The 57,500-nt window shown below is 39.2% G+C and overlaps 2 protein-coding genes, 1 long non-coding RNA gene, 1 other non-coding gene and 2 pseudogenes across 5 annotated transcripts in view; 2 read left to right on the top strand and 4 right to left on the bottom strand.

Moving 5' to 3' along the window:
* Window positions 1-3,611, bottom strand: part of LOC146470413 (adhesion G protein-coupled receptor L2-like) — a 21,357-nt gene extending 17,746 nt beyond the window's left edge. The window contains exons 1-3 of one of the 2 annotated variants that reach the window (XM_085122498.1): window positions 3,419-3,611; window positions 3,263-3,299; window positions 1,001-1,168 (exon numbers count right to left, since the gene is read on the bottom strand). In XM_085122498.1, coding sequence (XP_084978624.1) covers window positions 1,001-1,168; window positions 3,263-3,299; window positions 3,419-3,466 — 253 coding nt within the window. In that variant the 5' untranslated portion in view covers window positions 3,467-3,611. The remainder of the gene's footprint in view (window positions 1-1,000; window positions 1,169-3,262; window positions 3,300-3,418) is intronic. The other variant, XM_085122499.1, reaches the window with a different exon arrangement.
* Trnap-ugg (transfer RNA proline (anticodon UGG)) lies at window positions 1,201-1,272 on the top strand. The gene has a single exon. It is a non-coding gene; the product is annotated as a tRNA-Pro (tRNA).
* Window positions 3,612-15,242: 11,631 nt separating the features above from the next.
* On the top strand, window positions 15,243-21,812 carry LOC146470412 (uncharacterized). The gene is made up of 4 exons (XR_014867106.1): window positions 15,243-15,487; window positions 17,922-17,977; window positions 18,519-18,613; window positions 19,472-21,812. It is a non-coding gene; the product is annotated as an uncharacterized LOC146470412 (long non-coding RNA).
* Window positions 21,813-29,847: 8,035 nt separating this feature from the next.
* Window positions 29,848-34,862, bottom strand: LOC146470411 (uncharacterized; annotated as a pseudogene).
* A 6,811-nt stretch (window positions 34,863-41,673) lies between these two features.
* Window positions 41,674-44,042, bottom strand: LOC146470410 (uncharacterized). The gene has a single exon (XM_085122503.1). It carries the CDS (start codon window positions 43,356-43,358, stop codon window positions 42,825-42,827), a length of 534 nt encoding a protein of 177 aa, XP_084978629.1. The 5' UTR covers window positions 43,359-44,042; the 3' UTR covers window positions 41,674-42,824.
* Window positions 44,043-44,168: 126 nt separating this feature from the next.
* On the bottom strand, window positions 44,169-45,103 carry LOC146470409 (uncharacterized; annotated as a pseudogene).
* Between the last annotated feature and the right edge of the window lie 12,397 nt (window positions 45,104-57,500).

The following is a 57,500-nucleotide window of genomic DNA, read 5'->3' as shown; positions in this document are numbered from 1 at the left end:
CAATCAACCAATCATGTAACCATAAATGTACTCAGCGCCAAGCGCGGGAAAATGCGTGCGAGCAAGTCATGACTGGTTTAGGGTTCATCTCTCATTGGTTGAGAAAGTGGCACGAGTTTTGTCAGCCAATCACAGAGCGTAGTAAAGAAAAGCCAAAGCAATCGTAAAATTGCTTTCGAATAATTTAACTTGTCTTTCCCTCAGTATTTTGGGCTAAGACCAATTCTCAAATCAAAGATCTCCCATCAACGCTAACTGAACGTTCTGAACTATAAAATCTCCGTGCGTCTGTTGCAAAATAGTTCCGGTGTCCATTCAAACGAACGCTGCTGATACTGTACAGTCGAACCTCCACTAACGGCCACTCTCCACAACGGCCACCTCTCTATAACGGCCACTTCTTTTTGTCCCGGCGGACAGTTCATACATCAGCTCTTGTTTAAACCTCTCTACAATGGCCACCTCTCTACAACGGCAACGGCCACTAAAGTGTGCCCCCAACTGCCAAAATAACCTCTCGACAACGGCCAGTACAGTACTTTTTTGTAAAAACCTTTTATATATATATATAAACTGATGCAGTAATCGACATTTGTCTTCGGAACATTACGTTTCTGTATCCATTTTATTATATACGTATTTTGATTGTGTTCCATTTATATGTTGCAGTAAGCATAAATTGTCTACAATAATATAGCGAATGTTGCGAACCTTGCTCGTTTCGCCTTGTTAACATTTTCATTCAAAACATTATTTACGTTTTATTGTGTCTACAGTAAGCATGAACTTGGCACAATAAACATGTTGTACTTCCCGCAAAAAAGGTGTCATTTTACACCCCTACCTCCCCATAACGGCCGCCTCTCTACAACGGCCACTTTCTTCTGTCCCCAAGGTGGCCGTTGTGGAGAGGTTCAACTGTACTGAGTTATCTATGGCGCTGTTTTCTCTATTTCCTTCTGTAATTCAAAGGTTTATAAAGGAAAGAGTTAGTATTTACCTTTATTTGTCGCATTGACGCACTGGCCCTCCGCTGCATGGTATAGCGGACGATGAGTCGGGCACGTGTACAGATAGCCTTCCTTTCCAAGCACATAACAGGCGTAAAACTTTCTACAGTCATTAGGGACTGGAAAAAATGATCCCGTAGAATTGCACAGAAATCCATCTGTGTAAATAAAACATTATTATCATTAGGGAGGCGGCGTGGCCCAGTGATAAGGGCGCCGGACTTGGAATCCGGAGGTCCGGGTTCAAGTCCCGCCTCCGCAACGCTTGTAAATAGCCAGCTGGTTTGCCTCCTGCCAGTTGGGATTTTTAACATGTTATGTTCCATTTGATTATTATTTGTTTCCCATTATTTGTGAGTGGAATGCCTGTAAACTAGCTTTGGGTAGCTTAGTGCATTTCCACTATAAACAAAGCATTTACCTTTTATTTTTACATTTTTACATTATGATTTTGAACAAGATTGATTCACTCAACATTGAGCAAAAAAACAAATGCGCCTGATTGAAGAGCTTTAGATGCCTAATATTGTTTTCCTTAGTCCTCAGGATCATTTTTCATATGAATCCTTTATGACACGCGGTTTCGGTTGAGGAAGACTGTCCTGAGTAATGCATGCATTAGATGATTTTTATTGATGGTTCAGTTAGGCAAGCACTCGTGACTGTGAAGGATGCAAGAAATTGTTCCTTGGCCATTTATTACTAAAACTATTAACACGAATTATGCTTAACATCGTAATACTTGTTCCGAACTTGGATGGAGGCCATCATTTTAAACCACAGAATTCCCGATCGGAACTTTGCTATCATTTAGCCAATAAAGAGGAAGTCATCTTTCATGTTGACTGGTCACGGGATTGAAGTAAACGATCTTCGGAGGGCCAGGGATTGCAAATTTGGCTTTTGCAATTTATTAGTATGAAATCAGAGGGTGCTTTCTATAATTTGCCAGAACTGAACGAATAGACTCTTCGAAATAGTGCGCACAATCAGTGTTCCTACGTGCCATTTGGAAAAAACATTTATGGTGACAAACCCTTCAAACTAGCGCACTCCACTTCACCTCTGACATGCAAACAGGCCGCTGGCACTGAAAGGTTCTCACAAATGGAAAATGCCAAGAGTTTTAAGTATCGCTTGGCTCTTGATAAATTCGAGGTTATCAGTCTGTACGGTGGCAAACTCTTCAAACCAGCGCACTCCACTTCACCTCTGACAAAAAGACCGCTGGCACTGAACGCTTCTCACAAAGATGAAAGCGCCAAGAATTTTAGACATTTTAGGATATTTTTTACGTAGCTTATATTTTTTTAATATTTTTAGTTAGGGAAATGTCACAGGGCTAACCTCTAGTTTTTCCTTTTCAAGATGCAGTTTTAAAATGTTATTTTCCTCATCTTTAATAAATATTATGTTGTGTTATGTTAGATATCGCTTGGCTCTTGATAAATTCGAGGTTATCTATCTGTCATCTCAAAAATCTTACTAAATACTTGTCCCGTGAAAAGAAATAACACTTTCTTCCGTTAATTCAATCAACGTTTTCCCCTTTCCGGCAATACAAACCGCATTATTTATCATTCCAAGGGTAAAAAATCTCGTCTCGAAGACATCAGATCGGTATTGATTCTATTCCCATATTTGTTACTGTAACTAATTTAAAGCTTCTCCTACGACAAGCCCAACAGTTAATGAACGCAACATTCTACTGAAAACCATTATTTTTTTATAAACATATATACATGAATGTAGTTATGAGGTCGATGTACAGTCAAACTTCAGCTGAAACTGGACAGGAGCTTTTAAAAGGACAGTGCCTTAGTTTGCTCTCTTAGACTATGTAATGAAAAATTCAATTCTCTGCTGTTATTTAAAAAATTCGACCCCTTAATTTCTCTTGGCTATCACAAACTGTCAAAATGTTAACTCAAAGCAAATTTCTCAGAGATCGCTTGCTTGCTACAATAGCTATTTATCTGATATCAAAAATTATGGATATTTCTCGTGCACTATATGTTAACCTTTTCCAAATGCCTTTACACTTTACATTTGTACTGCTTGGGTTTGGCTTCGATTACAATCTTTTCTGACCACCGACGGAGAAACGAAGAAAGTATTTTTCTTCTTTGCCCTTTACGGCGACCTCTTCTGTAAATCCAGACGCTGATATATGATAAACATCACCTCTTGGAGATGTGGTGAAAAAGTTAATTTAGTGACTGTAAGAACAAAATGCATTGTGTTTTACTTACCTGCAGGGATTACTCCACCTCGATGATGTATGCATAGCTACAACAAAAATAAAGAAACGGCTCTGAACTGAGCATATAAACATTACCCTCACATACTGCTGATTGTCGTCATCAAACTGAATGCATACGTTTAGATAAGAAAGCTTAGCATCTCACCTCGATAAGAAATAGAATCAATACAGTCCGGCTACAGATTTGTGACATGATACTGAGTATCCCCAAAGTGAGGCTGGATTGAGAGGTAAAAGCGAAACCCAGCAAATACGACAGCAGCTGCAACTACTCCAATGATGCATATAATTACTGGGCGGGATTCGGGAGCAAATAATGTTGGCAAGGTCTTCGGAAACTCGAGATAGGTTGAATATGGTTTATATATATGAAACCTAATTACCATTTGTTTGTCTCGCTGACGTCTTCACTTAGACCGCAAGTCTAGAGTCGGATAACATGACGCCTAATTTACATCGGAACGCAACGAGTTTTGCAGGATTAGCAGGAGATTTTAGGTTGCTTAAAGACAATGAAGTTTAAATGCACTTCAGCCTTTTGTAAACCAGTCATTAATAGTTGTTTTGAGACGTTTAATCGCATTGCTTTGAATTGAAATGCACGTTTGTTTTTAGGTCAACTTAGCGGGTATTACAATTAATGCATTTCACAACGTTTGATCAAGTAACATGTAAGAGAGAAAAAATATTTGTTTTCACTTAAAAGAACAAGTATTTAGTTATATTTAAATCTTTTTGATAACAAAAATAAAAAGAAAATCAAGTAGAAACGTTCTCTTCCACCGGGTAAAGCCAAAACAAACTTAACGTACCTATAGGATCGATAACATTAATTTAGACATAGCAGTTAATTGAAGAGACCCTTTGATCCGATAGCAGAGAACAGAAATCTTATTATTTATATTATTACTATTATTAACTTATAATGTGTTTGACAGAAGCTATTCAGTAACTACAGTATCCTGTACCATTTCGTGGCCCACACGGGCAACTTTTTAATTGTTAGCCGGGTTCAAAGGTGGCTTTTAACCCACTAAGCTCCAATACGGTGAACAACACGCAATTTCGTCTTGCAATTACGACAGGTCATGGAAATACAGACGATGTTAAAACAAATTCTTCCAACTAATATAGCAAGAAATATATGGAAAACAGTCAGGAGAATTTGCATATTGATACTGGGGCTTTTTACGGCTAAGTACTCCCTCGGAAACACAATGTGCCCAGACTGTTTACGCTGCGACTGATAGATGTCATAAAATTTCATTAGTAGCTAACGATCATTAATCCGAGATGTCTAGCTATGGCCTCCCATATACTCATATACTGTACATAGCATAGCGTTGCCACGGTAAAAGATTTCCAAATTCAGAATATCCAAGGCATTTTGAATTTAGCTAAAAAATCTTTAAATGAAAAGGATTTTGAAACGATTTAAAACTCGTCTGAAGAGAGATTTTCAGGATTCGTCTGGCGATCGCCAGCCACGGGTGACTGTCTCAGAACAATCGAGAAGAACAAAATTTTCCTCCCTCCAGAATAGAGCTTTTCACTAACTATTCAAGTCAACAACAATTGATTACTTGAAACAGCGATACCTCATGCCATGTTTTCTCGTAGAGTTCCTTTATTTCCCTTATTTTTTATTCTACTTTTTTGTATTTTACCGCTTAAAAGAATGTGTACTATCAAATACAGACGATGATGAAGCAAATTCTCCCAACTAATATAGAAAGAAATATATGGAAAACGGTCAGGAGTATTTGCATATTGATACTGGGGCTTTTTACGGCTAAGCACCCCCTCGGAACCACAATGTGCCCAGACTGTTTGCGCTGCGACTGATGGATGTCATAAAATTTCATTAGTAGCTAACGATCACTAATCCGAGATGTCTAGCTATGGCCTCCCGTATACTTATATACTGTACATAGCATAGCATTGCCCCGGTAAACAATTTCCAAATTCAAAATATCCAAGGCATTTTGAATTTAGCTAAAAAAATCTTTTAATGAAAAGGATTTTGAAATGATTGAAAACTCGTCTGAAGAGAGATTTTCAGGATTCATCTGGGGATCGCCAGGCACGAGTGACTGTATCAGAACAATCAAGGAGAACAAAATTTTCCTCTCTCCAAAATAGAGCTTTTCACTAACTATTCAAGTCAACAACGATTGAGCAATACCTCATGCCATGCAGTTTTCTCATAGAAATTCTTTATTTCCTTATTTCATTTTACGTTTTTTGTAATATGTACTATCAAATTAGATCTAGACGCGGTTGATGGTGTGACCTGCTTTTCATGTTTCAACTTGTTATTACGTGGGATGCCTGTGCAGCCCACGTTATAAAATGGGGGCCGTTTGTATCCACAAATGCGCATCTTTCAATTATTAACTCGTTTTAGATGTATCAAATTCAGTTTTCTCCTAGAGGGGATCTTTTTGTCTCCTATTGTCCTTATTGTCTTTAACAAAAACGGTCCAATCAGAACGCAATATCTTAGTGTAGGTCAGGAGGGATCGGAGGGGAGTTAATTACTATTGTGATTATTCAGGTCCTAGTGGTCTCTCGGTGGAACTGAAAAGGCTTGACCTAGTGGCGTGGCCATATTGTTTTAATGTTTTAGATTCCAATGTGCCTTTTTCAAAAAGAAAATTAACCCTTTTGAAGCGGTAAATCGAAAGAATAACTTCTAAGAAGCACTCGACAGTAAAAACGGTGGAAATCGGAGAGTTCAAGGCCAAGGAATTATGCTTCTGTTTGACAGTTGTAGAACCATCCAGAATATGCGGGGGAAAGGTCATTGGTATTAAGCTAAAACACAGATCGCATCACTTTGTCGAATTGATGCTTAAACGCAACTGGAAATCTACTTTACAAAAAGATTAAAGGCTTGATTGTCCATTTGTACTAAAAGTTTTCATTTAGGAAAGCTTTTTGCCTGTTTTCTTTGTTTTTTTTTTGGTGAAACGAAAACAATTTGTAATCTTACACTTTTATTTACATAACCAGAAACGTGAGTCAGGCCACGTTATTGTAATAGAAATTCCGGTGTAACGATAAGACGCGTAACACAAGGGAAACAACATAACGCTATCTTTGTGACTCAAAATATTCCATTAGCTAGGATAGTCTGCGAAGCATACAATTATAAGAATCAAGGGGCATCACACGTAAATGCCAGTATAGGCATCTTGTTTTACATGTTTTAATTTGATAGTACATGTTACATATGTTCTTTTTTTTTGGGGGGGGGGGGGGGGGGCAATGAAAACTAGTGCCTTGCTGGTAATTGTGTCCACCCAAAAATTGTACTAAAACAATTATAAGACATGCACTCTTTTTTTTTTTTTTTTTTAGGAAAACGTCTAATTTTGGAACTGAGGTTGAATGTTCTTATTTTTTGGCAATTTGAGCCTGAAACGTTGGTAAGGACGGTGCCTACTTTTGTTTCTGCGCATACGTTCTGCGCATCTGGAGACTCGGGTTTCCTTTTGGTGGTGCCTACTAATACAGGGATATTTTGGCGCGGGGTAAAACTATGCGGAGAAAACAAAACTTAACAAGTGCTCTTGGTATTTAAAAAGAAAATTGGGGGCAACCATGCATTTTTCAGAGATAATAAAACTTCAATTTAATAAAAAATCCCATACCGATTGGTTTGTGTTTTAGGACTTTTTAGGAATACCGTTTCTTAATTATATCTAAAAAATGCGTTGCTACCCCCAATTTTATTTTTGGATTCCAGTAGCCATTGTTAAGATATGCTTCTCCCGTATAGTCATAAACTGCGCCAAAATGCCTCTGTATTAGTAGGCACCGTCCTTAAGATGTTTTGTTATAGTATTTCAATAAATCTAGGCGGACGTGACCAAGACACCTAACATGTATCATCGAGCAATGTGTGCCGTAATGTGGGTTAATTCAACTGTATAGCCTCAAATTCTACATGTATTATTTTATTAACCTGCTTATTAGGCCTTCCCAAGGGGAGGGGGGAGGGGGATGGGAAAGGGGAAAAGGGAGAGGGGTATACTCAGGCTATTATTTTATCCGTATTTATACTGTTCGTTTTAAAAATACTTGGTCAGAATTAGAATGTTCTTAAATTAAGCGACTCTCAGCCTGGGTAATGTTCTTAAATTTTAGTTACTCACAGCCTCAACGTTCTTACAAAAAAGGTTCTTATAAAGAAAGTATTATATAACACAATATATATTAACATTTATTATAGAGCAAACTAATTTAACCTTGTTATATCACTTAAAACGTTGAACGTTCAAGCTCGCATTATACCAGGGGTTTCTAAAAAAAATGTTTGTTTTTACACCCACACACTTTTTTACACACCAACAGTATATAAAAGGAGGGGGGGAATAGGATTTTCGGTTTTGGCCATTTTTTAGGTCTGTTTTTCGGTTTAACTACCATTAAACTTCGGTTTTGGTGTCTGTTGCGGTTTGCGGCTTTTCCTCTTTTTTTTTTTTTTTATAATTTTAAGCATTTGGTTTTCGGTTTTCAACCAAAATGTTAGCGGTAATTCTCGGATCTGGCATTCGTTGTGGTTTTCGGTTTTTCTATTTGGTTTCCGGTTTGTCTTTGGCAATTATGCGCCTTAAGGTGGGGCTCTACCTGAATTTGAGTGAAATTTGAAGAGGTTGTAAGAATGGATAGAAAAAAAAAAAGATTTTTGGAACACTAACAGACAGTCGATAAACACGCAAGAACACCCCAGGTTGCTAGCGGACTAACTTGGTATCCGTTTATTAATTATTAACTACAAATTCTAATTTTAAAACTTCACTAAATCTTCAACATTTCTTATTTCTTTTAATGTTACCAATCCTTCAAGAAAAATTATTTCCTACCAAATATACCTAAAAATCACCCAAAAATTCATAAAACATCCCAAATCATTGATTTGTGTTATGAATGGAGGGTTTTTGTATTGCTTGAAATGCAAACAAGATATTTCCATTTGACCGATTTTAAGCGGCGTGAAAACGGCTTTCAGGTGAATCCCCACCTTAAGACGAACATTTTCAAGAAAATCCTTGATGTAATCGACATCAACCCAAAAGATGTCAAGAAATCCACGCGTTCAAGACTTCTGTCAGAGTTGTGAACGAAAAAAGTGATTTTATGACGCTATAGGACGAATATAAGCTTCGCACCAAAACGAGGCCGTGCCAAGAAAATGTGTCCCACATGGGAGGGAAAGACGACGCTGTCGCGTCCTATATATAATGTTTTCAGCATCATCAGGTTTTCGGAGCTCCCTCGGCGGGTGGACCGGTGACGGTGGGACTTTGCAGAGACTCTGCGCCCAGTAACTCTACCCCAATGATGGGGGTAGGGGGGAGCAGAGACGGGGGAGCATTTTGCTCAAATTATTTTTCATTTTTTTTTATTGTTATATTAACATGTTAAAAGGCGCGTTTTAACTTGTATCTACTTCAGATGGATGTATCTGCCACTGTAAATTCGACTTAAATGTGAAGAAAGCTATGTTCTTGTCCCCCTTTAAACCGCGTGCGCTTGCCAAGACTCCGTTGCCCAGGGAGTTCTCAGATAACTCTTAGACGCAGACGGTAGCTTGCGTGCAAGGTTTCCTATTTCCTATCCCTTATTTCCTGTTTCCTATTTCCTTTGTTGCCCTCTAAAAAGTTCAACAAAGGAAATAGGAGACATCTGCTCCGTAAAAACTAAAATCTTACTGTAAGACGTTTTTTACACTTAATTCTGGTGCTGTGCTAAGACAGCGCGTAAATCTCATTTGAAGACGATTCATCTTAGGATAAGACGACTTTCTTCTTATTTATACGATGATGGCGTCTTAGATTAAGATGCTTTTTTCTTAGATTCAAAGTACTGTGATAAGTCATATTTTCATCTTAACTCAAGATTTGAACAATCTTATTCTAGATGCTTTAGAATCTCAATTTAAGTTTTGAAGCAAGGAAGAAATCTTCAATCTAACTGCAACGGTCACTTTTAAGCCTACATTTAAAAACAGGGAGCGTTTAATACTGTTAAGCTTGAACATGATATATGCAGCAATGAAAACACAACAAATTTCAATCCATAGCACTTTGTTACACCAAATCTGAAATGACACAACTTGTACAAATCCGCTTACTGTAAATTCGCAGGAAAACAGAGGTCGGACTGCGGCATTGTAAATACTGTTTTGTTGGTCTTAGAAGTCGCGTAAATTATAAACTTTGCATTGCAGATTGTCTGAATTGTCACTTCACTCATTCCTTTGATCGGTAACGCAGCAGAATTGCAGGACTAATCTTGGTTTCCAAAAAACAGGCGGTTTAGAAAGCGACAGTAATTTCTTCATTCCATTTTCATTCCGCGGAGTGTGCAGTGTTTAGCCGTGGCTTTAGACCGTATTTGATGTCCAGATGTCTTCTCATTTGAATATTGAAGTTGTTGTCTCGAAATTCTTGTAAATTGTCCACTCTCCGCTGCTTGAAAAATATAAACGGCTTGTTTTAAGTCTGAACAAGGTGAGAGTTTGCGATGGATCAAAGCTCCAGACTCCGTGTCTGCAGAGTTTGGATCAAAATCAACCAATCAGAAGAGAAGTCCTGTTTCCTATGAGGTCTGCATTTTTTAATGAACCAATCAGGAAGGGTTTCCCTTCTGTGTTGGAATTTTCTATTTCTTTCAAGTTAGCCTTTTTTTTTACCGAGAACTAAAATGGTGAGAGACTAGAGATCGGCGTCAAAAAAAAAATAAATAAATAAATAAATAAAATAAAATAAAATAAAATGAAATAAAATAAAATAAAATAAAATAAAATCGCCGATAATACTGGCATGTCAGATATCGGCGATTAAATTCGCCGGCGTTCGCAAGTGCGCCCGTTCCCGCGATTTTTTACGCTCATCGCTGCAAATTGCCAGTAAAGTCAATCAGTCAGGTTGGTTGGGCCATTTTATCAAAGGAAACAATTTTGAAGTGCCCCATCGCCGCGATCGGCGAAAAAAAAAATGCCAGGTGTGTCTGCATCAATTGGTGGCGAAAGTCACTTGCGATTTTCGCAGGCGATCAAATTCGCTGCGATTGTCGTATAAAATACCAGGTGTGTTGCCAGCTTTAGGGGTATTGCATCTTACGTAGGATGGCAGTATCTTAAAGCCTGCTTAGGCGTCTTAAAATTTCCACAAGACCAATATACGTCTTAAAATAAGGACCCCATCGACTAAGATTAATATAATTAAGACTGGTCTTTCTTAAAGTAAGATGCCTCAATGTTGATTAAGATCAGCGCTTCTCAAATGAAGACGATTTAAAGACAATATTTAAGACGATCCAGGCGCGGATCCAGGATTTTGAATTGGGGGGTGAATTTTTGTAATAATTTAATAGAACCAAAGCCTGGTTGAGGTGTTTGAGGTCTGTACAGCGACGAGCTCTCAAGGAGCTTAATAACGTTAGCAACAAAGAAATTATTCTCAAAAAAGCAGATAAAGGCACAACAACCGTCGTTATGAACAGAGAAAACAAAATCAACGAGGGACAGAAACAATTGGATGATAGAAATAACTATCAGCCACTAGACGAACCAATGGTTAGAGACACATCCCAGAGAGTTAAACACCTCATCAATGCCCTTCACCAAGCAGGGTGCATAGACGAAGTGACGGTTAAATGGTTTAACCTAACACCAAATCCGCCTCGAATCCCAGTGTTTTATACCCTCACAAAAATTCACAAACCGACATTAGTCGGAAGACCTATCGTATCTGGGTGCGATGGCCCAACAGAACGCCTATCATCATTCGTAGACAAATTACTTCAGCCAATAGCACAAATACAGGACTCGTATCTTAAAGATACGACACATTTCGTAAGGTTTATTGAAAGCACTAGGGTACCTAGAAACGCTTTTCTAGTCTCAATGGATGCCACTAGTCTTTACCCGAATATCCCACAGCAGGAAGGAATCACTATAGTATGCAACGCATGCGAGAATATCCATGCCAATAACCCTCCTATAGCTACAAATTTCCTCACAGAAATGCTCAGCCTTATACTGAAGGAAAACTCCTTCCAATTTAACGGGAAAGACCATCTCCAAGCACACGGAACTGGGCATCTATAGAAAAGGAGATATTAAGGCAGAGCGTTAACAAACCACTAATGTGGAAAAGATTCATTGACGATGTATTTTGCTTGTGGGATACAAACAAAGAAGAAATAGAAAATTCATTGAGCAAGCAAATTCGTACCACCCTACCATAAAGTTTACCGCTGAAGTCTCACAATTAACAACATTCTTGGATACAACAGTCTACAAGGGAGAGAGATTCGAGAACGAATCGATTCTCGACGTGCACACACATTACAAACCTACTGAAACATTTCAGTACACAAACTACAACAGTTGCCACCCAGCAGGCGTCAAAAAGGCTTCGTTAAAGGAGAAGCTCTTAGACTTCTGAGGACAAACTCTTCTAAAGTAGTGTTTGAGGAAATCCGATCAGCATTACATTTAATTTTACGTTTTATTCAACATTGCTGATCCTGATCTACACAAAGATCCGGCTACACTTTGCTGCAGTTTGTACAAGTGGTCCCTGCACTATTCAAGAGTTACCTTATTAAAAACTTACCCTAGTAACCTGGTGGACGAAATCCTCTCCGAAGTTGACTTCGCAGAAAGGAAGAACGCTCTTACACAAAAACAGAAAGCGCACAAGAAAATTCTACTCTTCGTGACACAATTTCAACCATCACTGCTATGTTTGAAAAATATTCTAATGGACAAATGGCATTTAATACAAAACCAGCCGCCACTAAGAGAGATATACAAGGAACCTCCCTTGATCTTTTATAGAAAAGGGAAATCGCTTAAAGACATGCTTGTAAAGCAAAACTATAAAGGCTTTTATCAACACGATGGACACACAGCGGGAGTCGTGCAGGTCTGTCAACCCCATTTAAACAGGCTCAAAATGAATAAATTGATTGGTAGAACCAGTCATTGCTTACGCACATTCTCCACCTCAATCAGAGAAATCAGAGAAATCAAATATTATTTCAATATTTGAGGGTAAAGAAAAAAAAAAAAAAAAAAAGAAGGGGGCTCCGAAAAGGGGGGTGAAAATTCACCCATTTCACCTCCCCTGGATCCGCGCCTGCGATCTTTTATCTTATTTACTAACTGAGACTCCGATAGTCTTTCTTTAAGATCTCCTGTGTTAAAAAAAGATGATCACTTTCTCAATTTAATGTGGTGTTGGTCTTGCATAAGATGGGAAACGTAAGGTAAAATCTTAGTTTAAGATTTTAGTTTTTACGGAGTGTACGTAAGCCAAGACGTTATTGAACTTGAACTTGACGTTTATTTGCCTTTTTCCTAAGATATTTACAATTAATTCATTGTTTAATGTATGGCGACGTGACCTCTAGAAACCACCAGGTTTATAGTTGAGGCTACCTCGTACCTAACAATATATGCTTGCATAGTTTGTGCAGCAAGTGTGCGGCTTTGCCAATTCAGTAATTATTTTATTATAAGCTCTAGCAGTTGCTTCTTAAAGTTGGGAAAACTTGTCAGAGAAGTGATTGTAACAGGAAGGGAATTCCAGATCTTTGGACCTTGGTAAAGAATTGTGAATGTTTTCAGATTAGTTCGGCAATGATGCACGCGATAGTTGTTGGCAATTCTGGTGCTATAGCCATGAATTTGACTGTTTGTAAAAAACAAGTTGAAAAACAAAGGAGGCAAAAGGTTGTTATGATAACAGTACATAAATTTCGCTATTTGAAACATGTTGATTTGATAAATGTCTAAAATTTTTAATTTGGAGAAAAAAGGAGCAGAATTGGTAATAGTCTGAATTGGTAATAGCTCGCACAGCCCGTTTTTGCAAACAAATTGCTCGTTATTGAGAGGAATGCGTGACCAACCTCATTTTCTGAGTAGGTGGTCGCGCATCTCGGATTTTCAATGGATGTTCTCAGAGCAATACGATATCGCTAAATCTCACCAAAGTCCTCTATTGAGACTCAAAGGAGAATTTTTGTCAATTTTCCTAATTTAAACAGAGATTAGAAGAATTGCCGGATTCACGCGCATAGCGTCCACAAATACCGTGATTTCCGAAATCAATATAGTTTAGTCCGTATGCTGAGTTTAAAAGTGTTGACGGGCCTGCACGACTCCTGCAGTTCGCTAAAAGATTGGTCTTAAAACCTTTATAGCGTATCTCTGCTTCATGAGATGTTAATCTTGATCATGAAGGGAAAAACTCAAATATACTGAATGGAGATTTTCTTTATGATCATTCTGAGCCGTTAGGAGAATTTTCTTCATATGCCATTGGATATGCTAGCTCTGTGGCAACTGATGAGATTCATAGAGAATCGAAACTGCAGTCTTGCCTGAGAAACAACACTAAACACTTGTCAGAAGAAATCGCTGAAGCATCCTAGAGATTCCCATGACAGTTACTGACTGTCTTAGCTTTGAATATCTGCCGGATGCGAGCTAATGCACAAAACAATGGAGATACATGTCAGCTCTAAGAAAATCATACTTGTCTTTCAGTCATGAACTGAGCAACAGAGCTGAAAACAACTGCTAGAGGCCAAAGCTCTCGAAAGCGAGAGTCAGCAATAATCAACTTTGTAAAGACGTGGATCTGATAGACTCTCATGTACGTGATAAACGAACGAACACCCTGCAATCTCACCGCAGGTTAATAGCATCAAAATGATATCACGAGTAACGCATTCCACGGATCCTATGTCTTCATAGATGACATATATTTAGCGCTGTCGCCTAAAGACACGGATCTATTAGACTCTCATATACGTGATAAACGAACAGCCTGCAATCTCACTGCAGATAAGCATGAAATCACGAGTCAGTTAAGAAATCCACGGATCCCATGTCTTCATAGATAGCATTTATTTAGCGCTGTCTGATATCTTGCAGTTAATCCGAGCCGGTGAACCTAAACAAATGCCACAGAGCTAGCATATCCAAAGGCATATGAAGAAAATTCTCCTAACGGCTCAGAATAATCATAAAGAAAATCTCCATTCAGTATATTTGAGTTTTTCCCTTCATGATCAAGATTAACATCTCATGAAGCAGAGATACGCTATAAAGGCCTTAAGACCAATCTTTTAGCGAGCTGCAGGAGTCGTGCAGGCCCGTCAACACTTTTAAACTCCATTTTATTTGGAGCTAAGTTTTTCCTTCCTACCGGTGAATCTGACGATTTTCTTTCTGCCGCGAATGTACTTTACTGAAGGTCAAGTGAGTGCATAGACTCGAGAGTTCCTGAATGTACGTCACAGACCATGTCACGTGGCCCTATTGTGAGCCCGTCGGCATTCTCATCAGCGGGGCGGGTGGACCGCAATAAAATAGGATTTTAAAGATTTGTAAAATTCATAAAAAATTCGCGTTTCATGCAAATCGAAAAATTTTTTCGCGGACGTTCTTCGCGTGATGTAAAGATTCAGATGAGAAAATAAAAAAAAATTCCGTTATGGGCACTTTAAGTGTCACCAACGTACCAGATCGATTAGGGGTTTGGAAATTGAGGTATGTAATTTTTTTGTTTTGATGGTTTTGTATTTGGTTGGTTTTCGGTTTTGATCGAAATATATTTGGGTTTTTCGGTTTCAGGTGATTTTTTGTGCGGTTTTCGGTTTCTAATAGACCCCAATGCCTCCTTCTAAAAGGATAACGGTCTGGGCCCAGTTGCTCGAAGCATGGTTAGTGCTAACCCGGGTTAAATACCATGACAACCTATAGGTTTTAATACCTCTTAACCAAGAGTTAGCGCTAACCATGCTTCGAGCAACATCGGGGCTCAGCCTTTGCTAAGATGCTGGACAGCAAACCGGGAGGGCTTGGGTCGAGGTTTGGTAACCACCAGCTGTCATGCGCGATAGATCAACGTGGGAAAGATCTTGGGAAAGATCCTAACGAGGACCACAACAACGGAGTCGAACGAAATGGACACATTTTTAATGCGTTCTCTTTGTGTATGAAATAATTCCGGATAGAATGAGTCAGGGGATGAGGATTCTGAGGGCATTATCCCGAATAGCAAACGAGTTTGAAGGGGAGAATTTCGAATGGTTGTTCAGTCGCGATCGCGAATCGTTCGTTCGAGTGGTTTTGCGAAGATATCCATGAAACGAATGTTCTTTCACTGGAGGAGTTTAAGAGGTTAGTTCATTTATTCGTTTCATGTCTTACCTTCATTCCAACGAAAGTAAATTTAGGGAACTGGTCATTACAAGTTTGTTTGAAGAGAACCCATCTTGTCCGGGGTGGCAGGGGGTCACAGGTCGATAATTCCGATAGTCGATAAAAATCGATCGTTATCGATAAAAGTCGATACGGCTAAATTACAGAATACAGGGCCACTTATTTACATGATAATACCATCTATTGTGTCGTTCTATTGTGTTATGTGCCGTTCTTATGTGTGTGGACCAAAGTGGCACTGTATTATGTAGTTGCTCCCAGCTTTCTTGAGGTAAACATTCGGTTGCGGATTGAACAGGATGTCATCTCCTTTTTTCAGGTTTTAATGGAACTTTATTCCGCTTTATTGCCATTATCAGCGCCGTACAACTTTTTTCACTCACGATGCTTATCCAAAGTCGATCAAGCTAATGTTGTTTTTGCACTTCCATGTCCGTTCCCTTGACATGTTGATGTCGATAGAAATCGATAAAAGTTGATACAAATCGATAGCCAGCCCTGAGAACTCTGTGATTATCAACTTTTATCGACAAATTAAACTAATCAAGTGACAGTTATTGAGCACTATCAACTTATCAACTACCTTTCCTATGATCGATTTCGATCGACATATCACCCCCTGAGGGTGGGCAGTACCTGTCTCATGAACAAAATTTTATTGGTTTTAAAATTTGAGTTTACAGGGAAATCTTCAGCTAGCAAGATTCATCATTGCTTGATAAACAAGAAAAGTGAGGTTGAATCTATTTGTCATTTTTACTGCTGGATAGAGGGTTAACTGTACAGTAAAGACACTATGGGGCTGTTTACATGGAGGGAGGAAGATCCTAGAAGGCGCAACAACTTCTTGTTTAGTTTACATGCAGAAATTTCGGTTGGGATGTTTAGCAAGTGGAGAAGGAAAAGAGAGAAAATTGTCTACCTTTAGCAGTTGAATGCCTGGCTGCTGCGATGTTTGTTCTTATTTCTTCCTAGTTCCAGGATCTTCCAAGCAAAGGTAGTTTACATGGTGCTAGGACCTTCCTAGTGCTAGGATCTTCTTATCTCTCAGCTAGGAAGATCCAGTCGCTAGGAAGATTCTAGCCTTAGGGCCAAATACAAGTTTTTGCGTGTAAACTGAATGCAGAAAACGTATGGTGCTAGGTTGATCTGCCTTCTAGTATCTTCCTAGTGCTAGGATCTTCTTCCCTCCATGTAAACAGCCTCTATCTTTAGTGGTTGAGGTATATTTAGGGGGATCCAGGCAGAGACCACTGTCTGTTTTGTGTTTTGGTGGTGTTGACCACTTCCCTAATAAAGTCTCCACTGATAAGCTTACATGTTAGACATAGTTAATCACAAATTTATCACAAATAGTTAATAGTTAATCACAAATTTATCACTTTTGCCAGTGAGCTTATCAAATGTTGATTGTTTTTTCCTAGCTTTCTCGCTTTTTTGTGGCCACATCTTTGTTTTCAGATGATCTAGGGGTTCCTGTGTGACATGGTCTCACAGGCTTTCTCCTCTGACCTCCCCAAAGTTTGAAACTACAATGACAGAAGACAGAGAACAGAAAGGGCAAGATTGAGGCCTTTTCTAAATGTTGTGCTAGTCAGTGTCATGCTAATCTGGTTTGACTTTAGTGCGACTGAAGAAAAAGAAAAAGAGAAAAAGAATGCCTTTGTTTTTCTAATCTAGAGCTTTTAACGTAAAGCTTTCTGGAGGTGGATGATCGTGTAACCAAATTAACCAAGTTTTGTGATGTAATTACTCGGTATTCATAGTTAATTGAGTTTGGCAAGACAGTAGCACAACATTTGAAACCAATTAACCCTTAAGCCCTAACAGTGATGAGCATCAAACTTCTCCTTGTAATATCAATGCTTATTCAACCCCTGAGGTCATGAGAATTAAGCATAATTATGATCACCCGAGGCGAATTTTCTTGACATTTTAATAACTTCTCCCCAGTACTTTTATAAGACAAGTATGGGGACAAGATAGGAGAATTTGTTCTTTGATATCAGGGGTTAAAGGGTTAAGTAGCAGCAGAGAGCTTGCCTTACTTTATGCCAGGGTGCATTCTGTGTATATTCCATGCCAAAGATATGCCAAGAGTTTCGAAGTTCCACCAAAACGGCCACCAAGTGACCACCAAAGCACCTATACCCGTGAAATGTCCAGACTCTTTGCTCCCCCACCCCCTGCCCCCTGTAGACTCTCAATCCTACAGTGCTGGGAGAGAAATCCTGGATATTTTTGGATAATAACAGTTCACTTGAATGGTACAAGTTTTCAAAAGACAATGTAATTTTTCTTCGTGCCAATGTGTATGAGGTAATCTTATACCAGGCACTACCATACCATTCCCTGTGTCATGCACTTCCTCACGTTAATGTGATTTCTGTAGAATGATCAAGTTCACGAGACTCTGTCAATGTTGATGCAAGAAGAGCAGTTCTTGAGGTAAAAGTACATAAATAAAGACAAAGATGACATAGGTTTTCCACCCTCACCCTTTGTTTGTGAGAAACATATGTAATTACCTAGTTCTGAAAAGACCTTGTTATTGGAGAAGTGCATAAGTGTTGTCTTTGTTTTGTATCTATTTATTTTGTGTCCCCAAATTAGTAGGCATCGACATGTTAATAAAGTTTCTATTCTATTCTATTCTATTCTACCCTTCCCTCTGTGGAAGTGGAAAAGGGAAAGAGCCAAAGGGAGGGCTCAGGGGAGGCTTCATGTATATAATTTGGTAAACTAGAAAAAAAAAATGGATCAAAAGGAGGTCATGTTTTGTAGCCCCAAATCTCAGATAGGCTTTCAGCATTAGACCTCAATCTTTTTGAAAACACACTTTGCATTTATAAAATAAATAAATAAATAAATAAATAAATAAATAAATAAATAAATAAATAAATAAATAAAGGAATGTTATGATGTGGTATTTTATTGCTACCCCTACCCCAGTTTCTGTTAACAATGGTTAAATTGCATTAATTTGTAGAAGCGAGTGAGGTTGGCACATTAGAGAAAGAGATGCAACTGATTGAGGAGAGATTTCAGAAAATAGCTTCGCAGAGGAATACATTGTCAATCGAGGTACTGTTTATACGTGATTGTACAGAAGGGAAAATACAAAATTCTGTGTCCCCAAGAGAGTTCCAGGAAACCTGTGATTATGGGTGAAATTTCTGTTCTTATCACAAAACAAAGCGCAAAGCAACAGATAAAATACTGGAGCAACATTTCCTGAAAGAATTCAAGGCCACATGCAAATATACAAGTGAATCTGTCAGCTAAAACAACAAAAGGCAATCTGAAAAGTCATTTGTATTCTCTCAGCCCTTCAATTACATAAAGCTTAGTTGCAATATCAGTAAAAACTGGATCTCACTTGACCAATATTGTGCACATAGATTTATAAGAATATAGTTTTGGGCTGGGAAGTTATTGGATCTTTCACAAAATGGACCCAAGCAGAGAGTAGTAACCATTGCTTTTAATCATCCAGACCTTAAGTAATAACCAAATGATCACTGTAACTTGCAGTGACCCACTAAGGCTTGTTAACTACTGTACTATAATTAGCATCAGATTCCCTGCAACTAGGTTTTGCTAAATGCAGGCCTCTTGCCCAAAGCCCACTTTTCAGCCCAAGGCACAGCAGCCCCTGACCCAAACCATGGCCCATGGTCTGGTGGCCTGTGGCCTGCAACCAAGTTCTAACCCTAACCTTAACTTGAGGCCAAGAAGTGGACTTGGCCATGGGCTGACGGGCTTTGGGCTGATGGGCCGCAAGTTGAGAAGTAGGCTGTGGGCCAGCTTTTAATACCCCCCCCCCTCCCAGAACCACCACATTCAATGTACAATTCAGATGGTATTACTGACAGCTATCACTTGCAGCTGATTACCGGTATATATGCCTCACAATTAGTCTTTTTTGTTTTTCATATCAAGCCTTCATTATACAGGCCTCGCTCAAAGGCTTTTAAAACTGAGTTTACTGGTTCAGGAAAACAAGCAGAAATACGAAGCTGGTTTAGAGTCCCGCTTGACTGACAATAAACAGGTACAACCGTAAGATCTATAGTCATGCAGTGGTGTAGTGATTAGACACTCTCTTCACTGATGTGTATAAATGGGTACTGTTGATTTACTTATATACCAATATATGTATATGTCTCAATTCATCACTGAAATGTTATGTATTAATAAATTATTGAATGGTAAAATCAGTATATATTTACAATATAATGTAATAAAATTATTGTTATTATTATTATTATTATTATTATTATTACAAGTAGAACCAGCTACAGTAATGTATAATATTTATTATTTATTTTCATAACGTGACAATCCAATGTAATGGCTGTCAGGTTGGCTGTAACTTAAGATGATCACAAAAAGCATATAATACTCTTTGATATTTCAATAAAGAATAAACACAGCGTAAAGGAATTTGTTGCACTGTTTAATAATTACCCCTGCAAATATAAACAAAATAAACTAGAAAGACTGCAAGGTGATTTGGTGGCAGCCATGACCTCACCCTGATGGTGACTTAAAAACGGTGCCTATACCTTTGTTACTGTGAACAGGTTTGGCGCATCTCAAGATAAGTTTGGGTTTCCTATGGGTGGTTATTTCTAATACGGGGATATTTTTAGCAGTTTTAAACTGTACGGAGAAAGCAGAACTTAGCAAGTGCTCTCGGTATCCATAAAGAAAATTGGGGGTAACCATGCATTTTCCAATATTCTTCTTCCAGTATCAATATGTTGTCAATGATACTATTCCATTTCACTTTCATACTCACTTTAGAAACTCCCGAAGGATGAAAAATCTCAATAATTATAGTTCTGGTAAAAGGTACAAAAAGCAGTAACAATAATAAAAAGTTACCGTACATCTGTCACCAGACACTTCAACTGGAGTTACCACTACAGTTATGGGATACCATTGCTACCAAAATTGTTTCATTATTAATAGGCACTAGTGTGTTATTATTAGGCATTATGTTTTATTATTAGGCACCGTTTTCCATAATCATTTGATGCATGTTTATATTTTATGTTTTATGTGGAGGAAGGTTTCAATGAGCAATGCAATAATGAGCAGGCTGATTATTCAAGCTTGTGCCCACTGTATCTTACATAGGGCTGCCCTTAAAATATCACAGCAAGTTGACAAGAAGCACGGGTTCCATTGATTTTAAAACCAAACCAGCCAAGCACGAGGTTGCAACAGATCACATGACTGCATGATGTTAACATTGAAACAATAACATTATAACTAGTAATTTCAAAATGAAAGTGAGTGCTGGCGAAGGGGGATAGTTGGGAAAAGGGCATCCACTTTGAGGGTAGGGGTTTCAGTTGGATGAGTTGTAAAAATGACTACAGCAAGGATTGGTTTTGAAAATGGGTCATGGCAGGTTAAGTGATTTGTATAACCTACATTGGGGAAGAAATGTTGAAAACGCTTCTTTTTTGTGGGATGAGTGTGTTGGTGAGGTTGTTGGAAATAATCAGTATTGGTAATAGAAAAATAAGGGTGCTCTTTGCAATTCGTTGTAAACATTTTTTCTTCTCAATGGCAATTATAACTATAACTATAACAGAATCTGTAATTTGAACAATGAGTTCTTGGTAAAGATATTTTTTTATACAAGCAGCTCTTAGTTCATATTTAGTTTAGCAGTATTTGAGAAAAAGTATTTTTCTTGGTGTATTTAAGTCATTAAAATGTACTCTTTAAAATCTACCATAAGTTGCTGGAATCTTTCCTTTCCAATATCATTTATAACTGTAACGTAAACTATAACTGGAACTGGAACTTACAACTATAACTGTAACTTAAAAATATCTGTAGCTTGAACAATGAATCCTTGGCAGAAGGTTCTTTTATGGTAAAGGTGCTTACTAAATTGATAGTAAAGCAGGTTTGAAATTTTTTCCTACATTTAAATGAAATATAATCAACCAATATCTAGTGGCTTATTTTTTTTTTTCTAGATATGAACTTTAAATTGAAAAGTAAATGTCACTAGATGAATGAAACAATGGAAATAAAAATTATTACTAACAGTACATTATGTATATCATCATATTATGTTGAAAGAAAATACTTTTTAAGAGTCAAAGAAACTGCTCCTCTGTTACTAAGTTTTCATATTTAATTTATATGAAGTAACTTGTTGTCGGCTAGATTAAAAATAATGTTCAAATCATTCATCTTGAGAAGAATGTCAGTTAAGTCATCTTCTGTAAGGGCAGGATCTATTTTTTTTTCACATGTATCAAGCAGTTTCACCAGTTGCTAGTAAAAGACAGACAGGTAAAACTTGTTGTTTGTGGTGGTGTCTTGGACAAAAAGTTTCACAAACCAGTGTTTGTTGTCTGGAGTGATTCGCTGTTTGAGTTTGCACGAGCTGCAATTGAGTAATTTGCCGGTTGGTTCTGTAGTTTTTCCACAGGCACTACAGGTGTAGTAACATGAAACTATTTTAGTGCCAATGATGGATATGGTGGCATCCTTGGTGGTCATTTCCATCACTGTGCGAAGGCATTGGTTTCGTGAAAATTGAAGCCTTCCTTGGCTGTATTGGCATAGACTTCGCCGGAAAATTTTTTTTTTTCACTCTCAAATTTTTGAATATGTACGTTTTGTCAATGTCAATGTAATTGTTGTGTTCTCTAACTGAGCGGCAAGTTAAGAACATGCAGCAAAACATGTATTCCATTCAAGTAGTTTAATCAACTAATCTGTGTCATTGATCTCTGCATTACAAACATGTGAGAGGCTCTTAAGTGGAACATTCTAGAGGAATCTATGGTATGCTAGATTGCGTTACATAACATCTCCCCTTTCGAGTATAAAATAACATCAAAATGTTAACACAAAACAAATGACATCAAAGTAACCTCAATCTAAAAGAGGTTCTAAATCAACCAGTCTATTTTAGTCCATTGGATGAAAATCTTAATCATGATTTACGACAGGTCCTATTCTTTTCAAAGTTCCGTCATGTCCATGTTCATAGTCTATAGGTCGAGTCTATCTGGGGGTTTAATGACTCGTCCAGATCTTGAGGTTTTAACATCTGATGAGGTCATCTTTTGTGGACTCACATCCAAAGGTTTGGTTGGTGAACTTTCCACTCGTTTTAAGGGAGTGTCCTTGATAGTACTTTCTGGCATGGCAACGAGATGTCGACGATTACGTCGGATCGAACTGCCAGCTTCAGTTTCAACCATGTAAGATCTTGGCGTTGGGGCTTTCTCTGTGACCATTGCTGGTGTCTTCTGGTCGGTAACCCATACGCGGTCTCCAGTACGTAATTTGGGAAGTTCAGTGCATCGATGGCTTGAATTGTAACGGCTTGTTTGGGTTAGTTTGCCTTCTTGTTCATGCGTCCGGACTTTCCCTAGGTCAGGCCATGATGGTTTCAGTTGGTCAGGGAACACCGGAACAGTTGTTCGGATCTTTCTGCCAAAGAGCATTTCTGCTGGGCTGTATCCGTTCTCCAATGGTGTTGCTCTGTATGACATCAGAGCTTTGGCTGGATCTTTTCCCTTCTTTAGTGTATTCTTCACCGTTTGCACTGCACGCTCAGCTTCTCCATTGGCCTGAGGCAACTTCGGGCTTGAAGTGATGTGCGTGAAGGAGTAATCCTTTGAAAACTGGTCAAACTCAGTTGAAGCAAACTGCGGTCCGTTATCAGATCTCAGGATCTCAGGGACTCTGTGTCTTGCAAAGATGGATTTAAGTGCACGGATGGTGTCGCTAGACTTCTGAGACGCCGTCAGAAGTGAGACTTCTACGTAGCGTGAGAAGTAGTCCACCACTACCAGGTAGGCTCGTCCGTTAAGGCTGAACAGGTCAGTACCCAGAATCTGCCATGGTCTTTCAGGAACTGCTGTCGGTATCATCGGTTCTCGGTTTGGCTTCCTATACTCGATGCATTTTCGGCAGCTCGTGACCATATCTTGTACTTGATTGCTCAACCCAGGCCACCAGACTGAGTCCTTGGCTCGTCGTCGACACTTGACAATTCCTTGGTGTCCTTCGTGAATTTGTTCTAGGATCTCCAGGCGCATACTTGAGGGGATAATGAGTCTAGAGCCCTTGAGGAGTAGTCCACGTACTTGGGAAATCTCGCCTCTTGAGCTCCAGTACGGACTCAGTGAACTTGGGATCTTGTGGAAATCAGGCCAACCTTCTTCGCAGTATTCAAGAAGCTTCTTACACACCGGATCTTCTTGCTGCTTAGCAGAGATCTCTTCAAGACGCTTGTCCGTGGCGGGTAGTTGAAGCAGAACACTGTCAACATAGAGGTCAATCTCTTCTTCTTTCGCGTGGCTAGGCGTTGGCTGTAAAGGTGCTCGTGACAACGCATCGGCAGTTACCAGGTTTTTACCCGGAACATGGGAGATTGTAAAGTGGAATCGCAGGAGTCGCATTCTCAATCTCTGAATTCTTGGCGGCATCTCGTCAAGATTCTTTGATCCTAGTAGCCGTACGAGAGGTTTGTGGTCTGTTTCGACGTGAAACGTTTTGCCAACTAAGTAATCGGCCAATCTCTCGCACGCCCATGTAGTAGCTAGTGCCTCTTTCTCAATTTGGGCGTATCTTTGCTCAGTGCTTGTCAAGGCTCGTGAGATGAACGCCCCTGGTTTCCAGTAACCCTCTGACTGCTTTTGGGTCAACACGGCTCCAATTCCATATGACGAGGCGTCTACTGAAACTGTCGTCTCCAACTGTGGGTCGTAAATCGCCAGAACTGGGGTTGAAATCAGCTGTCTCTTGATCTCTTCAAACGCTTCCTTCTGTGCTGTGTCCCAGAGCCAAGCGCTATCTTTGGTAAGCAGTTCTCTTAGGGGTTTACTGGTCTGAGCTAAGTTGGGTAGGTACTTGCCCATTTGGTTGACCATTCCTAGAAATCTTCTCAAGTCTGAGACATCAGATGGGGCCTTCATCCGCTTGATCGCTTCAACTTTCGAAGGGTCAGCTTGAATCCCGTCTTTGCCGATCACGTGACCCAGGAACTCAACGTTTTCCTTGGCAAATTCACATTTCTCGAGGTTGAGGGTTACTCCATGCTCTTCAAGGCGTCGTAAGACTGCTTCTAAACGCTCGTCGTGCTGTTCATAAGAGTTTCCGAACACTAGGATGTCATCCATTTGACATTCCACTCCTTCCAGTCCAGCCAGGATGTGCTGCATGGTTTTCTGGAAGTGTTCTGGGGCGGATGAGATTCCGAACGGGAGTCGTTTGTAGCAGTACCGTCCCCAGGGCGTAATGAAGGTAGTAAGCAGCTTAGACTTGGGGCTGAGTTTCCTCTGCCAAAACCCAGAGTTCGCGTTCAGTTTTGACACGATCTTGGCACCTGTGAGTTTGGCGAGTGTCTGCTCTGTGGTGGGCATGGGATGGTTCTCTCGTTGAACTGCTTTGTTAAGCTGGATAAAGTCTCCGCATATCCGTACTTTTCCATTTTTCTTGGGAACGACTACCACTGGAGAACACCATTCTGTGGGTTGATCCACCCGCTCGATGACTTCCATGTCTTCCATACGCTTTATTTCGGCTTTCACATTGTCCAGCAGTGGTATTGGAATTCTGCGGGGCGTAGTAAGGTTGAACGGTTTGGCTCCGTCGCTAAGCTTGATCTCATATTCGCCTGGCATACAGCCAAGTCCTTTGAAGAGGTTTGGGTGTGTCTTCTTCATGCGATCTGGGCTTCTCTCAGGTGAAACGACGTCGTCTATTTTCTTGATAATTCCAAGCTTGTGACAGGCTGTGCGGCCAAGTAGTGGGCGATCCAGATTATCCAGGACATAAATCTGCTCCTTGCATGACTTGTTTTCATACTTCAAAGAGGCTTCAAACTCTCCTTTACACTTGAGCTCGTACCGGCAAGGGCCATACAGCTTCTTGGACGTTTTCAACAGGATCGGTTTGTCAGTTATTTCGGTGAAAATCTTGCTGGGAAGTACTGTGACATCTGCACCGCAGTCTAGTTTGAATGTCACGCTATGGCTGTTGATTGTCACGTCAGCTGTCCATGGTTTCTCTTGCTTGGATACGACTTCGCCAAGAAAGATGTCTGAATCTGAGCTAGAGCTCTCGGCTGCTTCAACTTCATAGACTTTACTCGGTGGTACGCTCGCGTGGCACCATTTGGCGAAATGGCCTTGTTTTGAGCACTTGTGACACTTCGCATCTTTTGCAGGGCACGACTGCCTGTTGTGATTTTTAGGGTTTCCACACCTTTCACATCCGGTAGTCCGTCTTTTAAACTTGCTGTTGTTTCCATCTCCGCTTGACTTGCTGGGTTGTTTCGGTTTATGTGACCCTCGAGGCCTTCCTGATTTTGCTTGTTTTTCTTCCAGGGTTTCAACATTGCTTGACGGAATGTGGCTTGATCTTATCACTCCCTGCTGCTTTTTGACAGACTCACTTTGTCTGGCTTGTTGAACGGCTTTTTCTAGCGTTAAACTTGCGTCAATCTGCAGTTTTTCGCTGAGTTTCTCGTTCCTAAGTCCGACAACTAAGCGGTCACGAATCATCTCATCCTTCAATGATCCATACTCGCAGAATTCGGCCAGACTATGAAGGGCAGTGATGAAATTTTCCACCGACTCATCTTGACCCTGTGCCCGTTGATTAAATTTTGCTCGCTTGTAGATTACGTTTTTCTTCGCGACAAAATGACTGTTGAATTTTGCTTTCACAGCATCATATTTGTGTGCATCTGACTCATCTGCGAAGACAAAACTGGCCATGATGTCTTCTGCATCACCACCCATGGCGTAAATAAGGGCATTTACTTGAAGGTCTTCTGCTTGGCTTTGTAAGCCTGAGACGATGCGGTACCGATCAAAGCGTTTTAACCACCGTGGCCATTCTTCGTAATTTGAAAAGTCGAAGGATTTTGGCGGTTTAACTGGTAATAACTGCTGAGAAGTTGTCCCTTCTGCACCTCTGTCTGCATTCGAGGTTTCCCCTTCTGTTCCCGGCATCCTGGTAACAGGCTGAAGGAGGGCTAAATCCAACACTGCCACGAAGAAATACAGTTATGGTGAATGGTTAAGGCCGTTTATAACGGTTCTGACACCATGTTGTGTTCTCTAACTGAGCGGCAAGTTAAGAACACGCAGCAAAACATGTATTCCATTCAAGTAGTTTAATCAACTAATCTGTGTCATTGATCTCTGCATTACAAACATGTGAGAGGCTCTTAAGTGGAACATTCTAGAGGAATCTATGGTATGCTAGATTGCGTTACATAACAGTAATCAGCCCATTCTTGCCAAAAAGACAGCTGTAATTGAGCCTGTAGGATCTACAAGTGTAGCTGATGGTTTCTTCAAACTGCCCGCTTGCACTTTCACCATTTTTGATCCGGAACTGTTGAGGACTAGTATTCTTTAAGGTCTCGATTGTGACCATGTGTGTTTCAAGGGATGGAATTCATTGGAATAGTAGTGGGTCTGCTGATGGTGTGATTGCTGTGTTCTTCTTTATGACAATGTTGTTGAACTTGTCATTGTACTCAAACTTTTTTATTTTTATTGGTGATTTGTTGTTCATCACATTTCGAAGGGGTCCAATCTTCTCTGGCGAAAAGCAAATTGCCTTTACCATTTTGCTTTGTGTCTGTTACTGACAGGTTATGTATCTTGATGATTCAGAGTTTATTAGTTGTGTGACTCCATGTACATAACAGGAAAGTTCTTCACCTACGATTAACAAAAGAAATAGTTAGATGACAGAAAGATTTCATGAATTTTGATTTTCTGCAAAAATGGAAACCTAAAGTTTAGATGTTTAGTTACATTTGTAAGTGTGGGAAGGCAATATGTGAAATTTGCTTGGAGTTTACTTTCCTGTGGGCTTTGCATTGACAGGTTCTTGATAGTAGTAATAAGAACAAGAACATTCAAAGTGATTTTTTATGTATTACAAAACAATTCATAGTTTAACTGTTTGTAATTTTTTTAAAAGTGGGACATCATTTTTACAGCAGAAAAATATGTTAAAGTAAGTTGAAGACAGGAAAAATCTTTGAACTCACTTTGTGGTATATCTTTTGGTTCTGTGATATCTATTGAAATTGAAAAGTATGAAATTAGATGTAACATTAATAAACATGCAATAAACACAGAAAAAATTAAGAATAAGAAGCAACAATTGTGACTGTGGGGAAGTAAGTAGAAATCATATGGTTCATAAGGGCTGGGTTTTCACTCCTTTCCTCTTGGGCAGAACACTAATAGAGGCAAACGTGTAGTTCCTGAAAATACGCATACTCCTTTCAAAGAAGAGATTTGAAATTCCAGGGAGGCAGGGGTTTTCAAAGACAAAAAATAAATAAATAAATAAATGTAGAGGGGTGGGGGTTGTTTTAAAAAAATCCTTTGTGTGGTGTAGGTATTGATATCTTATCGAACTATATAATGATGACAAAAACAACTACAACGTGAGAAAACATTATACTACATTTATTAAAGAAATTCAATAATTTTGAAATACTTGTAGTTTATTTTAATGGGGATAAAACTTACCTTGTGGGATTCATCATTAATCCGTTCTTGACCTTGATGAATATTTTCATGAGCAAATGAAGACATATTTAGAAATACTTACCTACTTTTTTTATGGCAAAGTCAACTGGGATTCGAAACCGTCTGTGCGTAAGATCGTGGTAAAATTTTCATGTGGAAAGTGATCTCAATTCTCAAGTGGTAGATCTAAAAAAGCAGCTAAACACAAATTGATCTCTTTCTGTTCGTGACCTTGATGAATGATTACAAAAGCAAATAAAGACATAGCAAATAGAAAACATACCTACTTCACGTGGAAAGTGATCTCAATTCTCAAGCGGTGGATCTATAAAAGCAGCCAAACACAAATTGATCTCTTTCCGTTTGTGACCTTGATGAATGATTACAAAAGCAAATAAAGACAAATAGAAAACGTACTTGTTTCATGGCAATGTCAACTGCACCTCAAAAGCGAAAGCATTTGACAGCTTGTGATTCTCAAGTGCAAAGTGAGGTGTGGATCCCGGATTATATGTCAGCCATGTGATTTGTGCGTGATTGTCGTTTCAACCATCCTGGATAATGCTCTACTGCGCAAGCTTCGAGTCTTACATCCAACAAACTTTTGGATTTTTTCCCCTATTGACTAGAATAGTGTGCTGTCTTGGTAACGCTCGCCAGCAACAAAACCCTGTAAATACCAAAAAAAAAAAACCTCACATACACACACTCCACCTTTTGCTGTTTAAATCTTAAATGATCAGTATATTACATGTTTTACAGGGAGAGAGGTTTCAATGAGTGATGCGATTATGACCAGGCTATATATTAAAGCACTGGTGCCATTGATTTTAAAACCAAACCACATGTACTTGTTCAGATCTGTCATAATAGTTTCATTTAAATTCATCTACTTACAGTAAGTTAACATGTTTGTACAGTGTTACATGTATGGATCCATTGAACTTTGTTGTGTACCCAATTTTATTATCGTTCCATGCCATCCATCCTTTAAGCCCTGATATCATTTTCTCATAACTGTTCTCAAATATTTCTTATGGTACTAGTGAGGAGAATTTGTTTACACATCAAAACAACTTTTCCTCTGTGATCATTTCCATTATTCTCATAACCTGAGTGGTTGATCAACAGGGAATATTGTAATGAGAAATTGGATGCTGGTCACTATTGGGACTTAAGGGATTAAACACCTGTGGTGTTAATATTCTTTTTTTTTTTTTACATATTTATTGCTTTTTTTACATTTTTTTTTACAAAACAATACATACAACAATACTACAGTAGAGTGACAGTAAGGTGACAAAGGTAACAAAGCTGCGATACACGTTCTAGGTAACTAAACTAAATAAGTGCTAACAAGGGCTTCCATAAATATAAAAAACATATCTTTCTGACCTTTTGAGTATGCGATTGATCTTTGAATTAACAGTTTTTCTTCTACCAGCTCGGGAAAGAGGAAGAGATTGGTTAATTTTTTAATGTCGTGAGAAATCATAAGATTATTATCCCTTTCAAACCACCAAGGGTGCACCAAATTGCAAATTGCATCTCCGAGCATGCACACTTCAAAACTTTTCTGGAGGGGGTGGGGGCAGGCCCACCTACACCTCTGGGAGCTAGCACCCTATGGGTGCTTGATTTAATACCACCCCAGCCTAATCCTTGATTATTTTAGCCTACTCTATTGAATTTGCTTTAAGAAGGCTGACATTTTTTACAAATTCATCCACCCTGCCCCCCACAAAATCAAATTACACTTAATCCCTACCTTTGGACAACCTTTGCAGTGGCCACACTTTTCCTGATATGAGTTGTAGTTGTACTGGTGCAGATATTGCAATAAGCGTTGTTTGACTTGAACAGTCCACACTGGCAGAACCTGTCATCGCTCTCCCTCACCCTCTTTGGAATGTATGATTTCTGCCCTTTTTTGTAGGAAACACTGTACAGGTCCATTTCTCGAAGCCAAACCAACGTGACATACTCATGTCTGAAGACAATTTGCCACCGGAAACTCTTCTTCAGATTGCATGTGTTCATTATGTACATTGCCAACTTCACATGCTTAGCCTCACGGCCTTGCATAGAGTTCAGTCCAACTGAAGGCCATACCCAAGTTCTTCAAACAGCTGTTTAGTGTGGTGTGGTATGGCATATCTCAGAGTCCACACAGTTGGGTTCACAGCATTTAAAAACAACACATTTACTTTGAAATGATCTTGGCAAAAGGTCTTCACATCAGCTACTTGTGCTTTGCTTACCTTAACTCTTGAATAAAGGGATGCTGAGTCCCTGAGTTTCAGTCCAACAAATGCCAATGCATGGAGTTTGAGAATTGAACTTTGTGATGGTGTTGAAAATTGACAAGACCTCTTGGATAAAGGAAGGGAGGTACCATGAGAAATTCTTTGATTCCAATCCTGTGAATCGGTAGGAAAAAGAGTTGCCCTTCTTCCTCTTCCCCCAAACAATCGCTGAAAGGAATTGTAAAGCCTACTACACTTTGCAGTTTCTCTCACACGTGTCAAGAGTTGATCAGTGGCGAAGCATCTGGCATGTCTGATAAAGTTGTGACTGATTTAAGTTGGGAATTATCAGTGTATTGCATAACCACTGTCAGTAGAGTTGTAAACCATTGCTGCCAGGCATTATTTGTGTTATGCAAAGGTTCGACTGTAATCAGATTCACAAACTTACTGAGTGGTGGGATAAATTCCTGCCTTGATTTTCTCCTTTGAAATCAACTTTGTGACCTGACTTCTTTGCTTTCCTGAAGGGTCCTGAGGTTTTGCTTTCAATTTCTCTACCTTCTTGGCTGTTGCAATTCTCTTCTCATACTTCCATTCTTGCCATGTGTCCTTAGGCCCACCAATTGACCCATCCATTGTGATTTTGTCATCCTGGTTAACATTTGCAAATGGGGAAAAGTAAAATGCGCAGTTGTTTAGTTTGCCTGACATGGATGATGCCCTCTTCATATCACAGGGGACCAACTTCATTCTGAATGTAATCTGATGGCCTTGTGGAGGGGTTAACTGCTTTCCTTCAATTGCTTTCATTTCTCTTCTCAAATGATCTGTGTAATGTTTCATTAAGGAACTGTATTCAGGTGAATTTGACCCCATCAGCAGATTATTTTCATTGAAACTTTGCACCCTCTGTAATAGGTTTGGGATGCTAGTGAGGAGGGCTGCAAATTAGAACATAAGAACCTTTAACATTATATGTTTTTGGGACAAAATAATATCAACGGCTTGTAACTGAATTTAACATCAACATTTTAAGATTTAAGTAATTCAAATCAGTGATTCAAAGCTGTTTGCAGTGAAGCACAAAGGAAGAAAAAAAACTGAAGCAAACCTTGTTTGAAATTAAGCAGCTTTATCTTAAAGGTTATCCTTGGTTAAATTACTGCATACCACCCCACCCTTTCTGTTCGTCAGGATTATCTGTCAAAATAACATCTAAAGGTGGTTATGAATTTACGGTTTAATCTCATAAACTTTCAGTGGTCACAAAAACATGGTGGATCAGAAAACCTCATGCTCGTTGTGTTCTGCATACCATGCATGCACATGCTATTTTTGTATCCTAATTGCACAGGACAACCACTATGATCTTCTGAACACTTTCTGATTGTTTAAGGCTGGATTGAACCTACAAGGTACAATTACAAGTAAGTAGTCTAAAACGGTCTAAAAGGTGTAGGAGTAGGATTAGTGTTGGTATGCTGCAACATTTGCACAAGAACAATGAACATAAATGCATGAGCTTGACTGCTTGGATAAATAAATACCAGTAGGTATAATGGTTTCCCTGTGCATGTGCTTTGTTTATAGAAATGTAATTACCAGTGGCAGTGTCATCCCTTCCAAATGGTGCCCCGTCTGCCCCAATAGCTATGTACAGCACACCTTTTTGGCTATTGAAACAATCTAGCCAAGGAACTCTTTCATCAAGAAAAAGCTAAAGGTCAGCAAGCTTCAAGAGGAAGGATTTAAGAGGCCTATACACTCCAGGAAATGCCTCTATGTTAAATTTGACAGCTACAATGCGGGTCAAAAGTGTTGGGACACTTAGCGAGATACTACTGAAATAATCTCCCCCCACCCCCTCCCCCCCAAGCAATGTTGAGATTTGACACTACAACACAGATTTCAACAAAAATACTGTTTATCTGCATCTTCCAACATTGTTTGGGGGGGAGGGGGGTGGTACGCTCCAATTGTGACCCCAAAAAGCCAACTTTACTTGGAATACATGATTATTGGACAGGTGTCCCAACTACTTTTGACCTGCATTGTCTGAAAACGACTAGTTGGGAAAAAGTGCTGTTAACGTGGTCAAGGTATCATATCTAGAAATATCACAAGGGAGTCGTTTGAGGAATTTCAAGCTAGAGTTTTAAGAGCTTTTGATTGTATTTGTACTGAAACTATAGATAACACAGTTGCCAGTTTGAACAAAAGGATAGAAGCTATCCTTGCCTCTAAAGGCGGTAGAACCAAATATTAATCACGCAATGCGGAACTGTGAAAACTGAACATGCTTTATTATTTACACTTCAGTATATTCTGTGAATTTCTAAAGCGTGTAAAGTGTAACTTCATTTTCATGCTATCTGAGGAAAATGCTTGTGTAAATTGTAATTGTCACTTTGTAAAACTCGTGACAACGAGAAGTTTATCACATGCGTGACATTTGCATTTTGTTGACGTAAAGAACTGAACATTACTCACTACAATACTCACTTTAAATAGTGGAGATTTATGCAAATTGAAAACGTATTTGACATTAAATGAACACAAATTTAGAAAGTATGTATGTTTTCTTTAGTTTGAAGAAACTATTTCTTTCACTATATGAGTTATTGCGCATTTTCAACTCAGTACTCAGTAAAAGCACAAGAAAAGAAAGCTATTAATTAGCTCTTTATATAAAACATTCAATTTACTGAGTAATGTTGTAAACTCTATTCAGACACGTTCCTTTGGAGCGCATTATACAACAATTGTCTTTACATACTCAACAAGAGTAGCCGGCCATAGTTTATTTTTAAACACTGTTCTTCATTGATGCGAAATGAATGCAAACGTTACTGAGTATTGTCGTGAGCATCATGTCGCCGTCAGTCAGCAATGTAAACATTGCTAGAATTCTCTAGAATGAATCATGCAAAACAATGTCCACAGGGCGCGATTTCTCGCTGTTCACTCTGTGAAATGGGCTGTTAGAAGCGATTGCATTTTCCGTTCGAGGACAAGTAGTTAAGTCTGGATGACCCACAGAATGAACCGCTTCGAGGTCTGATTTCGTGACATACTTGTAGGCGCTGTAATATGTATTGTGGCGGTCACTGAAATGAACTTCGATGTGGAATTTTTGGCTCAAGTATCTCTTTACTTGTAGCCATCTACCTCTCTTCTTCAGTTTTACCGCCATGTGAAAATGGTACTTGTTGAGATCGCCATCGGCATCGGTAGTGGCATGACCCTCCATGCTTACCACCCAGTGAGAGATTTCAATGTTAAAGCTATTCCATGCCTCTATTATCGCTTCGCCAAACGTCTCTCTACGGAACTTTTCAGTGTCTGCGCGACTGTACGTTATAATGTAAACAACTCTCTGGCTTTCTGAAGCCTCCATTTTCTCATTGAGGACAACACTCTAAAGAGCTTTCAGAGCCGCGCGCTCACAGTATAACACGATTTCTATGTAAACAACAGACCTTGTGGGCAGCGGATGGCATATCCGATTTAATAAACAAAACACCACGTTTTGAACTCTTTGAAAGTGAAATAAAGCTCATCGTTTCTTAAGCGTTACAACAGTGTGAACATGCAAGTTGTTATTTTTTACCCCGACTCACTGATCTGCATGGTATTCATTTGTCTATCTTTTTCCTGATATACACCTGTTGCGCTTTTCCCGTATCCATACTCTAACATGACAATACGAAAAGTGCGGCAATTGAAATTCCTTGTATATTCACAAATATGTTCTTCTTGCTTACCAAACAAGAGTTCTCATAAGAAGCCCCGCTTTTCATCGACCAATAGGCCACAAACCTGATCTCTTTCAAATACTCACTTTCAGACAATGCAGGTCAAAAGTGTTGGGACACTTAGCGAGATACTACTGAAATAATCTCCCCCCACCCCCTCCCCCCAAGCAATGTTGAGATTTGACACTACAACACAGATTTCAACAAAAATACTGTTTATCTGCATCTTCCAACATTGTTTGGGGGGGAGGGGGGTGGTACGCTCCAATTGTGACCCCAAAAAGCCAACTTTACTTGGAATACATGATTATTGGACAGGTGTCCCAACTACTTTTGACCTGCATTGTAGTTTTTCTAGATTTATTATCTCCTTAATGTCAATGGTTCCGATAAAACTTGCCAAGGATTTGTATGGCACAGTCTTGGGAACTTAACATTTCTTCATAAATTTGGTTTGGTTGTTTTTAGATTTCTTTTTAGTTTCCTTTGCAACATCTGAACTACTCCGAATGCTGGTGTACTTCTTTTTGCTCATAAGGCCACCTTTGTATAAAACTCGCATATTTCTCACGTTATTTCTTAAACTGTTCTCATATTCATGGATGTTGGTTTGCACAATCTGTGGTATTATGGACTCTCTGCAGGTTTTTGACATTCTAATGTATTCTGTCATGCATTTCTTGGAGGCAGTGTTTATCAGTGTAGACCACATACCATCAAGTGGTTTGTCAGGTTGGGCCAATATTTTTTTTTGTCCCACAGTGATTCTGTCCATTATCACTTGTTACTGACAGTGGCAATCCATGGGTTGTGAAAATCCCCTCAAAACATTCTATTATCTTCTTGGATGTTGTGGACTGCATTTTTCAATCTCAGAATCTGCTGAAGTAAGCTACCACGACTAACACTGAGTCTCCTGACCAAGTAGTGGAGCTACAATGTAACAGGTCAATGGCGGGGTCTTGGTAGAGAGGTTGATTTGATCGGTTTATTGATATTTATATATCATAATTTACAAAGATTTCCCATCGTGCTAATACAAGTGTAGTGCCAATGTCAAATAATAAAACAAGAAAAAACAAAGTTTCAATTTACATATGTAAGTGAAATAAAAATAAGATTAAAATTAAAATGGTTTTTGGTTGAGGTGGGTAGCCACTGCTGATTTGAAGGCTGGAACAGTGTCCAGTTCAATTACTTCAGTAGGAAAAGCATTCCAGTCTTTGATGGTTGTGCTGACAAAACTATATTTATAGGTGTTCCATGAATTGTATAAAGCATTTTGGATGAAAATAGAGAGTGACATGGGGTTTTTGTTGAACGTAATCTAGCTGTGACTGAGATTGGGCTCTGGCCATTTACGATTTTAAATCTTTAAAAACCTACATATATACATATGCTTTATTTGATAACGCAAGTTTACAATCTGGCAGGCAAAGGCTGATGTGGACCTGCCTAAAGTAAACTAACGATTTAGCAAAAAGAAAATAATAACAAAAAAAAAGTAACAAAGTGTGTGCGAATGTGTATTACATATGTACAGGGTTCGTATGGGTCATGGAAAACCTGGAAAGTCCTGGAATTTTAGAATTTCATTTTCCAGGCCTGGAAAGTCATGACATTTAGGTGTGGGTCATGGAAAGTCATGGAAAATGATGTTTATTAAAAAGTTCAAAATAAATTGGATTTTTTTTTGCAAAGAAAATAGTAAAAACATACTCAAAATGAAAGATGATTTCCAAGAAAATGGTCAAATTTAGATCATGGAAAACTTGGAGAAGTCATGGAAAAGGTTATGGAAAGTCATGGAATTTCAAAAGCTCAAAAGAGTACGAACCCTGTTGTATGATTAAGAAGACTAAAAGGAGATAGATTATTAAGGATAAAAATGAAGTCAGTAATAATAAACGGAGTCATTCTTGTTCATAATGAGGGAACCTTCTTTATTAAAGCTAAAGTCATTGATGGTTTTGTGTATTTGCTTAAGGTGTGTTGATGTTGTCACAGTTCTTGACTTTGCTGGGGATGTGTTCTATATCATAGTACCTCTGTGGTTAAGAGAAAGTCTTCCTATTTCTTTATTAGGCCTGTCTAGTTCAAGTTGTTTTGCTCGTCTGGTCTTATACTTTGTCTTTCTCAATACAAACAAATCTTTGATCTGTTTAGGAGCTGCAAGGTGATATACTTGATGGATGTGTTTAAGAATTAATTTTTTTGGGTACATATGGTGATGGCTACCAATTGACGATTTCCAGGACTTTAGTGTTGTCTTCATTGCTTGGTAATCGATGAATAAATGTAGCTGCTTTGAACGTGGATGTTCTTAATTTGTTGTCATACGTGACATTTGTCTCCTTTGCTGGAGAGATGGCCATTCCAATTCATGGCTTCCTCAATCTCCCGTGTTGTCGTAGCTTTAGAAGTCGCAGTTACTGCTACAAATCTGACAAAGTCATCTGAAAGTTTGTGTGCTGATGATGGTTTTGCAGGTCCCTTGGCTTCAGTAAAAGGGGATAACAGATTGGCAATGTTCTGCTTTCCTGGCAAGTACTTTACTTTGAACTTGTTGCAATCACAGGATCCCCATTCAATTCATGCACATGGCTTTGATCTGCGAGAGTAAATCATCTCTAGTGGCTTGTGATCTGTGTACAGTTCAAATTCAGTTCCCTACAGGTACACATGGAAGTGCTCGCAAGCGCAAACAATCGCTAAGGCTTTTTTCTCTGTGTGTGAATAACGTTTTCCCACATAATTCAGGCTTTTACCTGCGTAACTGATGGTTCTCTTCACTCTTTGCTGCTCTTGAATGAGGACTGCACCCAGACCAACTGGACTTGCGTCTGCTATGAGTAGAATCGTGGCATCTTTGTTTAAATATCCAAGTGTTTTGGCACTTGGCAGCCTTCTCTTAAGCTGAGTGAATGCCTTCCTCTGCTCATCTCCAAATTCAAGGCGGACACTTTTCTCAGTTAATCTGCGTCATGGTTCCATAATGAGCTTTAAGGCGTGAAAAAATGTATGCAAATTAGCCTGACAGTGGATTGAATCTACCATTAACCAATTAAGGCCTGTAACATAAGAACGCAGTTCTCACATTCTCCTGTCTGAGAAGATCACTTATATAATTAGTTAATGAGATTTTCGGTGATACCCTATACATAGATAAAATCCCAAGAGCACACGCCGTGTAAGTGAAAAACCACAGCACCAGGATTCTCCTAATCTGGGCTTGTAAGTTCTCGCGAGGACTGTTATTTGACCTAGCCGGTCATTGATGCTTTTCAGACTTAAAACAATAAACAAATCACAATAAATTTAAGCAAAATTAATAGACAACGTTAATGTAGGCCAGGTAACATGTGCCAAAAGAACAAGTGCCCAAAAATTTTTCGGACCTGACTACCTGCGAAGGATTGATTTCTTTTGATGGTGCAGATGTCCGGGTTCGAGACACGTCTGATTTCTTCGTTTTGGTGGTTGATCCAGCAGCATCTGGTTCGCAATACTTGGCTGGTTGTGGGTCAGCAAAACCTTGCTCTGGTTCAGGAAGCTGAAAGCTCATAGAAAGCCGCACAGGTTCAGCAATAGCAACGGCAGGTCTAACCTCTGGCTCGCAAGTAAGTTTAGCAGCGTTCTTGATGCATTTGTCTTTCGCCTTCTTATTCCTCCAATGTTTTCCTTGCTTCAATCCGAATGCCTTTCAGTTTCTCTCTGTTTACAATATTCTTCCACTTGTTTGTCGCCATTCTCTTCTCTTCCAACACTCACAGAAATGAAACCAAATCGAGACAAATGCGAAATCGGCTGAGCGCTTTAATAAAGCAGCACGTGACCAAATCTGACTCACGGCGAGGTACTATAATCATGGTTTCCGGCTCTTTTTGTCCCTTTGTTTCGACGTGTGTGGAAACAAAAATTTCTTTCAAAAATCTCAAATGGTCAGTCGTGGGGTAGTGGGAGTCGACAGTTGCAAAAGAAAACGTTAAGTAACAATAGAAAATGAAGAAAAGTGCTGCAACACTTCTGACGAGAAGGAAAACGACGAGCAAGAAACCAAAGGTACAGCGTTCAACTTACGCCATACTACTTTTGTAATTAAGGAGAGAAAAAGTAATTACTTAGTCCCCCCCATCCCAATAGAATACTTATTGTCTGTCACTAATCGTTTGTTTGCAACTGTTCTATTACCCCTCTTGACAAGGCCCTCCTTTCACAACACATCGCTCTTGGAAAAAGCGTCAATTCGTTAAACGTTCTTCTTAAAACTGACTTTTTGAAATTTACCTTTCCCAATTAACTCATGTTTTCTTTCTATTTATCTCTGTAATCTTTAGTCATGTTTTAATCTCGCTACTTTTTATTCTGAAATGTTTTTCCAAATCTTTTCATTATCAGAATCTTTATTCTATTATAGATATATTTGAAAGCACAATTTGATCATTTTGTCATGAAAAATTTGCTGTACTATTATAATAATAACAGCTCAAATGAACTGACTTCAGAAGAGACAGAATACTTCAAGTTAGTTGAAAAGGAAATTATATTCTGCCTTCAGATAACAACAGCTCAAAGGAGCTGACTACCCAAGAAAGATAGAAAACTTTAAAGTTAGTTGAAAACTTAAATTATATTGTGTACAGATAACAGGAGGTCAAATGAACTGGTTAGGCAACAAAAGACAAATTCTGCTGATAGGTTGCAACAGCTCAATACAATTAACGAGCTGGAACAAAGCATTGTCACTGAAAGGTAAAGAAACTTAATTTATATGCAGTCCTAATCAAGAATCTGAAGCATGAGGTTTTTCCGATGCAAGTCCATGTCACTATATTTCCACTTAAAGCTGTTGATACATGAAGGGCCCTTCTCCAGGAAGTCTCTTGCTGCCATGATAACACCAATTCCACAGCTCCCAGCATCAACTATCTTGGAACCATTTGCACTTTGATATGGCAGTCCAAATAGTTTGAAGTGGTTGCAGTTTACCCAGAACTTGTTTGGAGGGTTGCATGAGATGGATGCATTTCTGTTAGCAATTCCAAGAAATCTGTAAGTGGGGGGACATATCTTAGTCCATCATCAAAGTACATCTCCATATTCAGCAAATCAATGTAATTTAAACCCCAATGGTTTGGCATATGGACTGGCACTAACATTTGCTGGAGGGTGTTGAAATTCTTCAATTCGGATGCTGTTCTGGCCACTCGCATTTTCTTGAATTTTTTGTCGACTGCCTTCATCCACTCAAAAACTTGTCAAGGAAAGTAAAGTTTGTTCCCATTTCCATTCGTTCTTGCTTCCTCTAAGTACTTTCCAATGGAAATGTCTATCACAAAACTGTCGATATATCTTTCCAATGCAAGATCTGCAGATTCTTGCTGAACCTAAGGATTATATCAGTGCATGATTGGTGCCAAAGGGCTTGCTGAATCCTCGCTAAATCTTGTGATGAACACCACAACTGGTTGAGCCAGTTTGCCTCACAACATACCTTGGATCTAGTACTACCTAGAGAGCAAAACTGTTTCAAGACTGATAGGCCAGCTTCAGAGAACTGCCCAATTCCCTCTTTGTTGATACCAGATGGATTGTTTAATTCCCTTGTCCTTTTCGTCATCAAGAAGCTTTGAGCTTCCTTGACAATATTTTTACAAGGGTGCACATTCAATGTGAGAGGATCTGAATTTGTTGAAGATGTAGCTTCATAAACTGGACGGATACCAGAGGATGGTTTACTTAATGTAGGTGGTATTAGTTTGAACAATGCAGCTTGTTCAGCTCTTGTGGTGGCTTCCTCCATTGAGAGGACATTGCGTAGGACAGACTGGTTTGATCCATCAAATTGCCCTCCAGTGACTGAAGGCAAACAGGAATATCCACTAGAAAGCGATTCTGCTGTTACATCATCAATTGTGTCTTCACAAGTTACCTGCTCAGGTGGTTGGTTACTCGGACACTTTAGAACAGAGTTCTAAGGGGCATTAGTATAAATCTACTAGTGTTCTATCACGAATGCCGTTCTCTGATTGGCTACGCTACTCGCTATCTATTCTGTGATAGATAGTGGGTAGCGGTTTTCAACAAAATGGCGGCCGCTTCGTTGCGTTTTCGAAGTGCCTGCGATGAAGATATAGATAATTTACTTGATTAGTTTTGAACGGCTAGTAGATTTAGAACAAAACAATTAGATTATTCGCTCTCGATTTCTATGCATGATAGCTGATTCGGGCTGCGCCCTCATCAGCTATCACGCGATAGAAATCTCGAGCTCATAATCTAATTGTTAATTATTCTGTGAGGGAGCACATGCACCAGTTCCTGTGTTGGAGACGGCAGCCTTGGCAAGACCATGTGGTGATACATTCTCAATTCTGCAGTCATCAGAGTCCTCATGCTTTAGATGTTTAGGCTTCAGTGAACTTGGACTCTGGAAATTTTCAATCGCACTTGCAGGAATATCATCTTGTTGGTCATTGACCAAATTGGCAGGGAACAGGCTTGCAGGAACATCACTTGGCAAGTCAGAGTTTAAAGGTCTTGGTTTACAAAAATTATCTTTTTCACTTTCTTCGGTGGATGATTCCTTTTCATCATTCAGGGCAAGATTGGCGTATTGGACTTCCCAATAATCATGATCATGCTCCTGCAGTCCTGATAAATCTTCATCACTAACTTGGGTACCATGATCACTAGTGTATGTGTACACCAAGAATTCATTTCCAAACATTTGGTTGAATAAATTGCAAACCACTATTATCCAATTTCTCTTCTCTTTTGCCCATGATGTCATGTCAATACTTTTTCAGCCACATCCATGGTAAAAAAACTTCTTCTTGCCTAATTTTTAAAGTGAATTCCTTTTATATTGCAAAATTTATGTTTTCCTATCACCAACGTTTGCTGCCTTCGCCCTTTCTAAATTTATTTCCGACTGGTGGTCAAATTCATAATTATGATACCAGAACCTCAGCTCATTTTCGACCTCACACCTGCCGAACTAATATCAAGCAATTTACTATACTCTATAGAGGGCCAAAAATATGGAATGCTTTGCCATTATCAATTACGTCTTCCCCTAGTCTATCCACCTTCAAAAGAAAGCTTCTTGATTTCCTCAGTTAATTGCATGAAACGTCCGACTCTGTTATGTTTTTATAGTCTTACCACCACCGTATGTTAAAAAATCTCAACACAATGTCTTTACTGGTCTTTAAGTCCCAACATATCTCCGAGGAGACCTCTCAGTATAAGCCCGGGGGTTTCTTGAGGTCTCCTCGCCACTTCTTACTTCTTTTACTATTTTTTTTATTTACTCTAAACTTATGTACTTGTAATCCTAGTCTATTATTCATTGTAACTTTCTATGTTTGTATGTCGTGGTGAATAAATAAATAAATAAATAAATAAATAAATAAAACAAAATGAAATTGCAAATATTAACGTTAGTCTTAAAAGTTTAAAGTTTCGAGGCCAAGCAATTGATTTGATAGCAGTTAATTACTCCTTCAATTGTTGTCACAAAGGATACAGGCCAAAAATACTTGTACATGTTGTGGTTCAAAAAAATTTTTGGCTTAAAAATTTTCAAACCAGTTCGGTCACTTCCCTTTATCTCAGATTATGTAATGAATACTACACTAAGGGAAATAACAATTAACTGGTTTGTAAAATTTACTGAAAACCAAAATAAATAAGGAAGGAAACCACAACATACATACCTCCAAGAAGACGGCCATCAAGCTTGATATTAAATTCCATATTCTCAGTGTCACTTGAGAAGAGGCATTGTTTTCGGATGGCCCACACCAGTACTACACTCAGATCCACATCACATGCATCAAACTGAGTATCCATTCTGTCGATCTTCATCGTTTTCGTCACAGCAGAAAAGATAAGCTTGTTGATGGCTCTGATCTCGCTTTTTGTGAGCAACACAGGTGAATCATCAGATTTCTAGACAACTTAGGTATAATGTATAAAAATATTTTAAAACTATAGCATGAGTTACCCTACTCTACTCATAAAATTTGAAGGACACACGTAAGTAACGCTTGACACTGCCCGTTAAATCCTATTGTACAAAAGTTGATGAGTAAAACATCTTCCATAATCAAAGCTATTTATTATGTTTGTTTCTTTTGAAGAGAAGCCCCTTGATTTCAAACTACAGTGTGGCAGTAAGCTACTCAAAAAAGCGATTACATAGTTATGTAAATAAAAACGATGCCATGAGCATTTAATGCGATCAAGTGCAATTGTTGGCGGTATGACTATTGCGCATGAGGGCCACATTTGCAAGCTGGTAAAGCCGGCGTCATACAAGATACCCCAAACAAGTGAGCCTGCTTGTATACTAAATCAGATAAGTGCATTTTAGTAAATCCGAAAGCAAGAGTTTTGTATTCAGTATCATAATTTAGGTCTCCTCGAGCGTTCACCTTTTGATTTGTTCCGTTCAAACCGACGGTTAACTGCAGGAGCTGGGTCAAAGTCAGCCACAGGTGGGCCCTCGGAAGGCAGACGGATCAAGTCCTCTAATACCACCACATTAAGGGTTGCTCTGGTACTGGATTTAATCCGATACGGCGATGACACAGCTCGTTCACACTGTGCTGCCAAAATTGGCAGTACAAGAAAAATCTCCACTAGATGTAAAACATCTGCGAAGTCCTCGTACGACGATTTGGTCAACAACGTTTCCCAGAGGGCGGCGTAATCCTTCTTACAAAATTGGCTATTCACTGACCTTCAGGGAAACCCACTGGTCATGGATGTTCTGTACATTGCATTCAGATCTTTCTAAAGGCACTTTGAACCAGTCAATCAGGTGTTGGATCTCCACCCTCCCATAGTCCATGAGGTCACCCCTGCGTGTAGGCAGAACATCCACATTGAAGATGAGCAAATCTCTGACAACCTCTTTGGGATCATAAACAGTTGTTGGTGTTTTAATGGATGGTTGACACTCAGTTACTGCAGCAAAATGCAGCAAAATGTCAGACCTCTCGCTTAGGCCTTTAATGCAGAGATTCACTACAGTCTTACTTTCAGACTTAAGGCTGCCTGTTGTAAGTCCCCCACATGTTGCTTTTCCCTCAAGCGTGCCTCTGAGAACCACACCCTGGAATGATTGCCCCTTGTTCACCTTCTTTGGCAAGTTTTCTAAATGGCCATCTGGAACAGGACGACTTGTGAGGCATTCAACGCGCAGCTTGGATTCCTTCCGATAAGATACGACATTGGGAAGAATAATATCGTTCCGCTGCATCTGTCTACTTAGTCATCTTAAAATAGCAAATAAGAAGTGACAAAATGCAGGGAAATGAACATCATCTTTTTTTTTAATGACATACTGTGCTCAACCCTGAATGTCAGCAACATTTGAATTAATGTTAAGATCTTCCATGTGCATTAGCACTGTGGAATACTAACTGGGTTCGGACACAGAAATAGACTTGACAGATCCCACAGTGAGTGAGGGAAGTTCTAATCTCGTCTCTGAATACCTCAAGCTTACTCGTGAATATTCTCTTTGCCTCTTCTACATTTTCGTTAATAAGAAGAGCCTTAAAAGCCGATAACTCCTGGTCATTTGCATACAGGAGCACAATGTCAACACTCGCTAGTAGCCTGTCGATTTTCTCCACAGGCATAAATAACAAATTATGCTTTAAATTCCATTGATAGCCCAACCATCTGAGAGACTGAACTGGGACCCATATGCTTTTAACACTATTAGCTATAAAGCCCGCTTGGGACAAATCTGATTTCACAGCCATAGACTGGGAATAACAGTCAAGAAATGTTGGACATACGCCTAGGCCATCATTGAAATAAACAACCATTCTAATAGCCTGGAGACGCCAATAACGTATTAAGGCCTTAGAACTTTTGTAAAAATATAAGGCCCGGTAGAAATACTGAATGGCAAAACAGTAAATTTATAAAATCGAACAACTCCATCCTTAGACCAGGAAAAGCTTAAGCTGCTATAAGAAGATCAGAAATAGCTTGTTCCACAAATTCGCTATGCTGAATGGCAGATCGATTATTGCCAAAGCTCACTGCGGGTGGAGTGTAAATAAAGGGGATCTTATACCCATATACAATGGTATCGTGAATGAAACGAAGAAGCACCAATATGCTCCCAAAAAGCTACATTGCACTTAAGACTACCTTTAACTTTAACGATAGGAACCCCCTCCTGATATTCAGGACTTATTACATCAGTAGATAAATCAGACGCATCAACAGAGTTCTCGAAAAGTTCCACTGGATCAAAGTCATTTAAACATGTAACCAAATGCAGTGAATTATACTCATCTTTCCCTAATCTCTGTAATGCAACATTGTGTTTGTCGTCAGTTTGCGGCCTTGCTGCTTGAAGGGACTGCAATGGTTCCTCTAAGGGGGCTGGGGCAGGAAGTTGAATTTGCCCCAATGACCTCTCTGTCCGCAACTGAAGCACTTGTCCAAAGGTTGAGGGCGAGGCTCGCGAAAGGACTGCCCACGAAAAAGCTGCTGATTAACAGGAAGAGTATTGGAAGAACCAGCAGTAGAAACTCCACTCCATGGCTGACAGGTACTTGTATAGCTAGGTTGGGGAGACGAATTCCTACGCTTCTGCTGCGGATCTTGGCCAATGCCTGTCTTTCTGCTGAACAAAGCCTCTTTTCATCGTTAGAATCCTGTGCCAACTCATCTGATTCGTACTCTTCAACGGCTGTCCAGCCCGCAGGACTCTTATCCACAAAGCGAATAAGCTTGTTTCGTTTTGTAATAAGTGTCTTTACCGATTCAAGTTCGGAAATCGCTGTTGAAAGGTTTCCTTTTGAGATGTTCTTAATGGCACCGTCCACTAAGTAAAGAGTTGTTAAGCTCATACTGTACTTTGTTTCCCTTGCATGAGTTGTTCTTTTGGGGACCAACGGCCACCGATATTACTTTGTCCTGTATTAGCGCCCCAACCCTGATTTGACGCATCAATATGCAAGATCGTGGTAGCATTTCCATGATTGATTTTCTTTTTGGAATTCTTTGCGTGGTTTATCCACCAGTGGATATCAGTCTTAGCCTTATCAGAAAGGACCATGTTTCGGTCCAAATCACCTTTAGTTCTTTTAAGGGCTATAGTCTTCTCTATTTCAATCTGGCGATAGTATAATTGACCATATTCTACCCCAGGAAAAAAATGATACCATAATACCAACCAGGCTTGCTACCAAGCGGATGCTCACTTCCTTTAACTCCAGAATTTTGTGAGCAAGTTGGTAGAGTTTGTCAAACTTTTCATCAGATAAAGACACGGTCATAACTAACGAGTTCAAGACAAAGCCTAAGTGCTTCAGGATTTGAGTTGGATCTGTAACAGCCTAAGGTCATAGGGCCAGAAACCAAGGTCCCTAAATAACTTCAGAGTGGCATGGACATTCTCCCGACACAGGTGGTAATTACCACCTTGTAGGAATGTGTCATCAATGTAACCACTTGATACATGACCCCTCTCTCTTAGATAGGAAAAGGCTGGTTTCATCACTTTTGTGTACACCCTGGGTGAACAGCCTAAACCCTGAGGTAGGCAAGTAAATTGACAAAGTCCACCTTTCCGTAAAAATTTTAAATATTTCTGATGGTTGACATGAACAGGGATGGAAAAATAAGCATCCCTAAGATCTATGGATGCCATATAACAGCCAGGTTTTATCAGGCGTATACAAGTATGAATAGTATCCATTTTGAAATGATGACATGTCACCCATTGGTTTAAGTTTTTGAGATTTAATATCATCCTATAAGAGCCATCTTTCTTTTCCCGTAAAAACACATTTGAAATGAATTCATCTGATTCATCTGCACTTTCTACAATGATTCCTTTCTCAAGGAATTTACCTATTTGTAAATCCAAACTAACAGTCTGTAATTCAAACAAGTTTGTTGGCCTGGGAGTGCCAAATTGGATTGGTAAAACCGAGCCAAACTCAATTTTAAACCCGAGACAGCTGTTAGGATGCTTCTATCAGAACTAATCTGCCACCAGTTATACATACGAGTTCTAGTGCTACCAGCAAAAAATGGAGGTGTTTCAGATGAATCACACTTCAAGCTCTGTCTCATAAGAAACACCGCTTACATGTGTTTGATCAGGCATTAGGTAGTCCTTGTAGGACCTGCCTTCTTTGTCTGAGTCTGACTGGGTCAGTTGGGGTAAGCTGGGCTGTTTCTGCCTTCATGCTGGCATTGGGACCGCCCCCCGTAATAGCGGCCCCTTTGCCCTGGTAAAAAGGTTTCAAGTAGTTCTGCCTTCCATATTGGTAAGATCTTGAGTAGGTTTTCTATTGATGGCCTGGAAGCCGTTTTGATGCCCTGTTACTCTCCGTGACCACTTTTAGGCATTCAGTCAGATCATCCCCAAACAGTTCACTACCCTTAACAAAACGAACTATACTTTTAGTATACACATTATGTACATGAAGTATACTACACTAGGTATACTAGAGGTATACTACATGTATACTTTTAGTATACACTCGATGTATACTTTTTGTATTAGTAATTTGGAACACCTTGAAGTATACAAAAACTATACCTCACAAAAAAAAGCATATACTTATAGTATACACATTTTGTCCCCAGAAAACACCACAAGAAGTATACTTTTTGTATACATATACATAAAGTATACTTGTTGTAGAATTGAGGTTTTCTGGTTTCCTCCGTGTTGCTGGCATCAAAGTATACATTTTGTATACCTTTATATATAACATGGAACAATTCTATACAAAGCAAACACAAATGTCATTATGACTGCTAACAGAGATTTATTTTCATTCTTAACTGAAACAATACCATTAGTTTTAAACATGTGTCAAATAAACGTACAAAAAGGCTGCTACATTTTTAAATATCCAAATTTCTACTAATAAAAATTTTATAACTATCAAGGATCAAGGAAACAATATTTGCAATGTGGGAACTTTCATAAAATATTGATCTTGTTAATAAAATTTACAATATATTTATCATTCATTGTGAAAATACTTTAACCAGGGCCAAGTTCCTGGCCAATCTCTCTTCAGTATAAAGTGCCATGAGTTTCAAAACATCATAAAATTGAAATAGTGGTATGAATGAGCTAAAGTGAGAGAACCCCACAGCAAAGAACATGACAACCATACTTAAGTGTATACTTGTCACAACAACTACCAATGCAGTGCAATCTGAAATAAAATTGTTTAAGCATACATGTCTCTCATGACACTTGAACTGGGCCACTTAGAAGAAAATTGACCAAGCAAAATATTGAGATTATAATAAAGCCTGGAGGCTATACGTGCTCTTCAAACTTGAAGCAATTTATTCTTGCTAAGAACTACTAAGAACTTGTTTTGCATCAATTTGTATATTATGAACTCCTCTATACTTGCCTTAATTTACTATACAGATCCATCTTTGATGGTAAAATGTATTGATTTGACTCAAACAATTTAACTTCAAAACTTGTTTGACATTTTTTTCATCAGTTAACAAAAAAGTTGTTATTCGTTATTCTCAATTAACATTTTGATTGCCTAATTTTCTTTTGCACCCAGTTGCACTACCATAACAATAACAATAATTAATTTTGTACATTTTTTCTTTCTCTTTTTTTTTAAGATTGTGACAAAAAATGTTTTTGTACGGATTGCCCTCTTCTCGCTTTACGTGATTCCAACGCGCTCAGCTTGTTCCATAAGATCTTGTAACCGATGTTTTAGACAAGAATTTCAGTCAGTGCAACTGATGTAGTAGGCGCCTTGAGGAAAAAATGAAACAGTAACAAATCACCTTAAAAGTCCGCAATAGAACTGAAATCAAACCTCGCGTAATATGTACTATCCGTACAAGAATTAAACGGCAAGTGCTATCCATTAAGAAAATTTTAACATCCATTTTACTAAACGAGCAGCCCGGCACACTCCGTAAGCGCCATCCATAAGAAAAACAATGTTAGCATCCATTAAAATGACAAGAAGTATCGCTGGTTACCGGTAAACACTGAAGCTGTGAACATTTGAATGGGCAAGGAAACAACTTTGAATGCAGAGTGATCACTGGATATACGGAAAAACCATTAAATCACTTACGATCAAAAAATAATAATAACCTTTAAACAGGTAGTCATCTACTGGTGTTGTATGCAAATGATCTGCGAGACCGACCAAAAATTCAGCATTTTGTTACTCTTTGATGTGTGCTTGTTTATGTTTAAATTTACAACAAATGTTATTTTTGTGGGGTTAAACACGGAATGCGGAGAGAAAATATTCCGTTGCTGTGGCGAAAAAAAAACTCCAACACTGTAAGCCATTCATTTCAACATGCATTTCCGCTTTCGCGTATTGTTTTCACTGACCTACTCACCCGCGAAGCTTGTTTTGCATTCGATCATTCCATCGCGCGTGACGGGTAACACAACACAACTGACTTTTTTGACAGCGTTGTCTTGGTAACCACTGGTGTTAGGCCAAACGCGGTGAACTTGCACTTTTCATATGAGTCGGGAGCACAGTAGAAAATTGCCTTTGATTTCTCAGGTTTTCTATTTTTATTTTCCAGTGTCGCAAATTTTTAGTTACGATAAAAGTGCATTGTAAGAACTGGAAGCTCGCACTTTTTTAGTATTTTATGGGCACTTTAATTCAGTCGTGCTTCACGTTCGTTATCTTCGGTACAAGTTTGCTATAAATACATTCAGACGTTGAACATGAAATTAAAATCAACATTGAATTTAATGTGAGTTGTTACAGTTTGTGCATGAAAGATGAATTGAACTCTATACTGCAATTTTTAATTAATTACATCAATCATCCTTGATACCTAAAAATAATTGGTCATAATAAAGCTTTATTGAAAGCTCGTCATCAATTCAGACAGTTCAAGGCGCTGGTGCCACTAAGTCCTCTGTACCGGGCTTGCAAAACTGGCGTATCTCCCTGAATAGCTAATTCTTGCGCTCTTGCGAGAGAACATCGGGGCTGATCGTAGTTTGAATAACAGAAGGAGGGAGATTCGCTTGATCTTTTAACAACATAAAAGGTTGTTCGGGACTTGTGACGAACTCTTTGCAGAAAACCATTCCTGGACTGTCCTTTGAAAATCGGAAGTGGTGGTACTTCTTTATATTGGGGATGCTCTTGAAGTACGGTTCCACAAAGGATGCCCAGGCGAACACTGGAACTATGACTCTCCCATCATGAGTTCCCACAAGCTGTGCCTTGTTGACACCAATGCTGCTTGAGTTTTCGACAAGGCGCGCCAGCTCGTAAATGGACGATACATAGGTGGCTTTGTGTGATCTTTTAACCATCCCAAAGCAATGATCTGGGCCAAATTTAGAGTGTCCAGCAATAAGAAACGAGTATAGGATTGTATCATGGAGGTGCATCATAATTCTCCAGGCTAAGTACCATACAAAATAATTTTTTTTTGTTCTGTCCCGCGCAGAATAATAATAATAATAATAATAATAATAATAATAATAATAATAATAATAATAAAAATAATAATAATAATAATAATAATAATAATAATAATAATAATAATAATAATAATAATAATAAAGACTTTATTAACAGCATTTCCACTAAGTGGCTCTTCATCCGTTAGAATGTAATTCCAGAAAGTTTAAGAAATAAAATTCCAGAATAATTCCAGAAAGTTTAAGAAATTAAAAAAGATTCAATGAAGTACACACGAAGACTGAAAATAATTTTTGACCTCAGCATTAGTGGTAGATATTGACTGAGCTGCAAATATCCCCTGCCATCCATCTCCAGTTTGGTGAGTAATGATTAATAATTAGTATTGACATCGGAACATCTTTTATTTTTATAATCACTAATGCTCATAAGTAGAAGCAGGGGAACTCAAGGCTATTTTCTGACAGCAAAGAAAACAAAAATATGCTACAGCTCGGTAGCTCTGTTGATAGACAGTGGCCCAGTGCTAAATAAATGGTCGTCACGAAACGCTTCACCGCCTTCAGTTGACATGTATTGCCGGTGGATCAAATTTCACCAGAAATTTGCATAAAATTGTTTACCAGAAGTTCGAAAACAGAATCTGAAAGGCCGCTGCACACTAGCCGATTTTTTTGTCGTAGAATCGGAGTCAAAATTGTCTTGGTCGGCCGCACACTAGCCGACAAGGCCCGACAACAGATTTTGAGATCTACAACGTAGCGTTGTCAGATATCGCTGGACAATTAAGCCCCCATCTTGTCGCAGACTTGTCTGAATTCACTGCACACTAGCCAACATTTAGTAAGATTTTTCATCGGGTGAGAAAAAATTGGCTAGTGTGCAGCGGCCTTTAACTTAACCCAGAGTCAGAGGATTTACCCGATGTAATTTCTTTTAAAACTGACAATCTGTAGTCGACATGCACGCTAGAAATAATTATTGTAGCGGGTATAAAAATATATTCCCGGAGAAACAGGACGACCTGATGGTTGTTGTCAAATTGCCGTTGTTTAGCAGAAAATCGATTTGCCCAACTGAAGAAGACTCGATTTGCCTGATCATTGGTGATTTTCACAATCGTCGCAGTGAACTCTTTCGACGTTACAGTGCGACCGGGAAAACCGTGAACACCTGAAATATGTCAGGAATGTTATTTCTGTCCAATCACGCGTCCGAAATCCATTCGGCAAACCGCAGACTGTTTACTGTCGTTTGCGTGGCCAGATTTGTTTTGGCTTTATATGCGGGTAATTTATTTTATTTGAGCTAATTCTGGTCGTTTAAGCTCTGAGACTACTCATAAACTTCATAAAGAAACAGAACTGTGCATGTATTTGTCATTTCAGTTCACCGGAACACTGGCGTTCCGAAGCAATTGTTGCTTTCAACATGTGGCGCCGTCGCTAATACCTGTATTATCACTATGAAATAAAACCAGTGCATTCAACAAAAAACATGAACAATTTATTGAAAGATGAAAACGTATCATAACTCAACAGTCAGCTGATATTTCGGAGCCAATTTTTACATGTAAGCCTTGCAGAACTATGAGAAATGTTCGTGTTCCTTTGTTTATCATTTTTCTACCGGAAAGTGAGCTAAAAGAACGCAACAGTTTCACAGACAGTTTGCCCGCTGCAAGTCTCTTATAATCAGATATAATCCACAACCGAAGTCGATGAAGTCGAGCGTGCTTCAGGGTCACAAATAGGGATGAAATCGTCGCTCACTGAGTGATCCAGAAATAGGCATTCTAGCACTACTGAGAGTGGAAATTGTTGTTGCATGATCGCCCGTAATATTGACCTGCAGTGGAGCTACTTGCGCTTTGCTTGTCTCGAGCAAGTGAATCAGACGCCAGTCTTCACTTTCGGGCGGGATTTTATTTTCCAATATTCTTTGAAGGTATAGTAGGTCTTTGTCGAGTTCCTGCCTGTTGATGTATTTTATGGGATTCGAAGCCTGCAATCTTGGTCTCATAATTGAAAAAAAATTCCCACGCGATCTCTGTATTTGCATTAGAAATTGGTCTAGTGTATGTTTCGCCGTTTCTTTGTTCTTCCTCAACAAGGCGAGATTTTTCTGTGTGTCGTTTATCGCCTTGCTAAGTTCAGGATGTTTGTCTTTCAGTCTGCATTTCTTGTGGGAATCACAAGGCACACCTCAACAACTGTTCTTGTTATGGCCTTCAGAATGGCATTTACTGCAAATTCTTCCTCGCGTTACGGTGAGGAGAGAATTATTTTCCTCCTTAAGCTTAGATAAATGCTCTTCCGCACTGGAAATTTGGGCTTCTAAAAAGCTCACATTCTCAATAAGTTCTAGTTTGCGGCGTTTGAGCGGAGAACCTGTCGTTGGTTGTTCAGGAGCGGCAGCAGGATTCGATACGACAAAACTCATCGGCGTATCTGGTTGTTTTATATCAACTTGACCTCTAGTGCTGGAATCCTCGTAGGTCAACTGCCTCGGCTGAAGACAATTCTCTTGAAAACGACGAATTTCGAATTCTAGCACTCTCTTCTCGGCCAGCAACAAACGCTTAGGTGATGAGAATATTATATCCAAATCTCCCTGTTTCAAATACTGAAGCGACTTTTTTGTGGTGAATCCACGGTCCTCAAACTCCTCAGACAATCTCTCTATACCAGGAATTCCCATTGACACCAACCACTCTCTTATTTCCGTCATTTTGCTCGCGTTCTGGCTAGTTTACCTGGGAACTTTGCTCCAATTCTGCTACTTTGTTAACGCTGCTATTTAGCGCGAAAGCAGAACAAAGGAAAACAAAGGGCGGGAGTCTTGATGTATGGTTGACAGCTGTCAGTATCGTCATCGTTTTATTAGATTCCTTTACTATTTTTAGCGCCTCACATTACATGTAATATAATATCGGGGAGAAATGAGCAAGGTTGTTATCAGCGACTGTCATGAAAGGGCAATACGTATACAATCATACTGTGGTTGGGATGACACTTACAAATACACTCCAGAACCTAATATTTAATGTAAGAAATCACAAAGCAATTGCTGTGCGAAGTTCTTCAAATCAAGTTATGGGTCATGTGCCACACAACTTGTGCGACAGCGTGAGACTCTTTTGGTGGGTGAAAATAATTCAAAGGAAATACCAGTGCAGAGTCCTTACATGAAGTGTAACAAGTAATCATCGACTCGAGTCTTTTATTCCTCCAGTGTGAATGTAGTATTTTCAGATGCGAACCGAACCTCAGTTGAGCAAATGAGATACCACAAAAAAAGAAAACAACAATAACAAATATTTGGTAATATACCGACGCACGTTCTTGCAGAGACAAGTTAACCACGCAACTAGAATAATTTCGGAAGTAAAGGTTTATTTGGCCAGTCCTGTTAAGTGACAATTCAATTTTGTCCATTTATAATAGCTTGTCTATTTATAGCCGGCATGAAGAACATAAACAAAGGTCACTATTGCTAAAACACCAGCTAAAACACCAGCGAATTGGTAACACTTTTTTCTTGTTTTTCTAGCGAGATCACAGGTTTTCTTGATCCCAGTATGCACCTTGGCGAAGAATGTGGTAACAGGGTGGAGGAATTGTTGTTCCACTATGTACTTTTCTGCGATTCAAAAGACTATCTATTTGTGTATCCTGAAACCATTCTCACAGCCATGATATTTGCACCTGGTTGTTACCTTCCCAATAACTAGACTGAAAACCAGAGGTTGACTATGTGTATATTTACAAGTAACCGCAATGCTTGAAAAATGACATGCAATTCTGGGAAGTAATCGAGGAGATACCCTCCGCAATAGCGATGCGGGTTTCTTGGAAGGCAAGGACAGGAAAGCGCCGCAGAAAACATTTCAATTCATTAAAGCAGAATTCACATGTGTTTAGATGAGGAGAGTAAGGAGGTTGGAAAAGTAAACGCACCCCAAATTCGTCAAACATGTCTGTCAGTAGTCCTTCCGTAAAATGACCGTGGTGAAAGCCACAATTGTCCATAACAACAGTATCCCCTCTCTCCAAAACAACACTCCCATCGGGTTTCTGCATCGTTAGTACATCGTCAAAAAATAAAAGTAGTTCGTTTCCATTTGAGGGCCCTTGCAATATGTTGTAATGATTGACACCCAAAGCTGATTGCAGTAAATTGACTGTGTAGTTTGCATTGGAGGCATATCTTTGATATTTCAGTGCAGGTGTTCCAATATAAGAGTTGCCTTGCCTTCTGTTTCCTTCAGTTCTAATAACGCTCGTTTCATCCAAAAAATGCAAAGTCACTGGGTCAATTCTGCTGATTTCTTCAAGATACTGATTAAGCTTGTCAACATTTGGTCCTGTTATTGTCTCCAGAGGTATCTGTTGGATTTTTTTTTTCCGTCATTTTTAGATCTTTATGCAGAAAATCATTCACTGTTGCTTTCACAGGAATTTCTCCTAGAAAACAAACCCCGTCAAGTAATAACCGTTGCTGCAGTTCGAAGGCGCGCATACTCGGCTGTATGAGTTTTTCCGTTTCAAGGTAAGATCGTATTTGATCGTTCATCAATATGGCGTTTCGTCCACTCAGGAATTTCCGAGGAACTGAGTAATTGTTGACATTGTATTCCTTCAAAACTTTCTGAACGAAGTCAGCACTCACTCTTGCATTTGCAGAGATTTGTCGAACGGAAAGACCGTTATGTGAAGGTCTAGAATATTTTCTCTTATTGCTTGAGGGTAAGGCCTTCCCATGTCGTAGACATTTCCAAGCTGGTTTATTCGCACTTGTACTTTCGCTACAAGGTGGAAACATAATAGAAATTGTCGGTCTCAAATAATCAATGAACTAGGTGAAATCAACATAGAAAGATATAACAGGAAGACTTTTCGCACGCAGTTGTTTTCAGTGTTTATGTTACTGTACGGCTCTATATGTTTGCGTAAAGCGAGTTTTGCGGATAAAATAGATAGCTTGAAACAAAACTAGGGAAAAACGATATTTCTAGCCAAAGAAATGTCCTTTCTTACCTTGCAACATCATTTTAAGCAAAATCTGACCTTTTCGATTATTCTTTCCGGCCGGTTATTAACTTTGCGGTTTTGGCGCGCGAAGTCCTGAAACATGATTGGCTTAAAAACAATAAGCATTCCTGACATATTTTAGGTGTTCACGGTTTTCCCGGTCGCACTGTAAAAGCCTTCAGTCAGTTAGCTGTTTTCAAGAATACTTTGCAACACCGTTTTACACGTCCTTGCTCTGTCCTTTTTTTCGATCGACCGCTTGCACCGTTTGGGTGAACCATAAGGAACAACTTGAAACTAGGTTAGAACGTTAGGCGGACCAGCCATAAGTGCGTCAGAACAAACCACTAAGACGTAAGGACAAAACGTTAGAATGTTCGGAATAATCATTAGAGCATTAGAATCAACCGTTAGAGCGTAAGGACAAATCGTTAGAACGTTAGGACAAATTGTTAGAGCGATAGGACAAACCGTTAGAACGTCTGAAAAGCTGTTAGCTATGCGTTAGCTATCCGTTAGTTTTCTAATAGTTAACGGATTATCATTAGTGTACGTTTTCCTAAAGAAGGTCACATTTGTATACTTCAAAACCAACACATGACATCATCATACAGATCGGATGGTTTTCAACTCAACAATTTAATGACCTGTGCAACTCAGCTGTATCACGTGGTTTACAGATATATCAAATGCAGCCTCAGTAATTATTACACTCTTGTTCATCCCAAAAATGCTTTAGAAAATTTCAAAAATTACAAATGCTCAAACTTTTTATAATAAAACCACGTTGATTTACAATATTTCAAAATCTGCTAACGGGAACTATAAAAACGATTATTCTGTAACAAGAAATGTTACTGTTTGTTTCTCACTGGATGTCAGATTGAACGTACAAACTTACTACTTCGCAGCTTAAATCTATCAATCAGGTATTGGTAGTTCTCAGTTCGGTGACCCCTTGATGGCAGACTGCCTAGTCTGTTTCATTGCCAGATGATTCGGATGATAGAGGTAGGCACTCTACTCAACAGGGATCTTTGCTCCAACATCTGCCTGTCCTCCATCAACTGCCGATTTCTTTACTGAAATGGCTTCAATCTGTTGGCCATTCGGTCTGTTCCATTCGACCACCACAAAGTCGTTTGGTCTTAACCTGCATAAGAGTGAAAAACAATGGATGATTTAAGCTTACAAAGAATGCCTGACGATACAGGAGGCCCTGCCAGGGGGGGCGTGTCACTTGTCTGAATTTTAAAATGTCCGGTGTCGGTGTTTTGTCAGTGCTTCATGTCGCTGTCGGAAATTTAATGAAAATAGTTTGTCCTTGTTGGAATTTAAGGCTAGCAAAAACTGTGCGTGATGCGGAAAATAGATTGCGAGCCTAGGTTCTTTATCACCTCAGACCCACACACGCTTACCTTGTGAAACGGTCTGCTAATAATGCAAATCAACGGTAAAAAAGTATATAGACGAAGGCTTCACCACTCGCAAGTCACGCCATCCTCTGGATTGCCCTTGCTCGATTTCTCACAGCCCTTACAGAAAGCAGAAATGCCTACAGTTGTACGATTGAACAGTTCAGGATAGTTAAGTGTTTTGTTTCGCGTGCCATTTGCTTACTACAAACGATTGATTGCCACACCACGTGATCCTTTATGAAATTTTTACTTCTGCTGTAGGCTCGAGACTAGTGTCCCACCGGATTTAATAGATGTGGGTGAGTCAAGTGAGAGACTCTCCTCCACTGGCGGCTTCTCCGGCCGTGCATAGGTTCCCTCAAGATAAGATTCTTGACCACATGACCTTATAAATCCAGGCGCATTGGTCTTCTTACGGTTCTCCCGCTGCTCTCAACATCGATTCTTTTGGTCCTTGTGGGTCTTGTGACTCCTGTGTTTTTTCTTTTTGTGGATCTTGTGACTCTTGTGGGATGTCTAGGCTGACCTGTCTGTCTTATGTTTGTGTTTTTCCATTTTTTATAATTATAATAGACGAAGTAGACAAACCAGACCAAGAAATAGGAAAACAGACAAAGCAAGGGTCGCGCAATTGCCCAATAGAGTGTAAAATGATGACGTGATATAGTTATTTGCGTGTGTGACTTCGGCTCTGGGTGCACTGCCGGATGATGAGCCCGCGCTCATACCAGAATTTAGAGAAAATTTATTGTCTTTATTTTTATTGGTCAAACGTTTCCCTTGTTGGCCCTTACATCACACTAAAATTAGTGTAAAAACATGAAATGACCATTCTTTGTCGTTAATTCTCGGCCTTATTGTCACTGTGGGAGTTTTGTCGAGAAAAGTTGTCTTTTGTCGCAAATTTATTTCATGGGCTGTCGCTTCTCGGAATTTACCCTGGCAGGGCCTCATACAGGAAGTTGGGACCATTCCAGCAAGTACGACTGGCAGAAAGTTCTTTGTTGCTTAATCCACAAGAACAAAGGTCGACAGGGTTAACTTCTCCGGGACAATTAATGTCTCCATGATTCTTTGGTGGTTAAATGGCAAATCTCGTCAACTCGTTGACCAACGTACTGTTTCCACACTCACTCGTTGTTAATCCAGCAAAGTGAGTCATAGAATTGGAAAATTAAACGAGACTTACCTGTAAGTTGAAGGTTGATTGAGATTGTATCACATGACCAAGGAGGCAGGAGATCACATGAGATAGCACAGCGCATGCGTCAAGTCATTGTTTTATAAGTTAGTGGTTGTGTCAGATATAAGCCAGATTCCCATATTACACATAATAATAACAGGGATAGGATCTCATAGCTGACAGGGTGGGCATGTGATCTCCTGCCTCCTTGGTCATGTGATAGAATCTCAATTAAACTTCAACTTACAGGTGTCTCATTTAATTTTCCAATTCTATCACATGACTGGAGGCATGGAGAGCCCATGAGACTTCAAAGCT

Source organism: Pavona decussata, unplaced genomic scaffold (assembly GCF_977016875.1).
Source record: "Pavona decussata unplaced genomic scaffold, jaPavDecu1.1 SCAFFOLD_114, whole genome shotgun sequence".
NCBI lineage: Eukaryota > Metazoa > Cnidaria > Anthozoa > Scleractinia > Agariciidae > Pavona > Pavona decussata.
Note: the sequence above shows the minus strand (reverse complement) of the source record. Positions and strands in the feature narration are given on the sequence as shown.

What these genes read in the sequence shown, in the direction of transcription:
- LOC146470410 (XM_085122503.1), bottom strand. Translation starts at nt 43,358, where the DNA reads ATGCAGCGGAACGATATTATTCTTCCCAATGTCGTATCTTATCGGAAG.